Source organism: Sciurus vulgaris (genome assembly GCF_902686455.1).
Source record: "Sciurus vulgaris genome assembly, chromosome: 4".
Taxonomy (NCBI): domain Eukaryota; kingdom Metazoa; phylum Chordata; class Mammalia; order Rodentia; family Sciuridae; genus Sciurus; species Sciurus vulgaris.
This window is the reverse complement of record NC_136464.1, coordinates 153265863-153327367: the sequence shown is the minus strand read 5'-3', so window position 1 is coordinate 153327367 and position 61505 is coordinate 153265863. Positions and strand designations below refer to the sequence as shown.

The following is a 61505-nucleotide window of genomic DNA, read 5'->3' as shown; positions in this document are numbered from 1 at the left end:
TTGGAAAAAAAAAATCAGGGGGACACATTGAATTAATAATTACAGTTCTCCAGCTAATTTTGTTTTATACAAACACTGCTTTAAAAGAAGCATATTGGGTTCATGGTGTAATTCAGTGATGAAGTGCTTGCCTCATTTGAAAGAAGCCATAGGTTCACTCCCCAGCTCTACAAGAATAAATACACAAGTAATTATATTATTGGAAGGAACATCAAGAGTCAAATTTTCCTTTCTGCCAATAGCAACAACTGCTTCCCAGTAATTTTATCATTCAATCATGATTTTTATTATTAATATGATAAAGGCATCATGATTTTTTCCTCAGGAATATTTTATTTTTCCATAAGATAATTTTTTTTTTTCTTTTTTTGGTTTGGAAGTTTTTATGTGTATGTGGGATGACTGCATAAACGTATTGCTAATTTGCTCTATTGTGGTTTTGTTGTGTTGGCTGTGTGGCAACTGATTCACCTGTTTCATAAATGCTTCTTCAGCCACATAGACATAACCTTTGAACAGAATAAGCCAACATAAATACTGAAAATGTAAAGAAATAATAGTCTTTCAATCAGCCAGGATTTGCTCTTCACGACCTATCTTTCCCATCATATCACAATTAGATGCCCACAGTGTTGAATACATTGTACTTCACATGAAGGTTTTTTTTTTTTTTTAAAGCAAATGACAAAGACCCAGTTTACCAGCTTTTTAAAACCTAAGCTTAACATTACATATTTAAACAATTGTCAAAACTTTACTAAGTTGCCAGCATTCATGCACAACTAGAAAACATCCTTAAGTTTATATTAAACCAGAAATGTATTACCATTAATGCATTAATATCTTTCATTACTAAATACTGGGGGGGGGGGGGCAAATTATTTCTACAGGAGATTCATCCTGGCAATGTTAGCTCACAGCAGGCTGACACTACTTGGCTCACATGTCAAACACAATGGAAAGCAGATCCATGCTGGTGTTAGAATACAATCTTGTCCTAGCACTACTCAAAGTCAAGGCTCACCTTGGATTGCGTTTAATAAAAAAGCAAAGTGCATACAGAGATTACAACAATTTTAAAGACAAAAAAAAAAAAAATGGTCCTATTGTGTGGTCCCAACAATAAACTCAAAAGTCTATGACAAATAGGGGCTCCGATGAGCTGTTTATAAATACTTTAGATTAGGTACAATTATACTGAAAGTCGAGTTCGTCTGAAATCTTCAAAAAAATGTTCCTGTTAATCCTCAAATGGTGCTTGTTATAGTTTAACATTTCTGTTAAATGCGTGCGTTGAATTACTTGTTATCCAAGCGTAGCAGCTGCTCCTTACCATTTATCGTTAAGGACTTTAACTGGCCATCTTCTTCAACTTCTACTCTTTCTTGACCATTCTCGACAATTCTTTTTGTAGTGATTTTTCTGCCATTTACTATTTTGGTAGAAGTTGATATAGATTTGAAGTTACCCATCCCGCTGCCGCCAAATGATGTAGAAGAGAATGAATTAAGGCCACCGTGACCTAGTGACCCAAATGAAGTAAATCCTGTATCAAATGAAGAAAATCCACCTCCAAATGATGGAAATTCACTGAAAGCAGAGAAAAATGAGCCTGCACCTCGGTTTCTGCTTCCTCGGGGACCCCTTCGGTTCCCAAAAAAGTCTTCAAATGGGTCTTCAAAGAAGTAGAACGAAAACGGGTCCCTTCCACCAAAAAATTCCCTGAAGACATCATCTGGGTTCCGGAACGTGAAGCCAAACTCAAAAGGACTCTCAAAATGACTTCCACAATCCAGACCCTAAAAGCTAGAAGGGCCTGGTACAACATTTTTCAAGCCCTGAAAGAAAATGGATGCCAACCAAGAATCTTATACCCAGCAAAACTTGACTTCAAATTTGACGATGAAATAAAATCCTTCCAAGATAAACAAAAGCTAAAAGAATTTACAAAAAGAAAGCCAGCATTACAGAACATTCTCAGGAAAATATTCCATGAGGAAGAGATGAAAAACAAAGAAGCAAATCAGCAAAGGGAGGAATTATCCTAAAGGAATTGTCAGATAAAGGAGGAACCAAGTTGTGTCAAATAAATAAATAAATAAAATTTAAAAAATGAACCATATGACCGGGAAACCAAATCATATCTCAATAATAACCCTGAATGTTAATGGCCTGAATTCATCAATCAAAAGACATAGACTGGCAGATTGGATTAAAAAGAAAGATCCAACAATATGTTGCCTACAAGAGACTCACCTCATAGAAAAAGATACCCATAGACTAAAGGTGAAAGGATGGGGGAAAACATACCATGCACATGGACTCAGCAAAAAAGCTGGTGTATCCATCCTCATTTCCGATAATGTGGACTTCAAGCCAAAGTTAGTCAGAAGGGATAAAGAAGGTCATTTCATACTGCTTAAGGGAAGCATAAATCAGCAAGATATAACAATCATAAACATCTATGCCCCAAACAGTGGCTCATCCACGTATGTCAAACAAATCCTTCTCAATTTCAGAAACCAAATAGACCATAACACAATAATACTAGGTGATTTTAACACGCCTCTCTCATCACTGGACAGATCTTCCAGACAAAAATTGAACAAAGAAACCATACATCTCAATAACACAATCAATAATTTAGACTTAACGGACATTTATAGAATATACCATCCAACCAAGAGCGAATACACTTTCTTCTCAGCAGCACATGGATCCTTCTCTAAAATAGACCATATATTATGCCTCAAAGCTAATGTTAGCAAATACAAGAAGATAGAGACACTGCCTTGTATTCTATCAGATCATAATGGATTGAAGTTAGAAATAAATGAAAGAGTAAAACACAGAAACTATTCCAACATCTGGAGATTAAACAATATGCTATTATATGATGAATGGATAACAGAAGATATTAGGAAGGAAATTAAAAAATTCTTAGAGGTAAATGAGAACAAAGAAACATCATATCAAAATCTCTGGGACACTATGAAAGTAGTACTTAGAGGGAAATTTATTTCATGGAGCGCATTTAATAAAAGAAGTAAAACTCAACAAATAAACGACCTAACACTACAGCTCAAAGCCCTAGAAAGAGAAGAACAGAACAGCACCAAAAGTAGTAGAAGACAGGAAATAGTTAAAATCAGAGCTGAAATCAATGAAATTGAAACAAAAGAAACAATACAAAAAATTGACAAAATAAATAGTTGGTTCTTCGAAAAAATAAACAAAATTGATAAACCTTTAGCCACACTAACAAAGAGAAGACGAGAGAAAACCCAAATCACTAAAATTCGGAATGAACAAGGAAATATCACAACAGACAGGATTGAAATACAAAACATAAGTAGAAGCTATTTTGAAAATCTATACTCCAACAAAATAGAAAATTTCAAAGACATCAACAGGTTTCTAGAGACATACGAATTGCCTAAACTGAATGAGGAGGACATTCACAATTTAAATAGACCAATTTCAAGAAATGAAATAGAAGAAGTCATCAAAAGCCTACCAACAAAGAAAAGTCCAGGACCAGATGGGTTCTCAGCTGAGTTCTACAAAACCTTTAAAGAAGAGCTTATTCCAATACTTCTAAAGGTATTCCATAAAATAGAAGAGGAGGGAACCCACCCAAACTCATTCTATGAAGCCAATATCACACTGATACCTAAACCAGACAGAGACTCATCAAGGAAAGAAAATTTCAGACCAATATCCTTAATGAACATTGACGCAAAAATTCTCAACAAAATTTTAGCAAATCGCATACAAAAACATATTAAAAAGATAGTGCATTTTTATACATAAGTGATGAATCTTCAGAAAGAGAAATTAGGAAAACTATCCCATTCACCATAGCATCGGAAAAAAATAAAATACTTGGAATCAATCTCACAAAAGAGGTGAAAGACCTCTACAATGAGAACTATACAACACTAAAGAAAGAAATTAAAGAACACCTTAGAAGATGGAAAGATCTTCCATGTTCTTGGATAGGCAGAATTAATATTGTCAAAATGGCCATACTACCTAAAGTGCTATACAGATTCAATGCAATTCCAATTAAAATCCCAATAATGTACCTTACAGAAATAGAGCAAGCAATTATGAAATTCATCTGGAAGAATAAGAAACCCAGAATAGCTAAAGCAATCCTTAGCAGGAAGAGTGAAACAGGGGGTATTGCAATACCAGATCTTCAACTCTATTACAAAGCAATAGTAACAAAAACGGCATGGTATTGGTACCAAAATAGAAAGGTAGATCAATGGTACAGAATAGAGGACAAGGACACAAACCCAAATAAATACAATTTTCTCATACTAGACAAAGTTGCCAAAAATATGCAATGGAGAAAAGATAGCCTCTTCAACAAATGGTGCTGGGAGAATTGGAAATCCATATGCAACAGAATGAAACTAAACCCATATCTCTCACCATGCACGAAACTAAACTCAAAATGGATTAAGGACCTCGGAATCAGACCAGAGACCCTGCAGATTATAGAAGAAAAAGTAGGTCCAGATCTTCAACATGTCGGCTTAGGACCAGACTTCCTTAACAGGACTCCCATAGCACAAGAAATAAAAGCAAGAATCAATAACTGGGATAGATTCAAACTAAAAAGCTTTCTCTCAGCAAAGGAAACTATCAGCAATGCGAAGAAAGAGCCTACAGAATGGGAGAATATCTTTGCCAATCATACTTCAGATAGAGCACTAATCTCCAGAATCTATAAAGAACTCAAAAAACTTTACTCCAAGAATTCAAATAATCCAGTCGACAAATGGGCTAAGGAAATGAATAGACACTTCACAGAAGAAGATCTACAAGCAATCAACAAACATATGGAAAAATGTTCAACATCTCTAGTAATAAGAGAAATGCAAATCAAAACCACCCTAAGATTCCATCTCACCCCAATTAGAATGGCGATTATCAAGAATACGAGCAACAACAGGTGTTGGCGAGGATGTGGGGAGAAAGGTACACTCATACATTGCTGGTGGGGTTGCAAATTAGTGCAGCCACTTTGGAAAGCAGTGTGGAGATTCCTTAGAAAACTTGGAATGGAACCACCATTTGACCCAGCTATCCCACTCCTTGGCCTATACCCAAAGGACTTAAAATCAGCATACTATAGAGATACAGCCACATCAATGTTCACAGCTGCTCAATTCACAGTAGCCAGATTGTGGAACCAACCTAGATGCCCTTCAATTGATGAGTGGATAAAGAAACTGTGGTATATATATACAATGGAATATTACTCAGCCATAAAGAATGATAAAATTATGGCATTTGCAGGTAAATGGATGAAATTGGAGAATATCATGCTAAGTGAGATAAGCCAATCTCAAAAAGCCAAAGGACGAATGATATCGCTGATAAGTGGATGATGACATATAATGGGGGGAGGGGAGGGTTAGTCTTAGGATTAGAGTTAGGGTTAGGGAGGGGGGCAAGTATGGAGGAAGGAAGGACTGTATAAAGGGAAAAGAGGGGTGGGAGGGGTGGGGGGAAGGGAAAAAACAGTGAATCAAACAACATTACTCTATGTAAATTTATGATTACACAAATGGTATGACTTTACGCCATGTACAGAGAAACAATATGTATCCCATTTGTTTACAATAAAAAAAAACATTATTAAATTAAAAAAAAAATGACTTCCACCTCCACCATTTAAGCCTTCTTTGCCATACTTGTCATAGATGTCCCGTTTTTTAGCATCTGATAACACCTCATACGCCTCAGCTACTTGTTTGAATTTTCTCTCTGCTTCTTCTTTATTCTCAGGATTTTTGTCTGGATGCCACTTTAGTGCCAGTTTCCGATATCTTTTTGATATCCTCGGGAGAGGCGTGTCTCTGCACGCCTAGAACTTCATAGTAATCCACCATGTTTTAACAGATTGTTGGAACAAGTCCGAGGACGCGGCGGAGGGGACGCGGCGGAGGGGACGGGGCGGGCGGGCGGCCGGGTGCTCGCGGTCCGGCATGGCTGCGCTGGTGGCGGCGGCAGCGGCTCCTCGCGCTTTCCTTTCTCTCCTTTCTCCCCACATGAAGGTTTTGACTCAGGAAATTAGCAGAGTTGAGTTTACTGAAGGAAAATTGGTATTCATCACCCATTCTTTCCCTAGAAGAGTGAGGTAGCTTTCAAGGAAGTCTAGCGTAGCCTCACGTGTAGTAAAAGAAAATCAACAGAAGACAATTTCTAACTCTCTACATGACCCTTTGGGTGTCATGTCTATAGATAGGGATGCCTCAAAGCCAGTAGAACAAATGTCATGCGAAACTCTTTACCTTCTATACGCTAGCACTATTGACCATTATTTGGAATAAAAGAGCCTGGCCAACTAGACTTGTGATAAACTTGGTCCACTTTATCACTAAATGTCTGACTCCAAAGTCAAGAATTTTCTTAACTGAACACCTTAGACTACAGCGAGCTTCCTAATCTTTATGTTCTGCTCAGGACGAGGCTGTTTAAACCTTTCCCAACCTAGATTTGATTCAAGGTTGGCAGTTTGAAAGGTTGTGCCTGAGTATATATCATTCTGTCATTTGCTATTTTGGCAAAGGGTGAGTGACTTGAACTTCTTGGGTTTAATATTGTGTATTTGGATCTTCCTTGGGTTTGTCGTACATTTTAATTGATCATTTGCTGTGTTATGGGGGCAAACTTTAAAACTACAATTTCTAGTCTAGTTGTTCAGGGGATTGGCAGGGTTTGGAGTTCAACCTTAACCTCAAACTATTCCTCAAGTATTTTTCACAAATACTCCAGTAGAGTGACCAAAGGTTTGGGGCTGCATGGAGTGAGAAAGCAGGAACCTTATCTTGCCTGTGAATTTGTGTTGGTCTTTGTTGGTAGGGATTACTTCAACATTTTCTTTAAGTTGCCAACCTAATTCTCTTCCAAGACATAGGCAATGCCATGTTTTAATGTAGCAGTTGGGCAAATCACCTAGCTTTGGTTTTGTATAGGGAAAATCTGGATAAGTTTTGCAAAGAATGTGTACTTAGGGGTGTGCCTGTGTGTAACGGGTGCGTGTGTGTGTGTGCCTGTTTTAGGGAGTGCTTGATAGAATGAAAGAAGGAGGAGAGAGGACAGAAACAATGAAACGGATAAAGTGGTAGCTATAGTGGGAATGAAATTGGGTGAAGAAATGAATAAATGATATATTTGAGAAATTGGCTCATGCTCAATACGTTTCCCTTCTTTATTTCTCCAAAGAAATGAGAGTAGAAATCTATGTTTCATTATTTCCCCCCACTTTTTCATTTTGAAAATTTTAAAAAAGTTGGACACTTGTATAATGCTCATGTAGGTTCGTGTTTTTTGATTGTGCCACATCTGCATCTTTCTCCTTCGCTCCATATGCAGTTAACAGTGATTTAAAAAAATACCAAAGTGTGGACGTCTCATATTCACATTTCTCCACTAGTCCCTAAAATTTCTTTTATAGCTAATTCCTTTTTTTTTTAATTGTAGAATCTAATCAAGATTTATATCTTGCGTTTGGCCATTATGTCTCTTTCCATCTAAAATAGTCTCCTGACTATTCATTTATTTTCTTGACATTAGCTTTTTGAAGAATTCAGACCAAGAATCATGTAGTCTGACTCATAATCTAAGTTTATATGATTGATTCCTTATGATTAGATTAAGGTTAAATATTTTTGGCAAGGATTCTATGTGATGTTATGCAATTTTTATTATATCACATAATGATCAGATGTCCAATTGCCATTTGGTCACGTTGTTGAACGCCAGATTTCTCCATTGTAAAATATGTTCTCCTTTCTGAAATTTAAATCATTTATGGGGCAATACCTTGAGTCCATTTAAAAATTCTGTTTTCACCAACATTTCACTCAAGAGTTTCATCATCTTAATGAATCATTTATTACATCGTAGGTTATAAAGTTTCATTTCAAAATCCTACCATTCTTTCTATGTTTACTAACTGGTGTTATTTTGCAAAGAAGAATTCTCTCTCTGTCTTTTTTAATGATCCATATTGACTCATGGTCTCCCTGTGTTATTATTTACTAGCTTTTCCATTTATATGCTCAAATTATGCAAAACATATCCAATTGGAGTCTTCAATATCAACAATGTCTTATTGTGGTAAACAAAACGCTAACAGAAAATTTAACATATTAACTTTTTTTATATATACAATGTAGTAGTGTTAGCTTCGTACACTCTGCTGTACAACAGATCTCTAGTACTTTTTTATCTTGTAAAACTCTAACTCTAGACGCATTGAACAGGAACTCTTTGTTTTCCACTCTTCCCAGTCCCTGGCAACCACTATTCCATTTTCTGCTTTTTAGAATGTGACTACTTAAATACCTTAACATAAGTGGAAATCCAGCAGTATTTCTTTTTGTGACTGAGTTATTTCACTTAACATAATATCCTCAAGGCTTATCCTTGTTGTAGTAGCATGACAGAATTTTCTTCTTTTAAGATAACTAGTATCCTACTGTATGTACATTCATATTTTCTTTCTTTCTTTTTTTTTTTTTTTTTTTTTTGCGGTGCTGGGGTTCGAACCCGGGGCCTTGTGCTTGCAAGGCAAGCACCCTACCAACTGAGCTATCTCCCCAGCCCCATTCATATTTTCTTTATCCATTTTTCTATAGATGTGTGTTTAGTCTGCTTTCACCTCTTGACTACAGTGATAAACTTGGGAGTGCTAATATCTCTTAGAAATTTTGTTTTCACTTTGTTTAGCTAAATATCAAGAAGTGGGATTGCTTGATTCTATGGTAATTTTATTTTTATTTTAAGAATTTTCATAATGTTGTTCATAGCAGCTCTCCATTTTACATTCCTACTAACAATGTGCAAGAGTTACAATTTCTGCCCACCCTTGCCAGCACTTTTTATTTAATTTATTTTTTGTGAGTAGCCATCCTAATGGGTATGAGGTGATAATCTCGTTATTTTGATTTGCATTTCCCAGGTACTTAGTGATGTTGAGTAACTTTTCAAGTTCTTTGCTGGATTTTGGTATCTTTTGTATTTTGGTATCTTTGGTATTTTTTGATGGACAAATGTCCATCAAAGTCCTTTGCCTATTTTTGATTGGGTTATATAATGTTTTGGTTCTGATTATTGTTGTTTTGAGTAATAGGAGTTCTTTATATATTCTGAATTTTAGCCCTTTATCAGATTTGTTGTTTGCAAATATGATTTCCCATTTCATAGGTTGCCCTTTCACTTTGTGGATTCTTTCCTTTGTTGTATGGAAGCTTTGTAGTTTGAGGCAATCCTGTTTGCTTATCTTAGCATTTCTTTCCCATACTTTTTATGTCATATTCAAAAAATTACTGCCATATCAAATGTCATGAAGCTTTTCTTCTGGACTTCCTTTAGAAGTTCATAGGCTTAGGTCCTGTAGTATATGATTAATTCATCTTGAGTTGTTTTTGAGTTACATGTTATAAAGACCTACTTTCATTCTTCATGTGGTTATCCAGTTTTTCCAAAGCCAATTATTGAAGAGAATATCCTTTTCCTATTATGCAGCCTGGTACCCTGTGCAAAGATCACTTTGCCCTAGTTCCATTGGACTAAATGTCTCTGTGCCAGTAACAAACTGTTCTGATTATTGTAGCTTTGTAAAAAATATTTTGAAATCAGGAAGTGTGAGTGCTCCAGCTTTGTTTATCTTTATGAGGATTGTTTTGATTATTTGGAGTCTTTTGGGGTTTATAATGAATTTCATGTATTTTTTTTCTATTTCTGTAAAGAATAACATTGGGATTTTGAAAATAGAGATTGCATTAAATAGGCAGATTGCTTTGGATAGTATGGATATTTTAACAATATTAAGCCTTCCAATCTATGAGCACATATTTCTTCCCATTTATTTGTCTTTAATTTCTTTCAGCAATGTCTTATAGGTTTCAACGTATAAGACTTTTACTTTGATTAAATTTATTATTGAAAATTTTGCCATATTTGATGTCATTAATAGGGGCTGATTTGCTTTATTTCTCTTTCAGTGTATAGAAACACTGTTGATTTTTGTATAATGGTTTTTCATCCTGTAATTTTACTAAATTTATTAACACTAATAGCCTTTGTGTGTGTGTGTGTGTGTGTGTGTGTGTGTGTGTGTGTTAGTAGTGTTTACGGATTTATACATATAAGATCATGTTCTTTGTTAATGGATAATTTTGCTTCTTGCTTTTCTATTTGATTGCCTTTTCCTTATTTTTCTTGTCCGATTGCTGTGGCTAAGATCTCGAAAGTTCTGTTAAATATGAGCAGTGATAATGAACATCCTTGTGGTGTTCCCAATCTTAGATGAAAAACTTTCAGTTTTTACCCTTGAGTCCAATGTTAGCTGTGTGCTTTTATTATAAGGCTTTTATTATTTTGGGGACAATTTCCTCATACTTCTACTTTGAATTTTTTTTTTTTTAATAATGACAGGCTGTTGCAATTGTCAAATGATTTCTCTGCATGTATTGAGATGATCATATAGCTTTTGTCCTTCATTCTATTAATGTGGTATATTACATTGATTGATTTTTTTATGTTGTGCCATTTTGCATTCCAGGAATAAGTCTCATTTGATTGTGGTATAATAATCTTTTTTGTGTGCTGTTGATTTTGGTGTGCTAGTATTTTGTTGAGCAAAATACTGTGAGCAAAATCTGTGTCAATATTCATTGGGAATATTGGTCTGTACTTTTCATTTCCTGTCACATTTTCTGTCTGATTTTGGTATCAAGGTAATGCTGGTCTCATAAAATTAGTTTGAAAGTATTTCCTTTCTTTCAATTTCTTGAAGAATTTTAGAAGTATTGGGGTAATTCTTTAAATTCTTGGTAAAATTCTCTGGTGAAGCCGTTAGATACTGAAGCTGATAGGAGACTTTTATTACTGACTTGATATCTTTACTAATTATGGGTTTACTCAGATTTTCTGTTTCTTCCTGACTTCATAGGTTGTGAGTTTTAGAAACTTACTTATTTCTGGTATGTTATCCAGTTTATTGGTGTATAATTGCTCATAGTCATCTCTGAGGATCCTTTTTATTTTTATGTCATCAACTTTAATGTCTCTTCTTTCATTTGTGATTTATTATTTGGGTTTTTCCTCTTATCTCTTACTTAATCTAGTTAAGAGTTTGCCAATTAGTTGATATTTAAAAAAAAAATCTCAAATTTCCGCACTTCTACCATTAAATTTTGTTTTTGTGTACATTCTGAGTCAATGCCATGGAGAAAGACCAGGTGGCATCCAGTACTTCTGGTTACAGTTAGATTTTGCTTTAACAAATGTTGAAAAGAAAATCAAAGACCCAAACCAAAGCAATGTTTAATTAAAAAAAAAAATATGAAAATGGTACAGAAGTGCCTGATCAGGCAAGTGGCAACAAACCATCAGGAACCTCAGAAACATATGACTGTTTGTAAAAAATTTTGGTGAATGCTGTCTCGTCTCTATGAAGCGTCCTAAGATAAATTTGTCTACTCAGTGCACTACTTCCTGGTCCATTTTTAGGATCTTGCTTTCTAGTTTTTTAGTGTATCCAATTTGCACTTTAGTCAACTCACACCCCTCTTGTAACCATCTCCCAGCACAAACCCTATTTCTGTTCTATTCCAAGTGTCTGCTCATGATTTGCAGATTTTGAAGGAACAGCCAGGGGTCAGATTGTATGAGGTCTTGGCATGGTAAAAACTTTGGATTTTTTTTTCTATTATGTGCATCATATAATCGACAAGCCCTGACACTTAGGAAAAAGTAAAGTCTGTGTTTTGTCCTTATAAGGTATATAACAATATAATAGCAGATAGGAATATAGCAATATAATAGCAGATAGGAATATAACAATATTATGGCAGATAGGACTCCTTGAAATGAAATACAGTCTGGAAACCCTTAAGAAGGAACCATGATGTTTTGTGGCATTTGAGTTGGGTTATATGTGGGTAAGCATCCAAATTAATCCATGTTCTAAAATATGACAAGTGGAATATATTGTTAGCATAAATAAAATTCCTGTTTATAATACTTACTAAAAGATAAAAAACAGATGACATTTTCAAATCTATTTATCCTATGTTCAAGCTGCATGCGTGAGTACACGTGTGTGAGTGAGGAAGACATGATTGAGAAATTGTTGCTCAGTGAATCATGAAAGGCAAGATCCATCTAAAATTCAAATTCTCACTGAAAATATTCACTCTTCTTCTAAGACTATGAAGCAGAATTAAATGATAATAATTTTAAAGATTAATAGATAATGTAATTATTAATACATTGCATTAAATTTTACAAAAACTTTTTCTGATGCCAATCGTATTTCTAAAATCACTTCAATAATATAATTTGCTTCAAGAAGGTGGGGTAGTCATTTGTAAATTGTAAAATTATTTTAAAAATTATAAATACTGTAAATAAGGAGGTATTTATCTTCTAAGCTAATATTCTTTTTATCACAGATATTTTTAGCCAGGCTGAAGGAAAGTTCTTGAGTCACAGAGGAGTCTCCTATGTCCAGGGAACAGATCTGCCTTAGTACACTTGCCATGCACAGCTATTGACTGGGAGCAGCCCAAGGGAAAAATAGGTAGAGAACCTAAGGGGTATGATGTCATGAAAATCTGGACATTTTCAAGAAACTAACCAAACATACCAACAAATCAAAATACTGCAATATTTGTGGGTGTTTGTGTATTAAATAGTATTATAGTATCTGCAGCTAACTATAGACCTGATTGTCCAGAGATCAAGAAAGGATATTAGTTTATAAAAGTATTTTGGAAAATAATACAAGAATTACTCCAAATGAGAAAATATGTAGGCCCCAGATTGAGTATCAATAAGGATAAGTAAAAACATCATAAATTTTAGAATTGAAAAGAAATAGAAATTCCATGAATCCTGAAGCTCCCACCAGCAGCCTCTCTTCAGATACATCAGGAAATTGTAAAATATTCATGGAATGCAGTTTAACAGTACTTAGGAATATATTTATCACTTTAAATTCATTTATAGTAATGGGATATATGGAACAATGAGCTAAGACTTACACCATAAAACAACAACAAAAAGAAAAAACAACAGAGAAAAAAGAATAATATGATTAATGATATTTAGAATCCTGCCTGCTTTCCCTGAGTGTTGCGATGGGGAACCAGCTGTTAACTCTCCCTCTACACTATCCCAGCAGGGAAACTGGAGTATTGCTGCTTCCACAAAGTGGGGTTGGAAGAGCAGTTTCTCACCTTGTTATGCCAAAGCTACCCATTGCTGGGGAGGGGAGTCTGCTTGCTTCCTGCTTCTGCCAGGGGCATCAGCTAGCTGCTGGCTCAGAGAGGTCAAGCCTGCTTCCACCTGACCGTGGTGTCGAATGAAAGATCAACTCCTCTTGGCTGTTGAACCTATGAAGAGACGGGGAGGAAGTGGTGTCTTTGTTGGTGTGCAAGTGTAAAGCAGGTTATTATCCAAAGCTACTGTTTTCCTGATTTCTTGTTTTGAATAACAGGTTTTTATTGTTGTTTTTAAAAGTCCATTGTGAAATCTGGGTTGGAAGCTGCTGCAGCACCTCTTCCAGGATGCATGGGAGACAGCAAAAAGATCCAAGGACCGTGACCCACCTTTGCAGTTTGTCTGAGGTTCCTCTGTAGTCGGCTTTCTTTGCCGACCTTTCGGGGTTCTCCTAGGTCTTTTGGTTGGGTTATGTCCAGGGATTTTAATTGCAAGAGGGAGGACCTGGGGGCAATGAGGCTAGTCTATCTTCGGAGAACTAAAAGCTTCCGGAGCACTATGAATTTTTTTGTTGACAAATGTAGAGTGTTACCACATTTCCTTTCTTGTGGCACAAATTGTTGGAGAAGAGGTTTCCAAATCATGATGACCCACTGATTTTTTTTTTTTTTTTTCCTTAATGAGAGATTTTAGCAGTATTACTTCCAGTTTCTTCCTTCTCTAGGACCCAGGGATTCTTTCAATAAGCAAGACTGCTGTGTTGGAAATAAACTCAAAAGATTATGCTATTTTCAAAAGTAACCAGTGATAATGCTTCACGCTGGGTCCCTAGAACCTCTGTGTTTTGGTTTGGATGTGAGGTGTCTCCTAAAAGCTTACGTGTTAGACAGTGCAAGAAGGTTTGGAGGAGAAATGATTGGGCTCTAGCCTTAACCTAATCAATGAATTAATCCTTGATGGGATTAACTGAGTGGTAACTGGAGGCAGGTGGAGTGTAACTGGTGGAAGCGGTTCATTGGGGGTGTGGCTATGGGGTATATATTTGACTTTGGTGAGTGGAGTGTCTTGTTTCCTGATCATCTGTGACCTGCTTCCCTATACCGCCCTCTTCCACCATGATATTCTACCTCACCTTACAACTGAGGAATGGAGCCTGCTGTCCATGGATTGAGACCTCTGAAACTATGAGCCTCCAAATAAACTTTGTCCTCTACAATTGTTCTGATTGAATCTTTCAGTCGCAGCAGCGAAAAAGCTGACTAAAACACTGTAACTACTGAAATGTCTGCAGACGTCGACCAATGTCCCCTAGAGGACAAGATTGCTGCATGAGAGTCTCAGCAGTAGCTCATTTTCCAGACACACTAAATTGAGTTCAAAGTGTCATATATATGTAGTCAATTCTATGAACAATAAAAAATTCTTTCTTATCTTTATCTTGCTTTAATTTTTTTTTTTCTGTACTAAAGATTGAACCCAGGGGCACATTACCACTGAGTGACATTCCCTTTTTTTATTTTGAGACAGTGTTCTTAAATTGCTGAAGCTGGCCTCAACCTTGCCATCCTCCTGCCTCAGCCTACCAAGTAGTTTATCTTTATCCTGAATACATATTCTTACTGATTTGGGGACCAGAGTGGTAGTGGTGTGAGTACAATAGAAAAAAATGGTTTTGGTTGTGCTGCAAGCTGATACCCAAAAGCACCTTCATCGAACGTTCTCCAGGGAAGTGTAGGCTTTCCTTGGCAAGTGGAAACAGCCTGAGGGTTGCTGAAGAGAATGGTCTCTTTTTAAGGGTAGACTTAATAGAATGAGGAAATAGGAGAAAATAGCAAGAAAATTTAGTTTCTTTCCTCGTTTTCATCAAATTTTTCTCTTCATGTTCCAATGTACGCACCAGTTTGAAAGATCTTCTTGTTCAATATTATAGCTTGATTCCTGGGAACCCTAGATATTTTTCAGGTAATCCCTTATGTCTTTTCTGTTTTCTTCCTTCTTCTTTTTTTATCCTCCTTTTCTTCTTTCTTTTATTAATTTAAATTAACTTTATTTTTAACAAATTTATTTTTAGTATATTATTAAATTTTAGTAACATTTATAAAATAACATCTATTTATATTTAAATGGATTTTAAAATTTAATTTTGCATATTTATGTGGTACCATATGATGTTTTAATACATGTATAATTGTGTGATGTTTAAATCCGAGTAAACATATCTACCTCCACAAACATTTATCTTTATTTTTAAGGTTAAAATACTCAAAATCCTTTCTTCTAGCTTTTTGAACCATGCACTATGTTATTGTTGTCTGTATTTACCCTACTGTGCCATGCGTAGCACACCCGAACTTCTTCCTCCTGTCTAACTTTAACTTAGTACACACTGATCAACCTTATCCCAGCCCTCCTTTCTCCCTGCTCCTCCCAGCCTCTAGAACTACCATCATACTCTTAACTTGCATGAGATCAACATTTTTATATCCCACATATGAGTGAGATCATGTGGTACTTGTATTTCTGTGCCTGACTTTTTTCACTTAACATAATGATGTCCAGCTCCATCCATGTTGTCATAAATGAGATTTCTTTAAGTTGCTGAGTAGCATTCTGTGATTTATATGTACCCCAGCTCTTTATTCATTCATAAGCTGACTCACCTTTATGTTGTTCCCATTTCTGCTCCCATTTCATGGGAGTGCAGATGTCTCCTTGACATACTGATTTCCAGGTCATACAGTAGTTCTGTTTTTAATTTATTGAGGAACCTCCATACTGTTTTCCATAAAGGCTGTACTAATTTATATTCCCGGCAGCAGGATGCAAAATTTCCTTTTATCCACATCCTTGCCAGCACTTTCTATCTTTTGACTTTTTCATAATATCCATTTTTAATTGAGTGAGGTGAACTCTTGTGGCTTGGATTTGCATCTCCCTCATCATTACTGTGGTTGAACATTTTTGTCATTTATCCTTTGGCCCCTTGTGTGTCTTCTTTTGAAAAGTGTCTACTTAGGTTTATTGTATCTTACAAAATTGGGTTATTTGTCTGGTTTGTTTGGTTTAGTTTTGGCTGTTGAGTTCCCAGTATATTCTGGATATTAACCGCTTGTCAGATATATAGTTTACAAATATTTTCTCACATTCTGTAGGTTGTCACTTCACTCTGATTTTTTCCTTTGCAATGCAGAAGGTTTTAGTTTTATATAAATCCATTTGCCTGTTTTTGCTTTTGTTTTCTAGGCTTTTGAGGTTTTGTCCAAAAACTCCTTGCCCATTCCAATGTCCTGAAGCAATTTTCCTATGTTTCATTCCAGTAGTTTCATGGTTTCAGGTTTTACATTTAAGTTGTCAATCCATTTTAAGTTAATTGTTGTTAACTAGTGAGAGATAGGGATCTAGTTTCACTCTAGCATGTAAGTACTCAAGTTTCCCAACACCATATGTTGAAAAGAATTTTCTTTTTCAAATGCAATTTCTTAGTATCTGTTATGGTTTAGATATTAGGTGTCCTCCAAACACTCATGTATGTAATAATGCAAGAAAACTTAGAGATAAAATCTTTGGGTTATGAGAGTTTTAACCTTATCTGTACATTAATCCCCTGATAGTGATTAACTGGGTGATAACTATAGGCAGTTAGGCAGGGAGGGTGTGATTAGAGGAGGTGGGTCACTGAGGGCATGCTTTTTTTTCTTTTAATTTATTTTTATTTTAAACATCTGGGATGAGGGCATGCTTTGGGGGGTTACATTTTGTCCATGGTGAGGGGCGCTTTCTCTCTCTATTTCCTAGTGTTATGTTCTCGGTTAGTTTCTCTGCCACACCTTTCTGCCATGATGTTCTGCCACACCTTGAGCCCAGAGTAATGGAGCTGTCTGTCTATGGACTGAGACCTCTGAAATCGTGAGCTCCTAAATAAACTCTTCCTTCTCTAAAATTGTTCCTATCAGGTGTTTTGGTAACAACAGGGGAAAGATGACTAAAACAGCACCTTTGTTGAAAATGGGTTGGCTGTAGATGCATGTATTTACTTCTAGGCTATTCTATTCCGTTTGTCCACGTGTTCATTTTTATGTCAACACTACGCTGTATTGATTGCTAAAGCTTTGTAGTATATTTTGAAATTAGGTAGTGTAATGCCTTCTGCTTTGTTCATTTTCCACGAATGAACAAAATGGCTTTGGCTAGTTAAATATTTTGTTGTTGTTTTTGTTGTTATTGTTCCATATAGATTGAAAGGGTTGCTCTAGTTCTGTGAAGCCTGTCTCTGGAATTTGATAGGAATTACATTGAATCTGTAGATTGCTTTAGGTAGTAGGGACATTTTAACAACATTGATCTTCCAAATCATGAACATTGGGTATCTTTTCATTTTTTTGTCTTTAGTTCCTTTTACTAACATTTTATAGTTTGCATTTTACAGATCTTTCATCTCTTTGGTTTAACTTATTTCTAGGTATTTTATTATTTTTGTAGATGTTGTAAATGAGATTTTTTTCTTCATTTCTACTTCAGATAATTTGCTATTAGTGTATAGAAATGGTAATGATTTTTGCATCTTGCAACTTTCCTAAATTCCTTTATTAATTCTAATAGTTTTTTGAGTGAACTTTTAGGGTTTTGTATATGTAAGATTATATCATCTAAAGTGATAATTTTATTTCCTCTTTTCCAATTTGGATGCCCATTCTTTTTCTTGCCTTTTTTCTATGGCTAGGACTGCCAGTACTATATTGAATAAAAATGGGAATCCTTGTTTTTAATCTAAGAGAGAAAGCTTTCAGTTTTTCCCCATTCAGTGTAATGTTAGCTGTTGACTTTTTTGTTGAATTTATTGTGTGAATGAAATTTCCTTCCATACCTATTTTTTGTGTTATTTACCAATTCTTTTTCAGTATCTCATCATATACTTTTTGTCCTTCATTCTGTTAATGTGGTGGATCATATTTTTGATTTGCTTGTATTGAACAATCCTTCCTTCCCTTGGATGACTCTCACTTGATTGTGGTGTATAATCTTTTTAATGTAATGGTTAATTTGATTTAATAGTGTTTGGTTGAGAATGCTTGCATCTGTGTTTATCAAGGATATTGGAAGGATTTGGGCCCATGAGTCTTTTCTTTCCTTTTTTGTTTGTTTAATAATGTGAGACTGACCTTGTATAACAAATTTGAAAGAATTTCCTCCTCTTCATTAAAAAAAATCTGAGAATAATTAATTTTAATTTTTCTTTAAGTGTTAGCAGAATTTGGCATTGAAGCTGTCAGGTCCTGGGTAATTCTTCAATAGAATAGTTTTTATTACTGATTCAATCACATTATTTGTTATTGGCCTGTTCAGATTTATTATTTCTTCATGTTTCAATCTTAGAAAGATGTATGTGTCCAGCAATTTGTCCTTTTATTCTCAATTATCAACTTTGTTGATATATAGCTTTTCATAAAAGTCTCTAATGATCCTTTCTTTTTCTGTGGTGTAAGTTGTAATGTCTCATTTTACATCTTTGATTTCATTTATTTCGGTCAACTCTCTTTTCCTTAGTTTAGCTAAGAGTTTGTCCATTTTGCTTATATTTTTTGAAGAACCAGGTCTTCATTTCATTGATACCTTGTACTTTTTAATCTGTTCCATTTGTTTGTTCTCTGATCTTTATTATTTCTTTCCTTTTACTAATTTCAGGTTCAATGTGTTTTCATTTTTCTAGTTCTTTGTGAGACAGTGCTAGGTTGTTTATTTAAGATTTTTCTGACTTGGATTAGATGTTGACAGTTATCAACTTCCCTCTTAGTGATGTTTTGCTGCATTCCATAGGTTTTGATGTGTTGAATCTACATTTTTATTTGCTTCAAGAAATCTTTGAATTTTCTCCTTGATTTCTTCCTTGATTCAAATGTAAATTGCTTAATTTCCATGTATTTGTATAGTTTCCAAAGTTTTACTGTTATTGATTTCTAGTTTATTACATTGCGGTTGGAAAAGACACTTGATATGATTTCAAGTTTTCAAAATTTTTTGAGACTTGTATTGTGGCCTAGCATATGATCTATTCCCCAAAATGTTCCATGTGCTGATGAGAAAAATGTCTATTCTGTAGCAGTTGGATAGAATGTTTTGTAGATGCTGTTAGATCAATTTAGTCTAGGGTACAATTTAACTCTGCCATTTATCTATTGATTTTTCTGTCTGGATATTTTTTTAATTGGTGAAATTGTGGCATTAAAGACCCTTATAACTATCCCATTAGGCTTATCAATGTATGTTTCTACATTTGACAACTTCATTATTGGGTGCATATGTATTGTGAATTGTTATTTATTCTTGCTGGATTAACCCCTTTATTATGAATCTATCTTATCTGCTTTGATTTAAAGTTTATTTCATCTGATGCAATTATGACTGCTCCTGCTCTCCTATGGATTCCCTTTGCCTGGAATATTTCCTCTCTCACCTTAAGCCTGCACTTAGCAGTGAAGTGACTTTCTTTTGAGCAACGACTAGTTTGGTTGTGTTCTTGTATCCGTTCAGTCTTCTTTTTTTTTTTTTTTTTCATTTTTTATATTTATTTATTTTTAAATTTATTTTTATTAAAAATCATAAATTTCCATAGGGCAATCTTGTTTGATTCATTCTGTTATTTTTTCCCTTCCCCCCACCCCTCCACCCCTCCCACCCCTCTTTTCCCTCTATACAGACCTTCCTTCCTCCATTCTTACCACCCTCCTTATCTCTAACCCTAAACCTAACCATAACCCTAACACTAACACCTCCTACCCCCTCTTATATGTCCTCATCCGCTTATCAGCGAGATCATTCGTCCTTTAGTTTTTTGAGATTGGCTTATCTCACTTAGCATGATATCCTCCAATTTCATCCATTTGCCTGCAAATGCCATAATTTTATCATTCTTGATGGCGGAGTAATATTCCATTGTATATATATATACCACAGTTTCTTTATCCATTCATCAACTGAAGGGCATCTAGGTTGGTTCCACAATCTGGCTATAGTGAATTGAGCAGCTATGAACATTGATGTGGCTGTATCTCTGTAGTGTGCTGATTTTAAGTCCTTTGGGTATAGGCCAAGGAGTGGGATAGCTGGATCAAATGGTGGTTCCATTCCAAGATTTCTAAGGAATCTCCATACTGCTTTCCAGAGTGGCTGCACTAATTTGCAACCCCACCAGCAATGTATGAGTGTACCTTTTTCCCCACATCCTCTGCAACACTTATTGTTGCTTGTTTTCTTGATAATTGCCATTCTAATTGGGGTGAGATGAAATCTTAGGGTAGTTTTGATTTGCATTTCTCTTATTACTAGAGATGTTGAACACTTTTTCATGTATCTGTTGATTGCTTGTACATCTTCTTCTGTGAAGTGCCTGTTCATTTCCTTAGCCCATTTGTTGATTGGATTATTTGTATTCTTGGTGTACAGTTCTTTGAGTTCTTTATAGATTCTGGAAATTAGCGCTCTATCAGAAGTATGAGTGCAAAGATATTCTCCCACTCTGTAGGCTCTCTCTTCACATTACTGATAGTTTCCTTTGCTGATAGAAAGCTTTTTAGTTTGAATCTATCCCAGTGGTTGATTCTAGCTTTTATTTCTTGTGCTATGGGAGTCCTGTTAAGGAAGTCTGATCCTAAGCCAACAAGTTGATATTTGGACCTACTTTTTCCTCTATAAGATGCAGGGTCTCTGGTCTGATTTCAAGGTCCTTGATCCATTGTGAGTTGATTTTTGTGCAGGGGAGACATAGGGGTTTAATTTCATTCTGTTGCATATGGATTTCCAGTTTTCCCAGCACCATTTGTTGAAGAGGCTATCTTTTCTCCATTGCATATTTTTGGCAACTTTGTCTATTATGAGAAAATTGTGTTTATTTGGGTTTGTGTCCATATCCTCTATTCTGTACCATTGATCTACCTGTCTATTTTGGTACCAATACCATGCTGTTTTTGTTACTATTGCTTTGTAATAGAGTTGAAAATCTGGTATTGCGATACCACCTGCTTCGCTCTTTCTACTGAGGATTGCTTTAGTTATTCTGGGTTTCTTATTCTTCCAGATGAATTTCATAATTGCTTGCTCTATTTCTGTAAGGTACATTATTGGGATTTTAATTGGAATTACATTGAATCTGTATAGCACTTTTGGTAGTATGGCCATTTTGACAATATTAATTCTGCCTATCCAAGAGCATGGGAGATCTTTCCATCTTCTAAGGTTATCTTTAATTTCTTTCTTTAGTGTTCTGTAGTTCTCATTGTAGAGGTCTTTCACCTCTTTTGTGAGATTGATTCCCAAGTATTTTATTTTTTTCCAATGCTATGGTGAATGGGATAGTTTTCCTAATTTCTCTTTCTGAAGATTCATCACTTATGTATAAAAATGCGTTGGATTTATGAGCATTGATCTTGTAACCTGCTACTTTACTGAATTCACTTATGAGTTCTAAGAGTTTTCTGGTAGAATTTCCAAGTTCCTCTAAATACATAATCATGTCATCAGTGAATAGATATAGCTTGAGTTCTTCTTTTCCAAATCGTATCCCTTTAATTTCTTTGGTTTGTCTAATTGCTCTGGCTGGAGTCTCAAAGACGATGTTGAATAGAAGTGGTGAAAGAGGGCATCCCTGCCTTGTTCCAGTTTTTAGGGGGAATGCTTTCAGTTTTTCACCATTTAGAATGATATTGGCCATGAGCTTAGCGTAGATGGCCTTCACTATGTTAAGGAATGTTCCCAATATCTCAATTTTCTCTAGAGTTTTGAGCATGAAGGGATGCTGTATTTTACAAATGCTTTTTCTGCATCTATTGAAATAATCATGTGATTCTTAACATTTAGTCTGTTGATATGGTGAATGACATTTATTGATTTCCGGGTGTTGAAACAACCTTGCATCCCTGTGATAAAACCCACTTGATCATGGTACACTATCTTTTTAATATATTTTTGTATGCGATTTGCTAAAATTTTGTTGAGAATTTTTGCGTCAATGTTCATTAAGGATATTGGTCTGAAGTTTTCTTTCCTTGCTGTGTCTCTGTCTGGTTTAGGTATCAGTGTGATATTGGCTTCATAGAATGAGTTTGGGAGGGTTCCCTCCTCTTCTATTTTATGGAATACTTTGAGAAGTATTGGAATGAGCTCTTCTTTAAAGGTTTTGTAGAACTCGGCTGAGAACCCATCTGGTCCCGGACTTTTCTTTGTTGGTAGGCTTTTGATGACCTCTTCTATTTCATTGCTTGAAATTGATTCATTTAAGTTGTGTATGTCCTCCTCGCTCAGTTTAGGTAATTCATATGTCTCTAGAAACTTGTTGATGTCTTCGAGGTTTTCTGTTTTGTTGGAGTATAGATTTTCAAAATAGCTTCTAATTATGTTTTGTATTTCACTCGTGTCTGTTGTGATATTTCCTTGTTCATTCCGAATATTAGTAATCTGAGTTTTCTCCCTCTTTCTTTTTTTTAGTGTGGCTAAGGGTTTAGCAATATTGTTTATGTTTTCAAAGAATCAACTATTTATTTTGTTAATTTTCTGATTGTTTCTTTTGTTCCAATTTCGTTGATTTTGGCTCTGATTTTAACTATTTCCTGTCTTCTACTACTTTGGTGTTGGTCTGCTCTTCTTTTTCTAGGGCTTTGAGTTGTAGTATTAAGTCATTTATTTGTTGATTTCTACTTCTTTTGTTGAATGCACCCCATGAAATAAATCTTCCTCTAAGTACTGCTTTCATAGTGTCCCAGAGATTTTGATATGATGTGTCTTTGTTCTCGTTTATTTCTAAAAACTTTTTTATTTCCCTCCTGATGTCTTCTGTTATCCATTCATCATATAATAGTGTATTATTTAATCTCCAGGTATTGGAGAAGTTTCTGTTTTTTATTCTGTCATTTATTTCTAATTTCAAATCATTATGGTCTGATAGAGTACAAAGTAGTTTCTCTATCTTCTTGTATTTGCTAACAGTAGCTTTGTGGCATAAAACATCGTCTATTTTAGAGAAGGATCCATGTGCTGCTGAGAAGAAAGTGTATTCCTTCTTTGTTGGATGGTATATTCTATATAAGTCGGTTAAGTCTAAATTGTTGATTGTGTTATTGAGATCTGTGGTTTCTTTATTCAATTTGTGTTTGGAAGATCTATCCAGCGGTGAGAGAGGTGTGTTAAAATTGCCTAGTATTATTGTATTGTGGTCTATTTGATTTCTGGAATTGAGAAGGATTTGTTTGACGTACATGGATGAGCCAATGTTCGGGGCATAGATATTTATGATTGTTATGTGTTGCTGATTTATGCTTCCCTTGAGCAGTATGTAATGTCCTTCTTTATCCCTTCTGACTAGTTTTGGCTTGAAGTCCACATTATCTGAAATGAGGATGGATACTCCAGCTTTTTTGCTGTGTCCGTGTGCGTGGTATGTTTTTTCCCATCTCTTCACCTTTAGTCTATGGGTATCTCTTTCTATGAGATGAGTCTCTTGCAGGCAGCAAATTGTTGGATTTTTCTTTTTAATCCATTCTGCCAGTCTATGTCTTTTGATTGATGAGTTCAGGCCATTAACGTTCAGGGTTATTATTGTGATATGATTTGTATTCCCAGTCATTTGACTCATTTTTGTTTTTTGACATGATTTGGTTTCTCCTTTATTTGGCTATTCCTTTAGGCTAGTTCCTCCCTTTGCTGATTTGCATCGTTGTTTTTCATCTCTTCCTCATGAAACATTTTGCTGAGAATGTTCTGTAATGCCGGCTTTCTTTTTGTAAATTCCTTTAGCTTTTGTTTATCATGGAAGGATCTTATTTCGTCATCAAATCTGAAAGTAAGCTTTGCTGGGTATAAGATTTTTGGTTGGCATCCATTTTCTTTCAGGGCTTGGTAAATGTTGTTCCAGCCCTTCTAGCTTTTAGGGTCTGGATTGAAAAATCTGCTGATATTCTTATTGGTTTCCCCCTGAATGTAATTTGATTTTTTTCTCTCGTGGCCTTTAAAATTCTGTCTTTATTTTGTATGTTAGGTATTTTCATAATAATGTGCCTTGGTGTGGGTCTGTTGTAATTTTGTATATTTGGAGTCCTATAAGCCTCTTGTACTTGGTTTTCCATTTCATTCTTCAGATTTGGGAAATTTTCTGATATTATTTCATTGAATAGATTGTTCATTCCTTTGTTTGTTTCTCTAAGCCTTCCTCAATCCCAATAATTATTAAATTTGGCCTTTTCATGATATCCCATAATTCTTGTAGATTCTGTTCATGATTTCTTACCATCTTTTCTGTTTGGTCAACTTTGTTTTCAAGATTAAATATTTTGTCTTCGATATCTGAGGTTCTGTCTTCCAGGTGTTCTATCCTATTGGTTATGTTTTCTATGGAGTTTTTAACTTGGTTTATTGTTTCCTTCATTTCAAGGATTTCTGTTTGGTTTTTTTTCAATATCTCTAACTCTTTATTGAAATGATCTCTTGCTTCCCGTATTTGCTCCTTTAACTGTTGATTGGTGCGATCATTTAATGCCTGCATTTGCTCTTTCATCTCCTCGTTTGTTCTCTGATTGTTTTAATTATGTACCTTCTGAACTCCCTTTCTGACAATTCTTCTGCTGTGCTGTCATTTTTTTATTGATATAGTATCTAGGTTTGTTTGGGACATTTTCTTCCCTTGATTTCTCATATTGGTCAGGTGTCAGTGGGACTTTGTGATATTGCAGAATTCTTTTATTGGTTTATATTGTCCCTGTAGATTTCCAGTGTATCACCTTCCTGCCTTCAGTCGCCTGAAGTCTTGGAGTAACTTGATAATGCAGTGCTTCCAAGGAAAGCTGCTACTAGCCTGCTACTGGTTCCAGGACTTGGAGGTGGCTCTGTGTGGAAAGTCTCTCACTGGGGAGTCTGCTCCCAGAAGCTAGCCTGGAAAGGCGCTTCCCGCCAGAGGAGGCTGGGCTGCGTGCTGCTTGGGGAAGTCCCTGGCTGCCCTGTCCTGGTCCTTGAAGCAACCTGCGGGCAGGAACTCGCCGCCCTGATTCAGGGACTTGAAGCTTTGTTCTGTGCAGAAAGGCTCTCACTTGGGGGCCTGCTCCGAGATGCTGGAGAATCTGGCCCCGTGGGAGGAGCCCACCGCCGGAGTGCTCAGGGCCGCCTGGGGAAGACTCTAATAAGCCACTTGAATCTGGGCCTGCCACCCGGGCAGTGCTTCACCGGTTGGGAGAGACTCACCCCGAGGCTCTATTTTAGTCTGAGTCGTTCAATGCCTTCCCTTCTTGAATCCTGGGTTCTGGAGCGACTGGAGATGCAGTCAACCTCTAGTCCACCATCTTGGATCACCCCATGGAAAAAACCTGCGGCCAGGGGGTCGGGGAGGCAGGTCCGCCTGGAGAGGTCTCTGGCTGCCTTGCTCTGGTCCCAGAGGCTGCTTGCAGGCCGGAGGTCACCACTTGCTTGGGGACTTGTGGCTGGCTCTGTGTGGAAAGGCTCTAACTGGGCGGTCTGCTCTGAGAAGCTAGCCTGGAAAGGCGCTTCCCACCGGAGGGGGCTGGGCTGCGGGCTGCTTGGGGAAGTCCCTGGCTGCCCTGTCCTGGTCCCTGAAGCAACCTGCGGGCAGGAACTTGCCACCCTGGTTCAGGGACTTGAAGCTTGGTTCTGTGCAGAAAGGCTCTCACTGGGGGGCCTGCTCCGAGATGCTGGAGAATCTGGCCCGGTGGGAGGAGCCCACCGCCGGAGTGCGCAGGGCTGCCTGGGGAGGACTCTAGCGGCTCTGCCCTACTCTAATAAGCCACCTGAATCCGGGCCTGCCGCCCGGGCAGCGGGCAGCACTTCACTGGGTGGGGGAGACTCACCCTGTGGCTCTATTTTAGTCCGAGTCTCTCAATGCCTCCCCTTCTTGAATCCTGGGTTCTGGAGCGACCAGAGATGCAGTCACCCTCTAGTCCGCCATCTTGGATCACCCCGTTCATTCTTTTACTTTTAATTGGAGAATCTAATCCATTTACATTCAAAGTAATTATCGATAAGTAAGGTCTTACTACAGTTATTTTAGAACTTGTTTTCTAGTTTTATTGCAGTTCCTATTTTGTTACCATTTTCTCTTTTTTTGTGGTTAAGTTATTTACTCTAGTAGTGTGCTTTCATTCTTCCTTATTTTTCATTTGTCCATAATATATTTTCCCTTTGTGATTATAATGAAGCTTACAAACATTTTAATTATATAGAGCTGTTTTGAAATGAGAGCAACATAATGGTAAAGATAAGCAAAGAAACAAGAATTTTAAAAACCCAGAAGATAGACTAATATAAAAGTCAACGCTTGCACTTCATTACTACAAATGGTTTGAATTTTTGATGCCCTATTTTAAATTTTCTAATGTTACCAATCTCTTATCATATTAATGTAGTTATTATTATTTTAATTGTTTTATTTTAGTTTTTATACTAAAGATGTTAATGGCTTATGTGCCATTGTTTACAGGACTATAGTATTCTGAATTTGTCTTTTACCAGTGAATTTTGTACATTCTGATAATTTATTTTTATTCATTAATACCTCTTTATGTTTTGGATAATTTCCTTTAGCATTTCTTATAGAACAGGTCTGTTGGGGATATATTCTATCAACTTTGGTTTGTCTGGGAATGTCTGTATCTTTCCTTCATTTATAAATAATGGCTTTGCTTAGTTCAGTATTCTTGATTCCTTAAGTGCTATGAAGATCTCATGTACCTTCTGGCCAATATGGTCTCTTCTGAGAAGTTTGCTGACCATGGAATTGGAATACCCTTATGTGTTCTTTGTTTCTTTTCTCTAGCTGCCTTGAGACTCTTCTCTTTATCTTTCACCATTGAAAGCTTGATGATCATAAAATGTCTTGGGGTAAAGTTGGTTGAGTTGAATCTGAGAGGTGACCTTCCACCTTCCTGTACCTGGATATTTTTGTATTCTTCTCTAGGTTTGGGAAACTTTCTGCTATTATCTCTTTGAATAGGCTTTTTATTCCTTTAGTATTCTCAAGTCCTTGAACTGCAGTAACCCAAATATATGCTCATTTAATCTGTCCCAAAGTTCCCATGGTTTTCTTTCTTTCTCTTCATTTTTTTTTCTCCTCCAAAAGTTTGTATTTTCAAATAGTCTGTCTTTAAACTCACCAGTTATTTCTTCCATTTGATCTATCCTGCTACTGTTGTCTTCTATGATGTTTTTATTTCACTTAGTATATATTCTTCATCTCAAGGATTTGTTTTTTTTTTTAAGATTGCTTCCATCTCTCTGTTAGTTTACCTGTTGCAGTCTGGAATTATGGCCCCTACCCCCTCTTTCTTTTATCGAACATCCTTAAAACAGCTATCTTAAATCTACATCAGAATTTGCTTATATTACTTTTCACCAAGAAGTCGCTGAAAGCTAAGAAGGAAGCTCCTGCCCCTCCCAAAACTGAAACCAAAGCCAAAGCTTTGAAGGCTAAGAAGGCAGTGTTTCCTAAGGGCTGCTTTCTGGCATAACATATGGTCTATTATCGAGAAGGTTCCATGTGCTCTGAGAAGAAAATGAATCCACTCATTGATGGATGGACTATTCTATATATGTCTATTTAGTCTAGGATATTGATTGTGTTATTGAGTTCTATGGTTTCTTTGTTTGGTTTTTGTTTGGAAGATCTATCTATTAGTGACAGCGGTGCATTAAAGTCACCGAGAATTATTGTGTTATGGTTTATGTGATTCCTGAAATTGAGAAGGATTTGTTTGATGTACAGGGATGCACCATTGTTTGGGGCATAAATATTTACTATCATTATGTCTCCTGATTTATGGTTCCCTTAAGCAGTATGAAATGTCCTTCTTTATCTCTTCTCACTAACTTTGGCTTGAAGTCCACTTTATCTGATATAAGGATGGAAACCCCTGCTTTTTTACTGAGTCCATGTGCGTGGTAGGTTTTTTCCCATCCTTTCACCTTTAGTCTGTGGATGTCTTTTTCTATGAGATGAGTCTCTTGCAGACAGCATATTGTAGGGTCTTTCTTTTTAATCCATTCTGCCAGTGTGTATCTTTTGATCGATGAGTTTAGGCCATTAACATTCAAGGTTATTATTGAGATATGATTTGTTCCAAGCCCTTCTAGCTTTTAGAGTCTGGGTTGAGAAATCGGCTGCTATCCATATTGGTCTCCCCCTATATGTAATCTGATGCTTTTCTCTCACGGCCTTCAAAATTCTTTCTTTATTTTGAATGTTAGGCATTTTCATTATAATGTGCCTTGATGTGGATCTGTTGTGATTTTGTGCATTTGGTGTTCTGTAAGCCTCTTGTATTTGATTTTCCATTTCGTTCTTCAGGTTTGGGAAATTTTCTGGTATTATTTCATTGAATAGGTTGTTCATTCCTTTGGTTTGTATCTCTGTGCCTTCCTCAATCCCAATAATTCTTAAATTTGGTCTTTCCATGATGTCCCATAGTTCTTGGAGATTCTGTTCATGATTTCTTTCCATCTTCTCTGTTTGGGCAACTTTAGCAGATCATAATGGACTGAGAGTAGAAATCAATGACAAAATAAAAAACAGAAATTACTCTCACACCTGGAGACTAAATAATATGCTGTTGAATGAACCATGGATAATAGAAAACATCAGGGAGGAGATAAAAAAATTCTTAGAGGTCAATGGGAAGGACGATACAACATGTCAAAATCTCTGGGACACTATGAAATTGGTACTAAGAGGAAAATTCATTGCATGGAGCGCATTCCAGAAAAGAAGGAAAAGTCAACAACTAAACAACCTAACATTACAGCTCAAAGCCCTAGAAAAAGAAGAATAGAATCATAGCAAAAGTAGTAGAAGACAGGAAATAATTAAAATCAGAGCTGAAATCAATGAAATTGAAACTAAAGAAACAATTCAAAAAATTGACAAAACAAAAAGTTGGTTCTTTGAGAAAGTAAACAAAATAGACAAACCCTTAGCCACACTAACAAAGAGAAGGAGAGAGAAAACTCAAATTACTAAAATTTGTGATGAAAAAGGAAATACCATGACAGACACCACTGAGATACAGAACATAATGAGAAACTACTTTGAAAATCTGTATTCCAACAAAATAGAAACTACCGAAGACATTGACAAATTTCTAGAGACATATGCTCCTCTCAAACTGAACCAGGAGGACATACACAATTTAAACAAATCAATATCAAGCAATGAAATAGAAGAAGCCATTAAAAATCTATCATCCAAGAAAAGCCCTGGACCAGATGGATTTTCAGCCGAGTACTACAAGACCTTCAAAGAAGAACTCATTCCAATACTTCTCAAAGTATTCCAGGAAATAGAAAAGGAGGGTACCCTACCAAACTCATTCTATGAAGCTAATATCACCCTCATACCCAAACCAGGAAAAGACACATCAAGGAAAGAAAATTTTAGACCAATATCCTTGATGAATATAGATGCAAAGATCCTTAACAAAATACTGGCAAACCGTATCCAAAAACATATTAAGAAAATCGTGCACCACAATCAAGTGGGGTTCATCCCTGGAATGCAAGGCTGGTTTAACATCCATAAATCAATAAACGTAATCCATCATGTCAATAGACTTAAGGATAAGAATCATATGGTTATTTCAATTGATGCAGAAAAAGCGTTCGACAAAATACAACACCCCTTCATGCTGAAAACACTAGAAAAAATAGGGATAGTAGGAACATACCTGAACATTGTAAAGGCTATTTATGCTAAGCCCATGGCCAGCATCATTCTTAATGGAGAAAAACTGAAAGTATTCCCTTTAAAAACGGGAACAGGACAGGGATGTCCTCTTTCACCACTTCTATTCAACATTGTCCTTGAAACTCTAGCCAGAGCAATTAGACAAACTAAAGAAATTAAAGGGACACGAATAGGAAAAGAGGAACTTAAGCTGTCGCTATTTGCTGATGACATGATTTTATATTTAGAGGATCCAAAAAACTCCTCCAGAAAACTTCTAGACCTCATCAATGAATTCAGCAAAATAGCAGGCTATAAAATCAACACGCATAAATCTAAAGCATTTTTATACGCAAGTGGTGAAACAGCTGAAAGGGAAATGAGGAAAACAACTCCATTTGCAGTAGCCTCAAAAAAAAAAAAAAAAAAAAAAAAAAAACAACAACAACAAAAAAAAAAAAAAAACTTGGGAATCAATCTAACCAAAGAGGTAAAAGATCTCTACAATGAAAACTTCAAAACATTGAAGAAAGAAATTGAGGAAGACCTTAGAAGATGGAAAGATCTCCCATGTTCTTGGATAGGCAGAATTAATATTGTCAAAATGGCCATACTACCAAAAGTGCTATACAGATTCAATGCAATTCCAATTAAAATCCCAATGATGTACCTTACAGAAATAGAGCAAGCAATCATGAAATTCATCTGGAAAAATAAGAAACCCAGAATAGGTAAAAGAATCCTTAGCAGGAAGAATGAAACAGGGGGTATCGCAATACTAGAACTTCAACTATACTACAAAGCAATAGTAACAAAAGTGGCATCGTATTGGTACCAAAACAGGTAGATCAATGGTACAGAATAGAGGACATGGACACAAACCCAAATAAATACAATTTTCTCATACTAGACAAAGGTGCCAAAAATATGCAATGGAGAAAAGATAGCCTCTTCAACAAATGGTGCTGGGAAAACTGGAAATCCATATGCAACAGAATGAAATTAAACCCTTATGTCTCCCTGCACAAAAATCAACTCACAATGGATCAAGGACCTTGAAATCAGACCAGAGACCCTGCATCTTATAGAGGAAAAAGTAGGTCCAAATATCAACTTGTTGGCTTAGGATCAGACTTCCTTAACAGGACTCCCATAGCACAAGAAATAAAAGCAAGAATTAATAACTGGTATAGATTCAAACTAAAAAGCTTTCCCTCAGCAAAGGAAACTATCAGCAATGTGAAGAGAGAGCCTACAGAGTGAGAGAATATCTTTGCCACTCATACTTCAGATAGAGCACTAATTTCCAGAATGTATAAAGAACTCAAAAAACTCTACACCAAGAATACAAATAATCCAATGAACAAATGGGCTAAGGATATGAACAGACACTTCATAGAAGAAGATTTTAAAGCAATCAACAAACATATGAAAAAATGTTCACCATCTTTAGTAATAAGAGAAATGCAAATCAAAACTACACTAAGATTCCATCTTACCCCAATTAGAATGGTGATTATCAAGAATACAAGCAACAATAGGTGTTGCAGAGAATGTGGGGAAAAAGGTACACTCCTACATTGCTGGTGGGGTTGCAAATTAGTGTAGCCACTCTGGAAAGCAGTATGGAGATTCCTTAGAAAACTTGGAATGGACCCACCATTTGACCCAGCTCTCCCACTCCTTGACCTATACCCAAAGGACTTAAAATCAGCATGCTACAGAGATACAGCCACATCAATGTTAATAGCTGCTCAATTCACAATAGCTAGAGTGTGGAACCAACCTAGATGTCCTTCATTTGATGAATGGATAAAGAAACTATGGTATATAGATACAATGGAATATTACTCAGCTATAAAGAATAATAAAATTATGGCATTTGCAGGCAAATGGATGAAATTGGAGAATATCATGATAAGTGAGATAAGCCAATCTCAAAAAACCAAAGGACGAATGATCTTGCTGAGAAGCTGATGATGACATATAATGGGGTGTGGGAGGGGGGCAAGAATGGTGGAAGGAGGCACTGTGTAGAGGGAAAAGAGGGATTGGAGGGGTGGGGGGGGGGAAGAAGAAAAAAAAAAAAAAAGAAGGCAGTGTTGAAGGGTGTCCACAGCCATAAACAGAAGATCCACACATCACCTATCTTCCAGCAACCCAAGATGTGTGGCTCCAGAGGCAGCCCGAATATTCTCAGAAGAGGGCCCCCAGGAGAAACAAGCTTGATCACTATGCCATTAAAGCTCCCGTGACCACTGAGTCAGCCATGAAGAAGATTGAAGACAACAACACATGTGTCTTCACTGGGGACATCAAGGCCAACAAACACCAGATCAAACAAGCTGTAAAGAAGCTCTATGACATTGATGTGGCCAAGGTTAACACCCTTATCAGTCCTGATGGAGAGAAGAAGGCATAGGTTGGACTGGCTCCTGATTATGAAGCTTCGGATGTTGCCAATATAATTAGGATCATCTAAACAGAGTGTAGCTCTGTAATTCTAAATATACCCTTTCTTTCTGTCCTAAAAAAAAAAAAAAAAAAAAAAAGAATTTGCTTATACCGAGTACTATTGTGTTGATTTCTGGCACCTTATTTTGATTATTAGGGGAGATTGTGATTTCCTGAAATCTACTGATGCTTATGTGGAATGCCACCTAGGCATTGAAGAATTAGAAATTTATTCTACTTTTTATAATTGGTTATTCTGTGTGGGCAAGCTTTTCAGGAATTCTAAGCAGATTGCTTCTTTCCTGAGTCTATAGTCACTTTGCTGTTTCAGGAGTAGGTGGTGCCTTTTGCTCAGGTTTGCTGCAAGTCCGCAGGTGGCGAATACTTGCTCTATCATCACTAGAAAGCAATTGGAGTCCAGATTTGTCTCATAACTGAAGTTGCAGAATTTTTTTCATCAGGAACTAGATGAGTACCTTAAAAGGGTAGTCCATCACATGGGAATGGAGCAGGCCCAGAATGCTTGTCCTTACTGCGAGGCACAGCAGGATTCTGTGTGGCTCTGGGCAGAATCATCATGGATGGATCAGCCCCAAGGTCCTAGGTCATGCCTATGGACACCAACACCCATACTTTGTCATATCTTGAATCCAAAGCCTTCTGTGGCCAGCACGACAGTAGGATAGGACCAAGGTCCACAGTACCATGGAATTTTAACACTGAGGGATACCTGTAGCCCAAGAACACTGCAGTGAGCCAGAGATGGTGCTAGACAAAATAGAAATCCAATTGACTAGGTCCACTTGCCTCCCCTTGACACCAGGGCTATTACATGGGCTCCATCCATGGGCAAAGACAGGGTTGGAAGCTATTAAGATTTGCTCAGTGTTAGATTTCACCAGCCTAATGATTTTCCAGGCATAGTCCTTGGAACTAGTGCTAACTACCCTGCCTACCCACAACAAATGGACTGTTGCTCCACCTGATGCTACTCCATGTTGAGGTAGTATTGCTGAAAATAATCCCTTAGCTACCAAGGCTGATGCTTATCTCAATGCATTTTAGTCTTCTAGCTGCAAGGACCCGCACAGTGTCAGGGGTGCCCTGAGGATCATACCCCAACTGGCAGCAATGCAGCCCCAAACTGAAGACCATCCCAGTGGGGTGCAGGTGTCTGTCTGGATCTGGGACAGGTCTAGAGGCCCCATTTGAGAGCATTTTCCTGGAAATAGCAGTATTTGAGGTTGGGGGATGGATGGTATAGTCAGTTCCTTGGCCACCAAGGATGATGGATTACAACTTATTTTACAGCCACAGGGACCTGCTTAGTTTGGAGGTGGAGAGTACAGAAGATCCACTTCAAGAGTGACAGTGATGTGGGTTAAAAACTTCAGTCTGCCCAAAGATGTAGGTGTCCATTTATTGCCCAGGCAGGTCTAGAGACTCAATCTGGAAGCTCTGTTATGAGACCTTTGGTTTCTGCTTGGTATTGGGTCTCACCTGGAAGGTCCAGCACTAAGCTCTAAGACAATGTCTTGTGCTAGCTTTTGTGCCCTGCTCTTCAACAAGTGGAGTCTTGCTCTATATTCTGCTCTCCAAGGTTGGAGGAAGTATGGTGAAGGCAGATAGTCAGGCTAAAAAATCACCGGTGACTCATTCTATGGGTATTAGTCTAGGGGTAGGGGTCCTGGGGCTCTGCTAAGCACTTGGTTTACTGTGGTGGGCTGGCACTGGGTTTCAAATCTAAAGACTGTCATAGTGTTTTTCCCTTCCCAAATTGGGAGGTATAATTCTCCAGGCATTTTGGGATTTGGGAAGAGGTGACATTGGTAACTTTCTTTCCTACCTTCTTCAATGACATTTATTATCATTATTATTATGATGATGATGATGATGATGATGTTCAAACCTGGAACTATGATCCATCATCTGGTTTCTTTGGCTTTTGTAATTTGATGCATGGATGACTGTTTAAACTGGAGTTACAGTGGGGAGATGATTGCAGGAGAGTTTTAGACATTATCTTTTTCTGCCTATCTTTGCTATTTTCTTTGCAAATTAAACATTTTAGTACTTGGAAAGTTTTTATGAAATATCACTTTTTCCTCCAAAAGATTCTATGCACACTTATAAGCATTCTAAAACCACAACTTCATTTTAAATCAGTATATTTAAGCTGAATTAAAAATGTGCCTTAAATGAATATAAAACATAAACACAACTCATTCTAAAAGGATGAGCTTAAGTTGATTTTAGAAATGATGCCAAATGCATTCAAGTATAATTTGTGCTGCCCGTAACCCTACCCTCTGTCCTAGTGATAGAAGTTGGGGCATTTTTGTCTGAGAATAGAGTTTGATTCCTTTGAGGTGTCTCCCAAGAGAAACCTTTGAACAAGATTGACTTACATGCAGTAGACCTTGGAAACTGAGCTCCCTCATGAAGCCAGGCAGGGTCTTAGGCACTACACAGAATTTGAATGATGAGTGGCAGTTCAGTTTGGCAGGAGAAATAACTCCACAGCATATGATGATATTTGTTATCAGCCATTCAGGTGATAGACACTCTGATTCTTCAAAGTAGGCAGCAGAAAATGGTGCTGAGGAAAAGGTAAATGGAAATGGCCTGGGGATGGGATTGTGGATGGAATAATGGGTAGATTGTAGGGAAAGATGTTACTAATAAAGGTCAAAAGATATAGCCCTCAGATGGGAACAAAGTGGGATATTATTTAGAAAGCAAGTTAAAAGTCCCATTACAAAATTGTGTGGTTGCAGTAAGCCTGTTTTTGACTCATGTGAGTTATCAAACTAGGATTTGTTAACTACCCTACATCGTATTCAAGATTGGATGAGTGTTTGATCCTGAACTGTTATTAAACTTACAAGAGGGAGTCACATTGCTATAACTATGGAAGGATAATTCTATAAGAGTTTCTGAAGAGAAATTTGCAAGAAAGACTTTGTTCAAGACTATTATAACATGGTGACTACAGCTAATAAAAATATTGTATGATTGAAAAATGCTGAGTGTGAATGTTAAATATTCTCACCACAAAATGGTAACTATGTGAGGTAATGCATACAGTCATTAGCTATTTAGTTATTCCACAATGTGTGTATCCTTCAAACCATCATGTTCTACAGGACAAATGCATACAATTTATGTGCCAATTTAAAAGTAAGCTTAAATTTTTTAAAACTAAAAGGTTTTTGCAATAGAGGAAAACTAAATTCTATTGAAAAAGTTGCAAAAGAGTTTTCAAAACCTTAGAAGGTGGAAAGATATCCTATGTTCTTGGACAGGCAGAATTAATATTGTCAAAATGGCCATACTACTAAAAGCACTATACAGATTCAATGTGATTTCAATTATAATCCCAATGGTGTACCTCATAGAAATAGAGAAAGCAATCATGAAGTTCATTTGGAAAAATAAAAGACACAGATTAGCCAAATAAATCCTTAGCAGGAAGAGTGAGGCAGGAGGCATCACAATACCAGAGCTTAAACTATACTACAGAGCCATAGCAACAAAAGTGGCAAAAATGACACCAAAATATACAGGTAGACCAATGGTACAGAATAGAAGATACAGAGACAAACCCATATAAATACAGTTATCGCATACTAGACAAAGGTGCCAGAAACATACAATGGAGAAAAGATAGCCTCTTCAACAAATGCTGCTGGCAAAACTGTAAATCCATATGCAGTAAGATGAAACTACAACCCTGTCTCTTACCCTTCACAAAACTCAACTCATAATGGATCAAGGATTTAGGAATTAGACCACAGACCCTGCACCAAATAGAAGAAAAAGTAGGACCAAATCTTCATCATATTGGCTTAGGACCAGACTTCCTTAACAAGACTCCCAAAGCACAAGAAATAAAAGCAAGAACCGATAAATGAGATTGATTCAAACTAAAAAGATTTTTCATCATAGGGAGCAATCAATAATGTGAAGAGACAGCCTACAAAATTGGAGAAAAATCTTTGCCACACACACCTCAGATAGAACACTAATCTCCAGAATTTATAAAGAACTCAAAAAACTTAACACCAAAAATACAAATAACCCAATCAATATATGGGCTAAGGAACTGAGCAGACACTTCTCAGAAGAAGATCTACAAGCAATCAATAGGCACATGAAAAAATGTTCAACATCTCTAGTAATAAGACAAATGCAAATCAAAACTACCCTAAAATTTCATCTCACCCTAATTAGAATGGCTATTATCAAGAATACAAGCAGCAATAGTTTTTGATGAGGATGTGGGGAAAAAGGTACACTCATACATTGATGGTGGAGTTGCAAATTGGTGCAGCCCCTCTGGAAAGAAGTATGGAGATTCCTCAGAAAACTTGGAATGGACCCACCATTTGACCCAGCTATCCCACTCCTTGGTTCATAACTAAAGAACTTACAATCAGCATACTATAGTGATGCAGCCACATCAATGTTTATAGAAGCTCAATTCACAATAGCTAGATTGTGGAACCAACCTAGACGCCCTTCAATAGATGAATGGATAAAGAAACTGTGGTATATATACACAGTGGAATATTACTCAGCCATAAAGAAGAATAAAATTATGGCATTTGCAGGTAAATGGATGCTAAGTGGATCATGCTAAGTGACATAAGCCAGTCCTCAAAAAATAAAGGCCAAATGTTTTCTCTTATAAGTGGATACTGATACATAACAGGGAGGGGGCAAGAGGGTAAGGGAAGAATGGAGGGGAATGTTGGATTGTTTAGAGGGAAATGAGAAGAGGAGAGGGCATGGGGGGAAGGAAAGATGGTAGAACATCATTACCTTATGTACATGTATTTACATGAATGGTGTGACTCTACATCATGTAAAACCAATGTATAAAACAAATTCACTTGTGTATAATGAATCAAAATGCATTCTGCTGTCATGTATTACAAAATAGAATCAACGAAAGAAGTTTTCAAGCTCTGGGTTAGTGGGTAAGTCATGGAGGACTTCAGGAGGGATGTGGTCAGTGTGATCAGGGCATTTATGTTTGTTAATTGATGCTTCACATAGAAACTGGGAGTCAGGGATCCCATCCTTCTTGATTAAATTTCTAAGGGTGGCCTTCGGGTCCTGAGAAGAACACTCCTGGTTTATAAAGCTGGCTTTGACTGGAATAAGATTTACATCTCAAAAAGACAGAGAAAGAATTCATGCATAGCAAGTTTTCTAAAGTAAATGAGAAAGGGGAAGTCAGGAACACACAGTTAGGGGAAAAACAGCCTGGAGTTTGGCCAGAAGGCAACAGTAAGGGAGTCTTGGTCAGAGTAACAGAAAGGAGGAAAGAGGGGGGTATTGTTTATTATATACTGAAGATGAATCTTATAAAGTAGATTTGTTTGCTTTTCATGCATGGGGAAATTGGGTTCTAGAGAGAGAAAGAACTTTATGTTACATAGCCAGTAACCAGAGCAGTCAGTATCCGAACCCAGCTATTGCTGACCAGGTGGATCATCTTAAATCCTATACATTTCAAAACCACCTTCCTTCAATAGAAGAATAAATTCTGGATATTATATAGGCATATATATATATATAATATATATATACTTGCCTTTAATATAATCATATATATATGATTATATGTGCATATATATGATTATATATACATGCATATATATACATACATATATATATATATATATACACACACACACTAACCTTGTATTACATAGGATTATTTTTTTAATGTTCCTGGCAGTATCCCCTTCTCTTACTCAAAGTGTATACTAGTTGACTATCCATGAGTACTTACACAATGGCATCTACCTAGGTAAACTACTATTAACATCTGAGGATGTGGCACAGGATCACATAGGATGCTGCATTTTCTCCCTCTGGAGATCAGAAAAAGGAGAGGGTGACTTCAACTGGAAAAAAAAAATCTGCTAATTCAAATATGTGTCTCATTATAAGTCTTGTAGACATTCAATGATGATTGCTCACAGCAGTGCGTGATGCCATGGACTCACATAATAGCATGGATTTCAAGCAAGAAAATGTAATTATACCTACGGGCATAATGGCTGCAGTAGGCCTGACGTGTACAGTTCTTCATCCAGCACCACTCTCGTATTTCATGGGGCAAATGAGAAAGAGTTCAGCCAACATTAAGGCAGATTTCCTACAAGTGCTCTAGAATAAACTGTTTACACATTTTCATTTTGCCTTTCCATAGTTATTGAAATAGAAATAAAGTGGGAAAAAGAAAAGAACCTCACACTAATCACATGTCAAGTCTAATTTATATCATGGTGTCACCTAGTTTGGCAAGAATTAGGCGCAGTTGTTTTCCCCAAATGTGTTATTCCTAATGATGTCCTAAATCATAAACAATGCCAAAACTCATCATTTCTATAAATATTCCATTTTCAGTAATCAGGAAGAGCACCAATGTTTAACATTTAGTTAGTGACACATAACCTAGTCATTTTTGCCTAATTTTAGTGAACATATTTAGTGAAACTTTTTAAACAGTTTCCTCTCTGTATCTATGTTAACCTTTATGTATTTGTATCTGAAGTATTTGTACTGACATGGATCCTTTTTATCCTTGAAAGGAAATTCTTCACTTAATCCATTTTGGTAGTTCATAATACTTTAATGAAATGATTGCAGTTGGCGATGCGTCTGAGTCATCTTGTCCTCTTCTTGCACGCTTGCTTTTGGTGAGGAACGTTGATGAGCTACGTATGGCCTGTAGCTTTTTCCATTCTTTGATCTAGTAAATTAGCAGCTACATACTCATGAGTGGTGGCAAAGGCCCATTGCTGAAGAGCTGCCAAGTTGCCAGGCCCAGATCCGAGGCCATGTTAGCAGTGCACACTGGGAGGGAAAGCAGGGGGACAGGAGCCTGGGAAGGGTGCAGAAGTCAGGGAGAGACTGGGCGCTGAGTCACTGGAGATACAGGGACACCATGGGGACTATAAGAGGGAAATGGCACTGATTGCCACACCTCATATTCAATTCTTATTTTCTCTTCTGTTAAAACATAAATGACTGCACTTTAGAAATGAAGTTGATTTTAATGATGCTGGTATTATCAATAAACAGAGAGGGAGAGGGATTGAAGAAGTCTTAATTTTCTTTAGCAACAGCTTTTTTTTTTAACTCCATAAAATGAAGGGTGGTGATTGAGTGCCTGCAAGGTAGCTCCTTGTGTTCCGTGTTTGCAGCTCTTTAAGTTCACAACCAGAGTAATTTATGTTTATACAGATTTATATTTTACAATAATTTAATATTCATTTTATAAGGAGGTATCTCAATCTAGAAACTGAGCCCTGATTTCATGTGTGATTACGTTGTTTATTTTTTTCAATCTACTTCTATTTTCCCCTCAACTTTCTTTCTCCATTTCTGAATCTTTCCAAATCTAGAACAAGCCTTCTATTTGCTTGTCAGTTCTGGCATTGGAGAAGAGCATTGTACTCGGGAGATTCTATTTTACTGTCCCTTCTGGAAGAAGCTCTGCAGTGAGTTTTGCTTTGCCTATGCTTCAGTGCTTGTGGGCTCGGCAGGAGCTGCTTATTTATTTATTTATTTATTTATTTTTGGTATTGAGGATTGAACCCAGGAGCACTTAACTACTGAGGCCTAACCTCAGTCCTTTATTATTTTTCACTTTGAGACAGGGCCTCATTACGTTACCCAGGCCGGCTTTGTACTTATGATCCTCCTGCCTCAGCCTCCTGAGTTCCTGGAATTTCAGGCATGCACTACCATGCCTGGCTGGGGTGGGGGTACTCTTTAAACTTTTCTCACAGAATGACAGAGGAATGATGCAAGTATAAATATTATATATATTTATATAATGTGTATTTATATGTATTACATATACATACATATATATATATATATATATATGAGGCTCAATGTCGACTGTCACTGTTTTTAGTCAGAGGCACACATAATTCCTACTTTATTTTTGCAGTGAAAATAAGAGACAAGATAGAAACCATAGCAGTATAGTGCTTGTAAGGGATAGAATGCTGAATTTTGTGATGCTTTAAAATTAATTCAGTATTATTAATTCACTCAAATTTAGGTTTTTTGTATTTTAGGGTTTGGTGTCTGAGTAGAATGTTAAGCACAGAATTAAGCATGGAGTCAACTCTGCATTGTCAGTTTGGCTGGAAGTTATATACCTATTGAGTCTCTTTTAGATTTCCTCATCTCTTACAATATACATATTTCTTCTTTTTTTTGGGGGGGGGCACATTATAAATAGGACACCCTTCTTCAGAGGTCTCATTCTTTGCTAACTAAGAAACTATGCATTATATTGTTATTAAGACTGACATATTGGCTTGGCTGAATTAATTTGTATAATATTTTTGAAACATCTTTCTTTTTACTATTTTTCTGAAATTTTAACAATGTCTCTTTCTATTTAGAAATTAGACTAGGGCATAAACCAACATCAATGTTATCCATGACATAGTTAAAAAATAGCTTAGATTTAACATGAAAATTTTCTCTGTCTCTCTCTCTATCTCTGTAACTCTGGCTCATTCACCATATCCACGGTGGTTGCTAAGTCCTTCTATGTTTGTTTCATGTCCACCTATTCCTCTCTTCCATTCCTATTTCGTCTTTCAGGCTTCCTCTGCCTATCATTTAGGTCATTATAGTATAAGATATTATAATTCTGACTTTAGTTTTTTTCTTAAAATTAATTCTAATTATAACTGTCAGCTTAATGTTCTCAAATACATCTCATAACAGATAACCACCTATGGCTCACAATTTCCATATAAATAAAATCTATAGAATTTAGTTCAACATTAAAAACTCAATTCTATTTTTTTACATTGGCTTATCTCATACTGTTTCTATAGATTTCCTCTGAATTAGGGCAGTCACATTAGTTACCCTAATTATATCTCTGTACGTTGTGCATGACTTTTTAACCTTCTTTTCTTTGTTCAAGTTCTTCTTTTTCTCTCCTTTCTCATAACCTTTTGCCCAAATCATAACAACAGTTGGAACTCGGGTTGCAAATGATCCCTGAAACTGACTGTGATCTTTCCGTATACTGTTCTTTCAATGATGTCTCTAATAATACTTCTCTTAATGACACTCAGAACTTTCTGTATTCCATACCCATTGCCATGTACTTGAGGACTTTCTTCTGGGAGACCATAGCTCCTTGAAAATAGACCTGACTCCTTTCTTTTTTATTTGGAATTGAGAAATACTTATTTTGATGGCCCCAAAGTGTCTACATGCTCAATAGATAGCTGATACATGACTGAGATTCTCTTATAGTGGATGAATGAATCAACACACAATACACATTTTTAAAATGAGCATTTGAGGATGTTTTGAAGGGATGTTTTTGTTTTTTTCTCTAATGCAGTTATGAGATTATGACTGTTAGGAAAGAAGAGGGGAATGGAGAAAGAAGTTTTAGGCAAGATCTGATGTTTTTAAGAACAGATGTCACTTGTGACCACATTGTATTTAATAAGGGAATAGCAGAAAATTCTGCTTTCCGACGTGGTGAGGGAAGAGTTGAAAAATAAAATGGTCTAGATCGACTTGATTTCTAAATTTTCTTCAATAGCATTTTGCTCTTCAGAATCAGAATTTAAGGCAGTGCATAGTGAAAGATGTTTTTTTTTGTGAAAGATGTTTTTAAGTTTTATTTTAAAACTGTTTTGCCTTACTAAAAAATCATCTTCATAAAGACTTAAAATAATACAGGGGACTCCATTGCTCTGGGCTCAAGATGAGGCAACACATCATGGCAGAAGGGTGTAGTGGAGGAATGTAGCTCCGAACATGACAATCAAGAAGTAGATGCACCACTTATCAGGAACAAAATATAAGCCCCAAAGGCATGACCCCAGTGACCCACCTCCTCTAGCCACATCCTATCTGCCTACAGTTATCACCCAGTTAATTTGTTCAAGTGAATTACTGAATAGGTTAAGGCTATCAGAACTTGATCATTTCATCTCAAAATTTTCTTGCTTTATCTCACACATGAGCTTTTGGGAGATACCTCATATATAAACTACAATATCTTCAAATGATTTTGTATTACTAGGTGTTCTCACCAGAAGTGGAAGTCAGGTCACTATTTGAACTTTCTTATCTGGGTCTACACACTATTCTTTAATAGGGATTCAGGACATTGGCGATCAGCCAGAAGAGAGAAACTAGTTTTGTCGGGGGGGGGGGGGGGGGGACTTGAATGTCTATTATATCTAGAAAATTAAAGTCACAGGAACGTTCAGCCAAGAATGGAAAACTGCAGGGAAGAATCAGTGTCAAGTGAATGGACTTCCCCTGCAGGAAAAGTTAGGACAGATGAATGAAGATTGTAGAGAATAAGCTTTCATTTCAACCCAAAGAGTTCCTAAAATATTTTAACTGCCCAGATGTGAAAGAGGCATTGTAATAAAGTGACAAGAGAAGGATGAATTTCATTAATAACAGTCGCAGTTACAGCAAGCAGTGATATAGTAGGGTGTTATTGATAGAATTGTTGAAGCAATGTAAACTTAAGTAGTTTAATTCACTCAAACACACACAGCAAATCACAGTAATAGGTGCTTGTATTAGGTGTCAGTTTGGACTTTCAATAGTAAGAGTAGAATTTTATGAAATGCTATCTCTTTTAATTCCTCATGAAGGATGAATCTAAGGGATACCCAGGAGTCTGACAGATAATTAGGACACCATTGAGAGCAAACTGATGACACCTTTCCCAAGTCAGAGATAGGGATAGGTGTAGGTTCAATAAATTAATAAAAATAAATTTATAACCATCATCTGCTTCATGCCCCAAAATATGAAATGAGAAAAGGCACGGATTTGCCAATAGTCACTTTAAAATCATGCAACTAGTTTTAGGCAGGAAAGAAAATGTTGAATTTAAGTTTTAGTCAATAAAGAACTGACCAGGAAAAATACTTAGGTAGAAAATCAGAGAACAGTAAGCTAGAAAAGTTTCCAAGGTATGTATATTGGAGATTTGATTTCAGAGAGCTTGCTATACATAAGAAGGGCAATCCGGCAGCAGAAAGATCCCTGAACCAGGCTGAGATTCAAGAAATGTTGGCATCAGTCCCTGGGGAAACTTGGTAAAATGTCCAGCCTTAATTCTGATTATGCCTGTGGACTGACCCTGGTCCAGCACCCACACTCTTCCCTTAGGCCCATTTCTATTTACTTGTTCTTTGATTACAGCAGTAGTAGAATCTACTGGGTAGCTCTGAGCCAGTGATCTCGGAGGTTTCAACTTTAAAAGTCCAGATGGTTTAGCTAAAAGGGTAGACTGCTTCTAACAGCAATAAAAGTACGAGGTTATCAGAACTGGGTATGCTGTGACTCTGAGATGTCTGAAGTCCAGCATGTGAAACCTGGTGGTTTATGGACAGAATTAGCTACATTAACTTAAGACACCGACCGAAAATAGCAGGCTTGAACAAGAGAGTTTCATTTTTTTTTCTTACGCAAAAGATGTAGGAGAGCCATTCTACTGGGTTTTCAGAGAACCAAGTGATTTCGTCATGTGACTATACTATCTCTGGTGTTGCAGAATGAAGGAAGGGGGAGGGGAGGACTTGCCTCTCTACTGTGAGTTTCAAATATCCTATTAGCCAGAACATGGTCACATGCCACATCCATCTGCAAGGGAAACAGAAATACTGCCTTTATTCTCAGTGGCCATGTGATCCAGATAAAAATTCTATTACTCTGAAAGGAAAGAATGGATCAATGAGGTAGATGAGTGTGTCTGTGGAAACCTGGCCACCCAAGCATGAGCATACACACTCTCTGTATCTTTCTTTTTACCACTATAATTTTCAGTGAAACCACACTCGAGTCATTTACTAAAGAGTGCACATTAGTGTTCTTGCCATACAAGCAGACTCAGTGTTTCACTTGGCCAATTTATTTAGGGCAGAGTTTGGGGCAGGCCACATGGGTGGGTTTAGCTACAGTGAATCAGTGCATTTCTGTAAAGGAAAGCTCAGCCCAATGGAATGACATTGTTGGGAGAACCCAGCTTGGATGATGCTCCATTTTACAGCCTAGATTAGAACAAGTGGATCTTTGGGGTGAGGATGTTAGCTGGGGGAAAGCTGATGCTCTAATTAGAGAAGTGATGAATTACCATACATTTTAAGTCATATTCCCAAATAGGCAAAGAGAAAAGGTTTTTTTGTGATTTAATCATGAGTTCATCACAGTCTCAGTGGTAGTTGATCATGATTAAACTGGAGAATTATTAGAAGACATACAAGGGAAGATACAAAAATACTGAGTGGGAGTCACAGTAGCAGCTGGGGGAAAAAAAAAACCATAAAAACCATGGCAGTAATAAAAAAGGAGAAAAATATTCAGTGGTTCACTGAAGAGTCTGAGGTTGGCAAGAATGCCAGAATATCATCCAGAAATGTCAACCTGATAGGACCACGGATGAAGTAATATTCCATTCAATACGTTTCACAGTATTTCTCTGTTCTCTTATTTTAACCTTAAAAAGTAAGAATATCTGTATTTTGAGCAATAGTTCATCCCAAGTGTAGTCAGACTTTGGCAATCATACTCAGCAGCATTTCTAGGAGAGCATTGCATTCCAACATGATAGTGTCTGAAGTTGGGGATTAGTTGAGCTCCTCTTGACACTATTCTTTATATCTCTGAAAATTTAGAAAGATCCGTTTTTCTTGCCAGTGAAAGCACCTGAGAAAATAAGAATCTTTGGTTTTTATATGAACCTTTCCAAATACTTGACCACAGATAAGATTTTATTAAACTAGGATTCACTTAAAAGTAACTTTTTATTCACAATAAGATGACTTTTATCCCATGTACACTCACATGTATACACCACACATATGTGTGTGAATATGTACAGATGCCACACAAGAAGGAAACTAACCCAATAGTTTAACAATTATTGTGCACAGATTTTGCTGAATATATTTAAAAAGTTGGCTTTGCAGATTGTTTAGTGTGTTGGTCTTTGTTTGAATTATAGGAAGCAACTGAATCTGCTGTGGCATTAGAAGAAATCCAGCAGGGTTTTTGCTTCCAAAGTTTCTAGTTTTAAAGTCTAAATAATTAGGATGAGAACCATGTTTGTCTCCAGTTATGTGTCTTTTAAATTGTCTGTTAAGTAAATAATATTTTGAGGAGATTTTTCAAATAACAACTAATAAAGACATTTTTCTTTTTTCCCAAACGATGACAAAAGCAACTCCCTTCAACTTCATTTCTAACTGTGTATAGGTGTGTAATAACACTATTATTTTTCAAATTTTATAAAGCCTGAGCATTTATACATCATTTTAGTAAAGACTTTCTGATAAGTGGCCAAGTTTTTAATTTTTATTAAAGCATTAGCCTAATTAAAAAATAGAGACATTTGAGGTTTTACTGTGGATTGTAATCTATTTCTGGAAGCTTCAACTGGAAAATAAATAAGGGAAAACAATGCCAAGTTTTTGAGCAGCATCTTTAAAATAAAAGAACATCAGTTTCCTTAGGGAGATGCTGAAACCAACTAATGGTAACGTCATTTTAAAAAAATTCAACAGAGAACTTTCACAAACGTTTAAGTCATACGAATCAACTTTGAAATTTAACCGTCTCTTTCACCAAGATAGTGTGATAGAATTTAAGAGTAAAGTCAGTAGAAATCCTGAGCTTCCTGTGGTGGGAGTTTGAGAACAAGTGAGACTGGGACAGAAAGAGTTCAGAGAGTGCCACCTCATTCTGGTAGGTTAATTTGCTTCAGGGGGCACAAAAGAAATTTTCCCTCAGAAAAAATTCTGGCATTATTTAGAATGCTTTAGGAAGAGAGATTCTGCACACTAAATTCAGACTTACTAACGCAAGCACTTCCAATGCTGTGTTCTTTGCTTATAAAAACAAGCAAAGAATTAGCCGTCTTAAGGATTAGCTCAGCCCTTTTCTTCTCCTTATCCCTCTAAGATCACTGTTGTGTACAAGTCAAAACTTAGAAGCCACTGGTCTCTCCTGTGATCGCCAACTCTAGCACTGTTCAAGAGTGTCCTCAGCTCCTCGCGCTTCAGAATGTCTTCTGAACACTTTTGTTCCCCAGGTCTCCTTCAGAAAGGTGGTTCTCCTGACGCCTGGGCAGAGACCAGACCAGACCAGGTTCAGCAAAAGTTAATTCTTTTCTGCTATAAATATCAAAACCACAAAGCCCATCCCTGTATATATTTGCATTCAAACACTGATTTGTAGGTGCAAATGCCCTAATGTTACCTTTTCCCCTGAAGTCTTGATCTTTGATTTTGAAAGAAGTCCTGTGAATCTATAAAGTATAAGTTCACTCATGAACTGCTTGCATGTTTACCAAAGCCCAACTGACTGCACAATAATGCAGCAAGAATATACAGGATAGAATCCCACCAGAAACAATGGGATTGTGTCCAGACAATCTAGAGACAAATCGACCAGTCCAAGGCAGGAAAGGCCTAATTTAGGCAAATCTGCATTTGAGGAAAGCTGCACTAAACCATGCAGAACTTCACTCCAAACTTAGCGATGATGTGTTTTCAATGAGAAAGAGAATGTAAGTCCATAAGATTCTCTAGAAAAATTAAGCGACCATGTTAGTCATATTATTCGCATACTATTTGTGTGCTTCACTGTTTTGGAGACAGTCTCTTAATTCTGGTATCTAAAATGCAAATGGCTAATGCCCTGCTCTGGTTGTGGTCCCCAAGAGGGGAGCTTTTTTGTGGCTGCCCACCTCGAGCAGATTTCTTGTGTCTTGTTTGTTCTGAGTGTGCTGTGTCAGGAGAAATGTTGGAAGATACAGACATGAGGTAATAGAATATCTCTGACAAAAAAGAAATGGGGTCACTTATGATGGGAAATGTTTGAACTGCAGAAACTATTGGAAAACCAAAGATACTTTTTTTTTTTTAGTAGATCTGGCTATTTTGTTGTCCTCAGTACAAAATGAGAAACATTCATGTGGGTGTGTGTGTGTCCTTCTCAACAGAAAAATGTCACATCAGAGAGTAAAGCAAACAGGAATGGAACAAGCAGACCTTTGACAAGACATTCCCCTTATTGTTAGAAAGTGATTTGCATCTGGTCTTCTCACTGCCAAATGACTGGAAACTTGAGACTTAGAGAACACACACACACACACACACACACACACACACACACACACACCCAACTCCATTGATCTATATTACCCATGGAACACTTGATACTGAAAAAAAATTTGACTTCCAAACCTCCTTTGTCTTTGAAAAAATAAAAAAGCAAAAGACTTCACCATGTAATTGATGTTGCAATCACAAAGTATTGGTCCTTATCTACAGATGGAGTTCCTTACGCAATTTAAACGTCCCCTTTGAAGTAATTATTTTGACAATATAATCATTTTGACCTTATGTTTTCAGTCAGCTGGGCAGGGTTTCTACATACTACTTGCTTCCCTCTGATGAAGTGAAACGTCTTCAAATTATTTTCAGTTTACTTTTGGCATAAAGATATGACATCAATATTTTGCAGCTAGAAAGAAATATTCTCTAAGCCATGGCTGATTTGAAGCTGTAAAAGCTCTTAAGTAGAGCAAATTTCTAATGCTGGTTCAGGCAGCTCTTCCTGCTTAGATGGTTTGGAAACCAGGCAGCCCTGTCTGATTTAAAGATTTCTCTGAATCCCACTATTTCCCATCACAAATCAGGACTATCATCACATTATATGTGCGTCTGGGAAAGACCATGAATGATTTAACCAGGGGAGATCTGAGTGGTAAGCAACTTGTAATTTTTCAACATTGCCCAATTGCACCCCCCAAAAAGATTAACTGACCACTTTTTTTGTTTTCATTGAGTGAATCAAAAGTGTTTGAGTTCCATGAGTGAACTGTAAATCCTTGCATCTTAGACTTCCTTCACTGGGTAGATGGATTCATTCAGGACAATAAAATGGTAACATTAGGGCGCCATTAGGAATTAAGATCAGGGAGGCAATATTCCTTTATTTTATCTTTTACATTTATTTAGGTTTTTTAGAGTTTATAAATGAGTTGTCACTTTCATTTTGTCAGGAGGTTGACAAAAGAGGAAGTGACTTGTAACTCACATAATTAATTTCCCCACAGAAGTGTGTTTGAAGCAGTCAGTTCCACTCACAGCCATATTCACATTGCAGGTGTTCTTGGTGCTGTGCTTGGACATTGGATACACACGGCTGGCTAAGATATTGCTACCTCCAACCCATTATACTGCATCTGACTCAGAAGTCAACCTGAAGGTTTTTTTCCCCTTAATTATCTTTACTGGCTAAAAGAATTAATTTGGGGCCAGGTCCCAGTTGTACAGTGATTGAACTACAGAACCTGTTTGTTATGGTTTGAATGTGAGGTGCCCACCTAAAGCTCATATGTGAGACAGTACAAGAAGGTTCAGAGGAGAAATGATTGGATTGTAAGAGTTTTAACCCAAAAGGTAATTTAATCCACCGATAGGGATTAACTGAGTGGTAACTGAAGTGATAGGCTATGGCTGGAGGACGTGGGAATTGGGGTGTGGCTTTGTGTATATGTGTGTATCTGGCAAGTGGACCCTCTCTCTGTTTCCTGATCACGACATGAACTACTTCCTTCTACCTCTTCCTGATGCCATGATGTTCTGCCTCACCTTGAGCCCTGAGAAATGGAGTTGGCTGTCCATGGACTTAGACCTCTGAAACTGTGAACCCCCAAATAAACCTTTCCTCCTCTACAGTTGTGCTGGTCAGGTCTTTTAGCTGCAGCAGTGAAAAAAGCTGACTAAAACAGAAATTGGTACCAAGAAGTGTGGTCCTTACTGTGACTAACCTGGCCATGTGGTTCAGAAGCTTTTTGAGCTTTTTAGAATTGGTGGGAGGACTTTTGAGATGTGTAGCAGTACAAGCTGGAAATGCTTTAGGTTGTTGTAAGCAGAGCTTACTGGCTGATTCTGGTGGGAGCTCAGAAGACCAGAATGGAAGTAGGACTGTGGTCAGTTAAGACAGGGTTCAAGAGGGTTCAGAAAAGGAGGACTCCATTGAAATTTTGAATAGAGACCATTTATGTTATGTTCTGGCTGAGAAGTTGTCTGCCTTTTACCTATGTCCTGAGACTTGCTGTGAGGCTGATTTTAAAAGTGATGGACTTCTTAATCTGGCAGAAAAAATGTCCAGGCAGCTTAGCATTCAGGGGTTGGCATGGATTTTGCTGGCAGCTTTCAGCCAAATTTAATGTGATAATCAGGAGCAGAAAGATTTGAAAAACTTGAACTGGGAAGTTGGGCTAAGGAAGTTGGTGTTGTTAAAGACATTATTGCCACTAAAGAAATGCTGAAGACTTTGCCCAGAGTCAGTAAGAAAGATGACTTGAGGGCATCTCAGGATCTGGCAAGACTACACTCATCTCAAACTCAAGGGTTTAAAGATGAAATTCTCTTGAGAAGAGACTAGTGGGCCACCCTTCTTGTATAAGGGAACTAGGGAGTTTTCCAATGTGCTCAGCACTCAGACACTCAGAGGCTGCTGCAACAAGGATCTCTGGAAGCTTGGCTATTACTTGAGATGGCAGCAGACCTCTGCATCAACCACGTGATGCTGGTTTTGCAGAAATACTGGATGCAGGAGTTAGGGGGCTCTTGAAGGCTTCCACCAAGATTTCAAAGGAAGGTCTGAGAGACCAGAAAATTGCAGCAGGGTTGGAGTCTCTGAAGGCACTTCCTGAGAAATCAAAGTGTGGACATGTGAGGAGGAAGCCAAAGCTGCAGTGGAGACCCCTGAGATTAAGAAATGCCAGTAATGTGGGACATAGTCCTAACAAAGCTGCAGGAATTGAGCAGAGACAAACCAACAGAAAGTCCACTTGGACTGCAATAAACAAGGCCACAGGAGCAGAGCTACAAAAGGCCTTAGGAGAGAACATCCATGATGCCATGTGCCCCAGATGCAGAAATGGAGCTATAAGACTTGTTTGCCCAGCTGGATTTCGGTCTTGCTTTGTCCTATCCATTCTTTCTATGGCCCTAATTTTGTGAATGGAAATGTTTACTCTGTACCTTTATATATTGGATATATGCAAATTGCTTTTAATTTTATAGTAACTCACCATACGAGATTGCCTTGAGTCTCAGAGAAGACTTTGGATTAGAATGGTGATCAATCTTGGAACTGTTGACGATGGGGACTCTTAGAAATGAAAAATACATGCATTTTGCATTATGAGATGGTTGTGAGCTTTTGGGGGCCCTGGGTGGAAAGTTATGTTTTGGATGTGAGATGTCCTCCAAAAGCTCATGTGTGAGACTGTACAAGAAGGTTCAGAGGAGAAATGATTGGATTGTAAGAGTCTTAACCCAATAGGTGACTTAATCTCCTGATAGGGATTAACTGGGTAGTAACTGAAGTGGTGGGGTGTGGCTGGAGGAGGTGGGAATTGGGGCATGACTTTGGGTATATATATATGTGTGTCAGGTGACTGGACCCTCTCTCTATTTCCTAATCACAGTGTGAGCTGTTTCCCTCTGCCATACTCTTCTGCCATGATGTCCTGCCTTGCCTCAAGCCCCAAGGAATGGAGCCAGCCTTCTATGGACTAAGACCTCTGAAACCGTGAGCCCTCAAATAAACTTTTCCTCCTCTGCAGTTGTTTTGGTCAGATCTTTTAGTCACAGCAGAGGACTAACTGACTAAAACACTGTTGGAAAACCAAATATGGTTTTCGTGAGGTTCCACTGTTTTGTTCTCCAGACAGAAGGAAAGATAGACACCCATGTGGACACTCTCTCTCTCTGTCTCTCTCTGTCTCTCTGTCTCTCTCTCTCTCTCTCACACACACACACAGACACACACACAAACACACATATATACTCACATAGAACCTTGTTCTCTTTAACAGAAAAAAATGTTGTTTTGGAGAATAATACAAACAGGAAAGGAACAAGCAAGATATTTGTGGTCTGCAACGTTCTTTTAAAGGTCATGTTACTTTCAACACCTTCCAGTTTCTCCTGGCACAAATAAGCATAATTCTAATTATGATCACTAATATATGTTGTTTTGTGATGGCAAGTTTCACATTTATTTTTTCTTTTAATCACTCTCTTATTGTGTGACAAATATCTCCTCTTTTATAGAATAGAGATTACACATTGTGAATGCCTGCAGGGCGGGTACTTCAGCTGTCTTGTGTACCATCATGTCAGAGGGTTTTGCTGGGTTGTGAATGCTGTTTTATCTGTTGACTTAGTATATTAGGGACACCTTACTCAGGGTCCAACAGTTGGTAAGGGGCAATGTGGGCTGTTATCATTGACAAGTTATTATTAAACTCATGTTCAAACATTCAATGTTGAGAAATTCACTATCTTCCAAAGAGGTGTGGTGTACATACTTTTTAATTCAATTAATTTTGTTTTGCCTGCACAGCTCTTCTGTGCCCTCATTTCTACTCTGAGTGATCCTGCAGATGAAAGCATGGTTGTTGGGCTTTCGGGATTATACAGGAAGTCTGGAACAGGTCATTCACAGCACCTTCCCCCTGTTGGTGGTGACTGGCCCAAGAGGTGACCACTTTGTGAATCTATCATGGTTCTCTATCATAATTCACAAATTGAAGATGGGATCAAATGGGCTGCTTTAGTTTCTCGATGATTTCCAAACTCTGGTAAGCTTGGAGGTTCCAGGTGCTCTTTTGACTCTCATGTATCAAGGTCTACTTCAAAAAGAAACTAGACATAACAGACTAAAGCTCAGACATGGAGATGCATGATGACAGCTACTTAAATCTCGAAATCTACCGTGCCTAACTAACTCCACGCTCGGGTTTTTCAAGTATGTGGATTTATGTCTCTCTCCCTTCTTTTATTGTTTTTCCACTTATAAGCAAAAGAGACTGAATAACATGACCACTTCACAATGATATCATCTTGTCCAGGTTGCTACAACCTAGCAGGACACTTGGACCAGACTGTGCACAGTATAGTTAAGGAAACTGCTCTTCAATGCATTAACTTCTCCATCATGTTAAGATAGCAGACCAGATGGGGATGATAATATAATTATTTTTCTTTCTTTCATAAATTATATTTTTTTACTGCTCCAGAAAGTCTTAGTTTGTTTTGTTTTTAAATATCGCAACACATAATTTACTTTTAATAAAAGTACTTTCTATTGAAACTCCAAAGTCTGACGTTTGTTGATAATAAAATGTCTCCTATGATCTTCAATAACATTTTTTCTTTTCAACTGATTTTATATTTATTTCAAATTAACTTTTATTTAGATAGAAACGTTCTCTTCTTTCTACTCACTGAAATCTATTTTGGTCTATCAGGAATGGTGTTTTCTATTTCCATTGACCATATTTTCATAGTTTTGTTTGAAGATTATGATTATTTTCTTTTATTTTTTGTAATGCCATCAAGGAAATTTGAACCTTCTATGATATAATGTTATTTATAGTCCAAGATAGTATTTAACAACTTTCTTAGATGAATGTAAAATCTATTTTTGAATCTTTTACTTCCTAAATCTCTATTCATCTTGAAGTCGCAGTGACTATGAGTATGAAGAATGTAATTTTCATTCATTCCTGTCTGAGACACTAGGGAACAAAATCCAGAAAAAAAGCACAATTGTCTCTTTGTTTCATTTGTTAAGTATTTTGCACAGTGCCTGTTTTGTACTTTCCCATATTAAGTGTAAAGGGAGACTCACTGGCACTTTATAAATAAGCAAAGTGAATGTTGCAAAGGAGACTCTTCCAAGTTTCCCAGGAAGTGAAGAGGTGAGACTCCACCAGTGTCTCTTTGCAGATTGAAATAAAAAAACAGAATCCAGATAACTGAGGCATACACATGCTGCCTTCTATGCTTGGCTTGTCTTATATTATCAACTCCATGTTTTAGCCATAGTCTTACTGAACTTTGAAAGAAGAAAAACATGAAAAAAAAAAAAAAAAAAAAAGAAAGAAAGACATTCTGAGTGCTGTGTGTGCGTGTGCATACCTGAAGAAAGGGCAGATTGATAACATAGACACAAACACAGCTCAGTCCCTCGACTTCAAAACCATCATGCTTAAACACGTCTTTTTAACAAAAGGTTAACTTTATTTTAAACTGTGTTACCCTTATAAAATTAATTAATGCAAGTGTTTTTTAAGGTTGTTCTTGAGGCACAGTTTTGGAAACAAACATTATTAGTAGACCTGTTAACAGAAATAAACCTTTTGAAAAAAACAAAGACTAAAATCAGACAAAAACCAGTCACTGAAATGGGGTTGTCAAAGATGCCAACAAAAAACTGAATTCTGCAAGTGGTCAATTATTTTGCCTGTTATATCCATCATTAACTTGCACTAAAAGGGACATTTTTCTTTTTCTTTTCTTTTTCTTTTGACTGTGCTTCAATTACTTTCCCACTGGCCCTTAGAACACTGAGGAAGAAAACTGTTCAAGTTCCCTTTTGAATGCTCCAGGCTTTTCCTCAGTCTAAGCTCCATCTGGGTATTCCATGTGCATCTAGGCTTCATTGTAAATGGAATAATATTATTCTCAGTGTTTTGGACTTAATCTAAAACTAGATTATTTTAAAGTACACTGAACTCATATCCTCATGAAATTGGCTCACTGGAAGATTTGTGAGTTTTGAAGTTAGATTTGATTTAGTATCTCAGTCCATTTGCTTTGTGATGTTTGGCAAGTTACCTGATATCTCCGAATCTCTATGGTCTCATTCATAAGATGAGAATAAATAACATTCAGGAATGAAGGTTGAAATTTAAATGAAAATTAAAAAAAGAACCTAGCAGGGTTATAGTGCATTGGTAGATACCCAATAAGAAGTCATATTATTATAATATATACTCTTATTTTGAGGAAAATAATTACCTTGCAACTAGGTTTTATGTTGTTTGCCTTAACTAATTATTTACAGCTTAATTCTATCAATAGATATAGTTAGAAAGCTTTTGTGTAGTTAGTATATAAAACTGATGGAATGTTTTTGTTTCGTAATGGAAAAATCATCAACTTTAAATATTTAATATCCTGAATATATATTTAGAAAAAGGTCAATTAAATTTTTAAAATACAAAGAATTTTAACAATACTATCTACATGTTTGCTGAATATGAAAGATATGTTGAGTGGCAATATCACTATTTACCAAAATCTATGCTCTTCTAAGATGATAAATCATGTTTATAAAATTCTTAATAATTTTTGAATATGAAAGCAAATAATTGTCTAGATATATATTTTGGGAAAAAGTGAGTCATTGCATCCTAGTTTTCATTGATGTGGTTGAAAATGTAACTTTTTCTATGTCAGTGTAATATCCATAAATGCAAGTTTGTCCCATAAATATTTCGGATTGAGAGCACAATAGCAAATGGAAATGTATTTCATGCTTCTTTGAAGTCCACTAAAAAAATCACGTATTACTACGCAATATAAAGTTCTTCCAGGACTGTGTTAACTAGACACATGTGGGATTAGAGATGGTGTTTAACCCAATTCAGGGCTTTGTGTGCAAAAGCTCCACTCTTGTTCCTCCAAATTTGGGGGTCAAAATTGCCAGTTGATTCTGTGTTCCAATCTGGGTAAATCTTAGCATATAAACCACAACTCTTAGTAACAACTCTAGCACTAAGAGTTTTCACTTCTCTCGCTATTTATAGAGCCTATGAAAAGTTTACATGTTTATAGAATTATACAACAAGGCTCAATTCATCTATCCAAGGAAGATAAGGCTGTAATGATTGGTCGGACATGTCTGCCTTTCTCTAGTATCCGTGTTTTTTTTCTCTCAGCCTCATCTCTGCATTCACGGTGTGGATCTTCCCTCCTTTTGTAGCTAAGTGGGGATGTTTCCATGTCTTCTCATTTCAAATCTGCTTAGACACGAGCCTAAAAGTGATGTAGATTTAAATGCAGATACTGACAGAAGAGAGAGGGTGATGCTTGTCGCATGCCACAAACCCTCTCCCACATTAAATATTCCTGTTTCCTCCAAATTCTTACCTCCATCACTCTTCCACTGCTGTCCTTCCTCGCCCTCCCTCTGGTGGCTCTGAGCCCCTCTTGCTGATTCTTCTTCCAGACTTTTCTCTTGGAATCTCATATCCTTTGTGCTTTCTGACACAGATCAACTCCCCCACAGCCTTTGGTGAGGCAGATAATTATGTTCAGCATAAGTTGTTTATCATTTTGGTATAGGAACCTTCCCTGAAAAGAATTTTGTTTCATTTTTCTATTTTGTTACAGTGTTCCCCATCACATTATGTAATTCTGCAGTTGTGGGTAGTTCTAAATACTAATTCAAAAAACAGGAGCTGGACCCTGTTTCTTCAAGCTCATTAATGTTATTATACTGGAACTAACACTCAAGAATTTTAAGAAATGTCCTTGTGTGGAGACACCTATGGCAGAAAAATATTGGAATATTGTATCTGGATGTACCTTATTATTTGTCAAACTCAGAAAAATGGTTACAGATAAGGACTGGCCTAGATTCCACTGAATCTAACTTCTAATGTTCTGATTTTCACTGCCACCACTTTCTTGAAAAGGGAGGAAGGAAATAATGAATTGGCAAAGATTCTTGTGTGAGACTGATTGCATTACAGAAGAAATTGACTTAAAACCTGGGCACATGAGGTGTTAAAATTCAGGGAGCCTCAATGATCACCAACTGTAAGAAACAGGAAGAGTCTTTGAAGTAAGACAACTTCTCATGCTTTTAAACATATTCCCTTGTGGAATTTTAGTTTTGTATTATGCTTTTCCAAGTTTTCCTCCAGATGTTATATACTAGACTTTTTCCTCAGGGAAATATGAGTTGGAATATGATAGTTTAGACATTTTGTATACAGACATCAAGATCAAAAAACAGAGGCATCAGCTCAATTTCACAAAAATGTCTCATAGAATCTTAATGCAGAATGTTGGATTCATTCAGGCAGCTGCTTCTATCTAGTTTCCACACAGTTGAGTATCCTCCTTGAAATCTTATGTAACTTTTAGTCTCATGCCCATGTTAAGAAAAGTGGACCAGTAGATAAACACTTATTCAGTCATGTTTCTGGATTTGGGGGCTGTAAAGTATTAGTCAATCAATGAAAGATTCGATAGAATATTCATCTCTTTCAGTTATCTGTACAATTAATTATACGTAGAGAAATCTTTTTAAAAAATAAATAAGAAACAGAGCTTTTTGGTACACAGTCTGTGGAAAAAGGTTGTTAATAATATAGTTGAGAGTGGTTCATTGGTTTAATAGTACGAGCAAATCAATGCCTTTTGGTATAGAGATGGTTGTTTCAGACATATTTATGTGCTGATTCTGAGGCATTTTTAATGAATGCTCTGTAAAGCTTTCAGTTTCTCATTTGCATAGGCAGATGGGTAGATTCTTAGATGTACATTGGCCCTTAAAGGCTTTCTCTTTCTCTGAAAAAGGGTGAATAGGAAGAGGCCTTTGTAGAGTGGATTTTCTGTTCTGACAGGAGAAACAAATAAACACATGCATCTGTGAATGGATTGATTATTTTTTCTCTGAAGTGGGTAAATGCTCAGGACTACTTACTTAGTACTTGATGAGGGAGAGGCAGAGAGAGAGAGAGAGAGAGAGAGAGAGAGAGAGAGAGAGAGAGAGAGAGAGAGAGAGAGAGAGACAGAGAGAGAGAGAGAGAGAGAGAGAGACAGAGAGAGAGAGAGAGAGAGAGAGAAGAAAAAGATAAAAAAAAGAATGAAAGTTGGGGGGTACTTCCTGGTTAAGTTCTTGGTAGTTAAATTAAAATAGGCCTGTTATGGTTTAGATATGAGGTGTTCCCTGAAAGCTCATGGGTGAGACAATGCAAGAATGTGAAATGATTGGGTTATGAGAATCTTAATCCGTGCATTAATCTCCTAAAGGGGATTTAACTGGCTGGTTACTGTAGGCAGATAGAGTGTGGCTGGAGGAGGTGGGTCATTGGGGACCTGCCTTTGAGGTATATATTTTGTCTGTGGTGAGGGGAGCTCTCTGCTTCCTGGTGCCATGTCCTGAGCCTCTTTCCTCCACCACACTCTTCTACCAGAATGTTCTGCTCACTAATGGACCTCTGAAACTGTGAGACCCCAAATAATCTTTTCTTCCTCTAATTGTGTTGGTCAGGTCTTTTGGTCACAGGTGGAAAAGCAGACTAAAACAGGCCTGGGGGTGATGATGCGTAAAGAAGGTATACGCATTGTACTTAACTTGGTTGAAAAAAAGAAGAGAAAAACACCTCTTAGAAAAATAAATCTGATAGCTCTGAAAACATTTAAATTAGTTGAGTTTAGGCTGATCTTTATAACATCTTCAAAATACCATCTTCACATATATAATTCTCATACTTTTAGCCATAATTGAGTAAGGATTATGTATAAGAAACATACAGAACTGTTTTCTGGCTCCAGTTTTGCCAGCATTGGTTCGTTGGTTAATTAATTAATGAATACTATGAGGCTCTCCTCATACCAGGCACTGATGCAGGTAATGAAAACAGTGGGACAGAATGAACAAGACACATGAGGCCCTTATGGGACTTATATTTTCCTGGAAGATTTTTTTCATTTTTGCTAAAAAATTGGCCCAGCTATGTAAAAAATTGTTTTAATCTACATTTTGTATTTCTCTCTTCTTTCCATAATTCTCTCTCTTTTGCCAATTTTAATACAATTTGTAAACATTTCAAAGAGTGAGGAAGAAGACTTTTGAGTTAAGTACTAATATTTGGGACCTTTGACTTTTTGTGCTGAGGAGTTAATTGTTTTTTTTCCAGGGAAGAAGCATTGCATTCCTGTGGTCCTGGCTCACGGCTGAAATGCTCTCACACTGAGCAGTGTCCACTGTTAGCGCTCCTTCTTTGGTCTGCACCGCTTATCTCCCTGGGCCATCCTGTGCAGCTGCATCTGCCTCCTTAAATAGGTTGTTGGCTGGGGGCTCTATTTCCAGCCTGGAATTCCCCCTCCCATTGCCATCGACTCATTCTAAATCTTTTTTCCCCAAACACTGGAGAAATTCAAAGATGGAGGGGAATGTTGGCTCTAATTGTATCGGCTGTTTTCTAATTAAATATATAATGTCTACCATTTCACTTTATTGTATGCACACTGGGTTTAGACCAGAGCTTATATTTTCCATCACAGACTTTGTATTAAGATAGTGGAGAAAAGTGATCAAAATAAGTTGAATGCTGCTCAAGTCAAGGATGAGTTGTAAATGAGATGCAATATAAAACAGTGGCTAAGACCATGATCATGGCACCATATTGTCTCAGCTTAAATCCCAACAGACTTTGGACACAGTTTGCTTATTTATCAGTGGAAATATTGACACCCAGTATTTCACAGAACTACTGTGAAGTTTAAATTAGTTATTGCATATGAAGCATTTAGAGTATTGCTTGGCATATAGAAAACTCTTTTTATTAATAAGATTATTATTTTTGTTATTAGGGATAAGATGATAGTCTAAGGGAAGAACATTCCTAAGTTGAGAATGTAAGACGTTTAAACCTTTAAACAGATTAAAGTTTGGAATTGAATTATATGATACCTTTACTTGTTATTGCTTTGAAAAAAGATTTCATATAATGCCAAATAGAAAACCAATTTTAATAATATAATCTTGTGCCACCTATAATCCCAGTGGCTTGGGAGGCTGAAGCAGGAGGATCGAGAGTTCAAAGCCAGCCTCAGCAAAAGTGAGGCACTAAGCAACTAAGTGAGAGAGACTCTGTCTCTAAATAAAATACAAAATAGGGCTGGGAATGTGGCTTGGTGGTTGAGTGTCCCTGAGTTCAATCCCCAGTACAAAAAAAAAAAAAAACAAAAAAAAAAATCTTGTGAAAGCATATGGACATTGAATGTCCAATTTAAACTAGGAATAACATAATTCATAACTGATATTGTGAATTGTGATTCTGTGAATTGTTTGCTCATTTCTTGGGCAGGTTTCTTTGTGTGTAATCCTTTCTCATTGGTCTATTGGATCCCTTTGCTTCTCTTTCCCTTCCCTTTCCCTTCCCTTTCTTTCCCATTTCCTCTCCTTCCTTCCTTCCTATATTAGATATTGAACGCAGGAGCTTTTAACCATTGAGACACATCCCCAGCACTTTTTATTTTTTATTTTGAGACAGAGTCTCACTAAGTCTCTTAGGGCCTCCCTAAGTTGCTAAAGGTGGCCTTGAGCCTCCCAAGTGTGTGAGGTCACAGGTGTGCACCACCACATCTGGCTAGGATTTCTTTTGTAGTTAGTGTATTAGGGGAAGATTTCACTTCTTTGATTTCATTTTTCCACTCTATGAAATATCCTCAGAGTTGACACTCCTGGTCTCTGCCCACCCTTTATTACCTCATTCGAACAAATGGTTTCATTGTTGAGATCAGAAGTATTTAATATGCTCCCTGTTGCTCTTTGTGGGCCACTATTTACCTGGAGACAGGAGGAGTACAGAACACGTACGTGGGTCTATTTTGTGCAGTAGGCCTCTCACATAGAAAATATTTGTTAGCAAAAGGAGGCAGGATTTTCTTCTAAAACTTTGAGGCATCTGTTACCATTTTCCTCTGAAATTTTCAAAGGACTACAAACAACATATCTGTCCATCATAGACTCTTCCAAAACCACTGGGTGTGCTGGTAATAATTCTCCTCTGCATATATATATATATATATATATATATATATATATATATATATATATATATACCTTGCACTCCTAATCAGGCCTTAACGAAGTATGGAAGCCTTATTATGAGTTACCCAGTAAATAGATCGGAGTAGCGCACTCTAAAATGAATGCACTGAATCCAAAGAGTCTACCAGTCATTGTTCTCTTCAGGGTGAGTGTTTTAAGCTGTAGCAATTTGTTTCTCACTTTAGAAATCTCAGTTGCCCTCTGATTGCCAAACTCCTAGAATCTTCACAGGCATAGCAGCCCCTGAATTTTAACAGTTTATCTCCCTCTCTCTAGCATCATGCATCATATTAAATAAAGTAACTGGCATTCTTGCTAGTTAATGAACAATTAATAGAATGTCACTGATGTGATGTTTCACGTAGAGTTCTATGGGACTCTGTGATGACCAAAATCCTTCTAGTATATATTATGATAGAAAGCAGGAGTATTAATACATCCCAGGGAAAAGCATCAAAGGTTTCCTGCCCATAACACAGGATGGCAAATTTTTATGATTACCTTTTCTGAAAGAGACAGAGGGGGATAGGGAAAGCATTAAAAAAAAATTGTTTTTTTAGTTGCAGGTGCACACAATATCTTTATTCATTAATTTTTTTTTATCTGGTGCTCAGGATTGAATCCTGTGCCTCACATATGCGAGGCAAGTGCTCTACCACTGAGCTACAGCGCCAGACCAGGGAAAGCATTTTTGAATCAACAGTGGCATAAAATGTGACAGGAGTTTGTTGATTTGCTCTAGTAAAGACACTGCCACAGTCATGGGACCTGATTATCTTTGATGAGATTTTTACTCAGCTACTCCCATATTTCATGCACAGGCCAATCAGGAGCTCCCAACTGACCCTTTCCATGTGGATCAAGGGGCCACTCTGGGGATTTGACCCGTTACTACGGAGTTTATATTCACCGTGCATCACCAAGCTGGGGAGATGGCCACGTGGAGCTTCTATGACACAGATTCAGACTAAGATCCTCTAACCTCCATAAGTCCACACTAACTAAACCAACCTCTGGGGCACTTTAGATTTCTGCATCGGTTCAGAAAGATTTTTATAAAGATAGAATTTCTATAATTAGGCAATTGTTATATGTCTATCCACACTCATTTTCTACATTCTGTTGAACAGATTTTGCTAATTATCTTTGCTATAAAAATTGATCATTTCCCCTAAGACTTTCAGTATGTTATTTAACAGTTATTCATGGCAATTGCCTGTATTTATAACTGTTTTTCAATAGCTATATACCATTTTAATTCCCTATATTGTTAATTTTTTCTTCAGTCTTTAATTGTTGGTGAGTCATGTAAAAGATGCTCCCAGGG

General features: G+C 37.0%; 2 pseudogenes across 2 annotated transcripts; one reads left to right on the top strand and one right to left on the bottom strand.

Annotated features, from left to right (window-relative positions):
* Nucleotides 1-855: 855 nt before the first annotated feature.
* On the bottom strand, nucleotides 856-6058 carry LOC306659700 (dnaJ homolog subfamily B member 6-like; annotated as a pseudogene). The gene is made up of 2 exons: nucleotides 5669-6058; nucleotides 856-1799 (listed from the first exon to the last, which is right to left on the bottom strand). The product of its transcript is annotated as a dnaJ homolog subfamily B member 6-like (transcript).
* On the top strand, nucleotides 6006-32438 carry LOC306660298 (large ribosomal subunit protein uL23-like; annotated as a pseudogene). Its single transcript has 3 exons — nucleotides 6006-6157; nucleotides 27524-27716; nucleotides 32053-32438. The product of its transcript is annotated as a large ribosomal subunit protein uL23-like (transcript).
* Nucleotides 32439-61505: the final 29067 nt, after the last annotated feature.